Genomic DNA, 60948 nt, shown 5'->3' on the forward strand with positions numbered 1-60948 from the left:
GCCAGTGATTATAATGGTAAAAATCTGGGATTTTTGGCATTTAATACAGCTTCTGTGTTAAATTCCATCCACTTCTTATTATCTAAATACAAATACAAAAAATTTTGTTAGTTGAACAAATACAAATTTATTCAGGTTTTTTGTTTAATTTGTCATCCGTCTTTACGTGTGTGTGCGTGTGTGTGTGTGTGCAATTTGCAATTAATTGTTAATTAATAATTTTTTGTGTGGGATTCCTGTTTGTTTTTGTCTTCACAACAGTTTTGATAAAGGTTAAAACTAATTTTAGTTGAATTGAACTTGCTGTTTTGACACTGAGGCACTGCAGCACTGTGGAGGGAATTAATTTGCGGTGGCACATTGATCTTGATAAGACCTTTTAAAGGATGAGTTCCCAAAGGGTAAAGTGAATATGCTGAGAGTAAGTGCTTCATTTCGAATTTAAAGTGTATTTACTGGTGAACTGAGGCAGATTTGCATATTAATCAAAGGCTTATCACCTTCATTGGCATCATCATCATCATAATAACCATCATTGCCACCACTGTCATCATCATGATTGTCTTTAGTATACAGACTCGGTCCATCAACCTGTTCTAAGAGACCAGCATAATGGTCCCCCCCTCCTTTTCTGTTCTCTCAGAACACACTTAGAAAGAAGATAAGTTGAGCTTTATGAACAGATGCAATGTGCTGTATAATAATGCATACGTGTGGTTTTTATCTATTGCTTTATCCCTCTTCCAGTGAGCCCTATATCTCATTCATTGTTTTGTGCATTTGTGCACCTCATTTAGCTCAAATTTGAGCACAAGTCTCTTCACACCAGCGGTGGACCTGTCCACACCTGCAGCAAATTTGTTCACTTCAAGACATGGCCTCGACAAATCCACCTAGGGGAAAAAATGACCCACAACTGCAAAAAAAACAACAACAAAGGGCAAAAAAAGGGGAAGCAGCAACAGGACAAACAAGTCCACCCACACCAGCCGCGCGCAGATGTCTGGTCTAGTGTGTAATACAGATCAACCCTATGGGCTGAACGTTCTCAGTCGTGCAAAAAGCTTGTTCTGAATCCATTCTGCACTGTCACTATGTTAAATGACAGGCTCAGTTCAAAGTGGCCTGTTTGTTTGCGTTTGTGTGCACCATGTTGCAGATTGATCATTGTTCTTCAGGAACACAGCTCCAGGGCTGAAGGAGACCGCTCAGGCCATTAGCAGACACGGTCCCTGCCAGAATGAACCTGGGCACGGGACGCAGATGGATGTCTGCGGCAGAAACAGAATTTCACATCCCACCTCCCTGTTGCGATTCAGGTCCGGCCAGTCCCCGAGGCGTACTTGACTAAATGCAACAATAATAGACCAAACGGCACTCGGTCCACTCTTGTCCCGGTGGGAACACTTAAGGTATATAGCTATTTATGTTTGCCAGGCGTTATTCCAAGCAAACCAACTGGCTGAGGAGAGATAAGCAACAGCCAAGGACAAGCAAATACACATCCCAAAAATAGATGTCATTCCTTGCTGCTTTTGAGACTATTAGCATGTTTGGCTATTAGGGTAATGGAAGAGAGACAAATTGCGTGGGAGATTCTTCTTTTTATTAAATAGGGATCAAGCATGTCTTAAATATAAATGAGTGTTTTGAATATTTAAACATGCTTGTGGGTCTTTTTGGACTGTTTAAACAATCAGTTTGAGTGTAAGGTATAATAAGGCCCAGTTCTGCGCCTTGGAAAGAGTGGACCAGGCTAAACAAAATGTGAGTATTCTAGCGGCTCGGCTGCTCAAGGTTAACTGTGAAACTCTTTTTGCATAAATCATCAAGCCCAGCAGTGACACGAACCCAAAGAACAAGCACTGAACACTGTCATGCAAACCACTGTTTCCACAGGCTTTTGTTTTTCATGAGATAGTCAAATTGCATGTTAATTTATTATTATTATTTTTTTTACCCAAAACCCATTAACTCATTTGACCCTTGGTTGTGGGTGATTACATATTTGATCGCATACATATATCATATCACAATTTCTCTGCCCACAGGAACAATTTAAATTTAATGTTTATTTACAAAAGAAATGGACTACAATCAATTCTAGCTGCAGTTCATCCGACAAATGGCTATTTCAGCACAGGATTTAACTTCTCTGAGTCAGAACTGACATTGAACAATGGCCTCTTGAAGACCCTATCCTCACTCTCATGGTGCATACCCACTTATTTGGTAGCAATTAAGAAGTGCTGGAAAAAAAGACAATAGTTTATTGCCCATTTTTTCTAGATGAGAAAATGTTCTAATAGTCTCTTGTAAATTTTATTTTTATTCATTCCACCAGGTAGGTCAAGAATGTTCACTCACCAGAAATCAAGACTGAACATGCATTATTTCTGTGCTTATGCAGTGTATAAAAGGGGTGGCTAAAGTCCTTCTAGCAGTAGCTGGCCACTCTCTACCGCCAATGATAAATCAATAATGTGGAGTGATTGGTTTGTACATTGCAGTGTATCCATCAGTGGTTTATGCTGTCCCTGGGAGTTCTAGTGTTTAGTTTCTTGTATATTTTAGTATTGAAACATCTTTTTTTTTTTTTTTTTCTTTGTTAGGGAAGCAAATTTATAGTGCATAAAGGTGCAATGCACCATAGAAATACTTACACAGAGAAAGAAGGTAAGTGACGTTGTGAGCAGTTTTTGGTAAAGAACAAACATGGAAAATTGACTTTTCCAGGCCTTGTTTCACAATGCATAAGTGCAAAGATCACACTGGGGAGCATGAATGGATAAAGGCCAAGGGGCATATTTTCAACCTACAGATGCCCTGCATGTGTGATGTTCTAGATGTAGAAGTGAACCTGAGTGTGTTTTGGCATGCAGTTTTGGTCTCCAAAATATTGTTGGGTAAAGGGACAGGATAGTGGAAACCTGTTTGGTAGACTTCACATGCTGTTCCTACAGTAAGGATGGAAGACTGGGGTTTTTTCAGCAGCGTGAGAGGAAATTGGGATGATGAAGCCGATTACAGATTGCTGACAAATGTCATGCATGGCAGATTAAACTATCGGCTTTGTTTCCTATGCACCAGCTGCATCTGTGTATGTAGTAATAATAATAATAATAATAATAATAATTTCACTCTTGGAGTTAATTCTTCAAAAGCCATTTGCAAGGACAACTTTACACATGGATCCTCACATTTTCATGAGGAGGAAAACGCACTGCAAGCATCTCATGTATTTTCATAGCATAACTAAAATAAAAATTAGGTACTTGGTGATTCAAAAAATAAAATGAATAAATACGAGCAAATTTTCAAGCTGGAGTTCAGCCAGGAGTTGTCATTAGCAGAAAGTATTCCACCATGTGATTCTATACAATAAAGAAATGCTGTTGCAAGGTCTAATGAAGTGTACGCTTGTGGTTTTGAATGCGGGGGAATATATTTTGCATCATTTGCTTTCAATATGCATTGTAATGAGGATGGTTTCTTGTTTTACCTTGTCTATTTTTGTATTCTATCTTTCTGTTATAGGGGATAAGGTTTCCCTATAACTACAGATGCAAATTAAAGCAATATTAGAATGTGGACATGATTATATGCCAGTTTCTGGTACACATTCTTGCTCAGATTTAGTGCAGTAAAAAAAGCAATCTAACAATGCACTGATCGTCTAATTAATTCATTTCAGAAAGTAGAATATACTTTTTTATTTAGCTATTTTATAGTGAATAATGCATAGTTTTTATTTAAGCAGTTCATTTTAGATTCAGCCTCATTAAATTGCAGATGTTAATTTGTCTGCTAGTCCCAAGTTCAAACAAGGTGAACTGTACTTCTCTCAGTATATAAGTTTACTTTCCTCGGTCGATTTTGCTTTGTATAACACATTGTGTGTCTCTTCTTATCTTGAAGTCGACTGACAAATGTCATGTCTGTCAGTGTTTTTGTGAACAAAGATACCCAACCTATCCAGTCTCTGTAATGGACCATATGAAAGCTTTTCTGACCTTTATCTGGAAAGGTGTCCATGTGCTGCTGTGAGTTTGAGCTTCTCATATTCCACTGACCGTGAAATCTCACTGTTCAATCTCTGCATTGTGGGATAGAATATGGAGACATAGGGTCTGAATGGGAATACGGCATTTAAGGCAATATGTGCTATTAAATAAACTGTTTATCTCCTCATAGTAAATGTGAAAATGGGGGAAATGTATCCCCTTTATATGCGTGTAACTTCATGAAATTAACAGCATGAACTGAACGAAGTAAACTTCCAAGTGGAGAGCCACAATGGATGTGAAATTGTACAGATCTTTATGGTTAGGCAGAGCTTTACGTTCCCCATCAAACTTTGCTGTCATGGTTCTCAGGCTTGACATTGCCTTGCCACCTGGGGTCCTTTGTTAATGAGCTCCAACAAAGAACACACAGGCGAAGAATATCACAAATCCTTGTGTTCATCCCCTAATGATCCCATTAACTACGGGAAAGTTAAAATGGAAAGCTAGTATCCGTAAAACTACAGACTACTACTCACAGGTCCTAAGGTAACCAGGTACAGTATGATCTCATAAAATACCCATTCAGATCAATGCAGTCAGTATGACCATTGTGCTCACTCTGATAATGTGGGGAAAGGCAGCAATGTGGAATATATATTTTATTCATAAATCTGTTGAACAAACCTGTAACTGCAGTGAGCTAAACATCAATGAAGTAGTGATGACATGAAATTTAAGAATTTAACATTTGAAGCATTCTGTGTAATGTATTGTTGCGCGCTCACCGGTTAATATACCCTATAACCACCGTGCTGGCTGGCTAATTCGGTCATTCTCAACACTAGAAAGGCTGTGTTTTTTGTTTTATTTTTTTTTATTTAATTATCCCAGTTTTGTTATATGCTAAGGCAAAACAAGACAAGACACAAAATGAAAAAAGTAGTTACTATTTTGAGTTCATTTTTACATACGCACTCATTCTCCTCTTACTCATCAATTCCACAGAGAACACTCAGCTTTGATGGTTTGCGTGAGCAAGGACTGCACACACAAATCACTTTCATTTCACTCAGTTGCCATGCAGTCTGTTCTAAATAATTTCTATAACTACAACACCCACAGTTACTCCCCCCCACCAAAAGGTATTTGCAATCATGTGATGAAATTGATAATGTATGAATTGTGTGATCGTGAGTGAAATTTATTTTTGAAAGTGCTTATTCGAGCAATTTGAATTAAAGCCATTGATCATTCAGTCACTGAATAGAATGCTGGAGGAGAAAGGTATACACTTGTATCTGGCTGGGTACCATCACCTGCTGCCTATGGGGGGGGGGGGGGGGTGCAAAAACCTGTATTTCTTTACTAAATTGTTTTTTTTAGAATTGAAAACTCAAATATTAATCGTTTTAGAGTCATTTTAAGCTTAAATATTTACGAAAGTGATGGAAGGAGGGAGGGTGGAGTGATTTTAAGGTCTAGATGCGCAATGGAGTCACCTCTGGCCTTTCTACTGTTAAGGCAGCACTCGTTGGTGCATGGATGAGTCTTGAATCTGGGTTATGCCAGTGCTGACTGGCTGGTAGCTCAAAAGAGTGACATTCAATTGATGATCATGTCACTCAGGGTATGGGAGGATTCAGTTGGTTAGGGGTCCATGTTACATCGCTGGTCAATCCGGTGCCTTTGGACTGCATGTCAAAGCTGTTCAAGAAGGGCGTTCCTCCAATACGAGCCTGGCTGAAGTCTGTGGCGTAAATATAAACAGAACGGTGACAACACATGTTTCTGGGGAAATGGGGATGCCAAGGCTCTATCGAATCAGCAGTGGGGTTCACGCACAAATAAAAATAAAAAAAAATAGTTTGTTCCTTATGACCAATATGATATGAGCCTTAATCATAATCGCTAACTGTTTCTTACCAGCTTGTGTGTATTTTTAAACCACACCTTCCAAGTTTTGTCAGTACCATTTGGTAACTCTGGTCTGTACACTGGTAGCATCATTAAACAAGTCAAACTGTCTCCTTAGGAATAAAGTGTACATATCCGGCTGATGAAACCACTAACAGGGACTCTATCAGTGGGGAGAGTAAACACTTAATGAACGGGAGGCAGCCATCTTCTTACCTTCATAAAAGGCATATAAATATTCAAGTCAGTTTTTGAAGATCTGTTTACATGACCAGTAACTAACCTGGGTTCTGTGGTATAATGGAAAAAGGAGACCCATGGGTCCTATCCAAATCCAAAGACACATGTTTATATTTGTAGGATCCTTGTGAGGATACTGTGTTTATTTTTATTTATTTTTTCTGAAGGTGAAAATGCATAATCCTGGGACTGGGATCTCTGTCAGCAATTTGCAAAATAGACCAGCCATCAGGGATGACCAAGGCTAATGCTGATTTAATGTCCCAGGGCACAAGGAAAATATCCAGTAATGTCCATGAAAGATCCAGCTGTGCAAATAGAGAATATGCAGATTGCAGGATATTTACTTTGCCCTATATGAGTGTCTGTGAAGTAATTGGTTGAATATAATGATCAGGTGAGCTGGCTGTGCTTCCTTATTGTGTTTTTACATCTGTGAATAGGAGACATCACAAGGAAAATCTTACCTATCACTTCTGTTTGAGTTTACCTACTCACATCTGCAGGAAAGATCTGTAAGTGCACCACAGACCAAAGACTGTTGGCCTGTGGTTGCTAATACCGAATCGATTGGTGTCACTGCTCATCACTAGCAAGGTCTCACTATTGGCCCCATTGAACATACACACACATGAGAAACTGGCAACCAAATCAATATGAATCATCTTGCAGCGCCTGTCATCCATTCTCTCTATCAGTTTTCTGGAGGTATAGAAACGTCTCCTGGGGGCTGAGGTGGAAGAGAGTGTCAGGGACACTCGACACGTACACTCGACACGTACAATCTCATAGATTTGAGCTCATCACGATTTTTCCTAAAACAAAAAACAGGCACAAAAAAGTTACACTTTGACCAATGGTGTTTTGCAAACCTTCTCTTTGCAGTTCAGTAAGGTGGGGAACTGCTGAGAGAATGTCCTGCAACATTGTATATCTTAAATTTTAAATATTATTTCTTCCAAATTGAAGAATTGTATCCCAAGCAGAGGCATTTCATGTGTAAACACAGGACGGTTTCATTTCTCAGGCCACACCTGTGATGTGACAGGAAACTTAAGTTGTATTGGTCCTTTTAGTCTTTGCACCAGTGCACAGGGACCAATGTTTGTAAGAAGTCTAATTATTATCATGAATAGCACAGTAACAAACCCGTCATAAAACGATAATGTTATTGTTGTGATGCAAGTCCAGGCCTTATTTGGTTTATTTTCATCCACATCTTGAAAATACATATGTTCATGATTATTTATGCTTTGTGAAATCAAGAGATGAATGGACTTACGTAAATGCTTAATTTGCATCTCTGCAGAATGAATTTGCGCGCATACACAAATGCACACTGGCCTCACTTAAACCATTGTTAATAAAATCAGTGGTAGGCATAAGCTAAACAATTACAAGTGGTAGCGGTTCAACAGTTTATTACCACTAAAAAAAAGTATTTTATCATGATTATTCAATAAGTGTGTTTTAGCAGAAATATTTCACCATACTGCCTGTACCCCCAGGGGTATGCAACTCCATTGTAATTTGATTTGTGAAACAAAGTAGAATTAATGGGGAGGTAAGTGTCCTGCCTACTCCCTTTCCCCCTCCCTCAGTCCAACTTTGAGGCGGCAAAGCCTCAATCCCACAGTCCCTTTCTCCATAAATCTGTAAGGCATATAATTAGTGATTTGGCTCGTCAGCAAACTCCAATTCGCTATGGTGGAAGCTGGTCATCAATCACGGATCTCCTTCCTCCTCTCTCCATAGTATTTTCACAAATCCACCTACCAGCCTTGCGCATCTATATTCTGCCTGCCTGCCAAAAAATGGGCTATGTGAAGCTGTCATGTAGAAGACTAATAATGAAATGAAGACTAATGAAGACTAATACACTTTCTTAAAGTACAAGTCAGGAGTTATTTTGTCCCTGTCCAAGAAAATTTGAAGAGCCACAGTGATTGTGGCTTGCTAAAGCTCCATAGTTGCATTGCATGGTTTGCATCAGGATGCCACTGGACAAAAAATTTAGTATTGTGGATTTCATGGCCATCTGTCTGTAGCCTCATTGATAAGGGCAGTGTTAATTGTTTTTTCCCACACCCCATGTACTCTTTTTTTTTTTTTTTCTTTTATTCTATGATGCTCTGATTCAAATATGTTGACACCAGTTTTACAATACAATTAGATCACTTACTGTACATCGCTTTGAATAAAAGCATGTGCCAAATCATTGTAATGTAATGTTCTTCTAAATCTGAAGGGCTTCTGTAAAATCTAAGACCCTAAAACAATTAATTATTCTGTGTGTGTGATCAAAGTCTAACACCTTCTTCAAATAGCGCTGGTGCTACAGTTTTTTCCAAAAAAAAAATGAAAAGTGTGGGAGTGTGTACACAGCATGTTTAGCAATTTCTTCTGGTGTCATTTTGACTAAATAAATAAATAAAATAAAATAAAATAAACAAGAAAAAAAAAATAATAATTTTTAAAAATTAATTTAAAAAAATACACACTTAACTTCAGCATCACAACTTTTTAAAAAAAAAAAAATTTTTATCAGAACTTATCCAAAGTATGTCATTCATTTTCTTGTACTGCAGTGATCGTAGTTTGTGTAATGCTCAACTGTACTGCTGTTAAAGTCGTTCAGCTTCAACCCATCTGACCTCAATACCTTTGTTTTTGTACTTTTTCAAGTTACAGAGAATTCTGTTGTTCCTTCTGAATTCGTCACTCCACTTGAATGTGGTCAGGTATAAAGCCTTTATTATCTTCCACGGCTGTCCCTAGTGATTGGATTTAGAGATGCAAATATATACATGAATTTATTTTCTGTGCATGGCAATGAAATGACCTCTTGAAATTGCAATTGCGTTAGTTCCGCTTCCAGTTTGAAATACTGAGGGCAAAAAGTTTCCCCGTACCCATAATGAGAAGCCCACAGTAATGTTGCATGAATTGATTTAGGGAGTCTTCCCTGTACTTTTTCATGCTCTCTTGTATTTACCTAGCCAGAAAGAAACCGGGGATTCTGCTCTGTGATTGAGGGCATTCTGCAGTATAAAACTGAGTCTTCTTTGTTGTGCGTACACACACTGCCAAAGAGGATGTGAAGATCACACTGAATCCGTGCAACATGGCGTCCCGAACATGACCCTAGTCAGCCATCAATGAATGAGGAGAAAAGATGTAATGAGTCATATTTTTGAGTATCCAAAACCACAAAGGAGCAAAATTATTGAACCAATGCATGGTTTTATGGTGATGATGAGGCTACATTTTGTTGTCCTCTCATATCCACATGTTGCTGGAAATGTGAATCCTTTTTTTATTATACAAGATTCTATGAGCTGGCACCAATGTATCATACATAGCTTCTGGCTGATAGCCATTCTGGAGGAGAGAGACTGTGTGCCAGGGTTTTTCTTTCCTTCTGATCAAGCTTTATTAAAGCGACTCTTATCTCCTTTCAGTTTCCCTGATTGGAGCAGGCAATAAAGGAAGGGGCCAGCTCAAAGTCAGTTTCCATCAGGCAAATGCTAAAAAAATCCATTGCTGGGCTGCCTCATATAACCATTCACAAGAGGCACTAAATAAATAGTCTGAACTGCTGCTCTGAATTGACGCATGCAATTATCCCATTGTGAACACATTCATTACACATTACGGTTTCACGCTCTATATTAGTGTTGCGTGAATTTGTTTCCAATAAAAACTCAATTTCATCTCCTTATAAAAAGCCAAAGTGAGAGTTCTTAAGGGTATGGCTTTCTTCAAACTGTGGGCAATGTGAACTGGAAGACAAGAGACATAAGATTTTCTATCCACTGGAAATGTTTGAAGGGATCATGTGTGTGGCTGTGCATTTGTTCTTGGAGTTGTATGAGAAGAACGGGGTGCCAACTAAAACCCATCCTCTTTGGATGATGTCATGGCTTATTATGAATTGCACTGTTGCGTTGTCAGGTGTATAGTTGACCCTGGTGCAAAAAAGATCTGATATCAGGAAGTATCTTGACACTAAAAACAGTATTTCTGATGAAATATTTAAGATGGTAGTGTTTCAGATCTGTCCAAAACAGAACACCTGTCATAAAAAATGATTTTTTTCCCCATAACTAAATCAATACAGGCATGCAATGAAAAATAGAACTGAAATGCATTTTTCCATATGTCTGTAGGCAGGCTAAGTAATGGCTCTTACTTCAACTCAAAAGAATGAATTCCATTGCTCTTAGTGTATAGTGTGTGTGTGTAGAATGAGGCTCAGACAAACTGATGTGTTTTGTACATCTGTAATATCCTTTAGGACAGCATCTGTGTTTAGGACTCTGCTCACAATCACACACTCACGCACACACGCGTGCGCACACACAGACAGACAAAATGTCAGGAACAATATAAATGCAAAGACATTCTCTCTTAAAATAGAACATGAATACACCACAAATGTCCCTTTGACAATCAGCTACTAACTAGGGATGCAACGGTTCATGTGAAGAAAACAAACCTTTCAAGGATTTCTGTATATTATTTTAACCCCTTGCATAAGAATGTTATTGTCTCCAGTTTGTATAGAGTCTGCAACAAGATGAGCTCACCTAGAAGCATCTCTGACCAGTACTGGCCAAGCACTCCGTATAGTCTATGGGTCCCACCATGTTGTTAGGCTTGCATAAAAAGATGCACATTGTTTCTCATGCATAAACCATAATGCATGCACATCAGCAAACAAGTTCTTGAGAAACAGAAAAATGTGTTAATTCAACTCTTCACAGATAACATCCAGCCCATCATGCAGAGTCACACACTTCAGTATCCAATCAAAAAAAATAAATAATAATAATCAAGATAAGTAATATTGAGAGTAATTCTGACTCTTGGAAAACAAACTCCCAAGGGTTACCTTTCAGAAGAGACCATGATTATGGCTGTATTCAAAAGAGTTCAAGAAGAGTAACTGTTTTATTTTGGGTATGCCATTTTCAGGCTTGTGTTAAAAAAGGGTTGCTACAGAAGGGGCTAAAAATATGGACACACATGTTTCTTTGTATTTACGTCTATCTGAAATCCAACACAAACAAATGCATCAAGCCTAGCTGATATAGACCTCTCTCTCCACACAGTGATTTACACCAGTGCCCTTATCCCTGCATGGAGAGAGATATGTCATTTATGATAATCGAGAAAGATGTCTGCTTTCCCTGTAGTGATCCAGCAAACACCTTTAGGGATATCTAACCCTGGCAAATACTTTGGTTTAATGTATCGAAACGGCCATACTGCTGACACAGTACCAGCACACATCCATCAGCAAGGTCAGAGAAATCAAAGAGATGTCAGCAGCCCTGTACTTTGCTCATGGAAGGTCATGTTGTGGACCCCAGTTTGCACTGAGCTCAATTCAGTTGAGAAGTACCATGACTCGTACTTCTCTTCCTGGACTTGCTCAGTCAGTGTGCCTGCTTTCACCTGCTAAATTCAATACACCTCATGGGCCTGTTCCATTCAGTACACCTGCTCCCAGTCCTCAAGAGTTTAAGGACAGAGTTGGTTTGAAAAGTTCTCATTGAACCGTAACATCCTGCATCTTGACTTTTTGGCCATGGGAGAATCTCACACCAGATGTTGCCCATTTTCTCAAGCCATTGCAGATTCTGTGTGATTTAATGATGGCCTCTCAGGAAGTCCTTTAGTGTCCAATTAGCGGGTGGCGGTGAGGTGTCCCGCTCTGTGCCGGGAACTGAGATATCTGATAGTGAGACAGGCTGAGAAAAGAGCGGATGAGACCTGGGGGACAGAAAACCCACTCAGTGAGATCGCTGTTTCTGTTACACCCTGCTAATTACGAGTGTCTCTTCATCACAAGCTGACGAATCCAGCAAAGCATGAAAGAGTGGGTTAAGTTGAAACTTTAGAACACTTTCAAGAGTGCAGCTAGTAAATTCACCATATTTTCCTGTGACTGTCTTAACTTATTATCTTTTTTTATCCAAATACAAGCACATCAATTAAAAAAAAAAAACGATAACCAATCGGCATCTGATTATTTATTTCAATCTAATGTTGTGCCATTACCTTTGTAACACGTGTTTAAATTGAATATGCTTTGTGCTTATTTCTTAAAAATGTATTTTACTGACACACATTATTTTTAAAAAACCTTAAATTACATTATATGCAATTAAGTAAGCAGGAATCCACTGCAGAGGCATTATAATTAAATTAAATTAGCCACTAAAAATAACCAAAAACAAATTAACAAAGTTTATTAGTTTCCCATATCTCAAACAAGCCTCTGTGAAATTACAGCAACTCTTACTCATTTATTTATTTTATTAATTCTTCTTAGAATTCTCTGTAGGTCTTGCATCTGGATCTTTGTTCCAAAAGCCACTTTATTGGGGAAACATTGCCCTCTAGGGGTGTTCTGACAAGGAAAAAAATCTCTCATAAAATATATATATATATATCAACTCTTCGACTTCATGGAATTTTTTTTCTCACCCGCCATCTAAGCTCCTATGGTTTAACAGTGCACTATTTTTGTTGGGAAGTATATTTGTAATTGATACACACCATAAATTATTCAAGAGATATGATGCAATATTCATCATTCAATGAGAGTATTATAATCTTGTGCATAGAAAGCTGATAATACTTGCGTAAACCATTATGCTTGGAATATTGGTTTGACTCAAAAACAGCTCTTTCCTCTCCCTTGTATTACTGTACCTTGGATGTGATTCTGGTAATTGCTGTAAAACAAAAGCTCTGTCATTAACAGATTAAGCTTTAGCTCTAACTCATTATTAGGCCCAACAGCTGGACTAAACATGAGCTGCCAGAACTCAGACAGCCATAAATCACCCAGAACAGCTGATTTAAAACAAACTAAAGGAAATTAAATGTCCACCCTTCGTTATGGTGACAATTCACATAGCAGACATGAACCGTAGGAACTGCAGTGCTGATCCAAAATCTACAAACTCTTCCATAACTGCTGCAAGGTCTGTTAAAATATGGATCAGATCAACCTCCTAGAGGGAGGTTTTTTTTTAATCAAATCCTGCCAATTCTCAACAAGAAAGCACCCATCAAACCACTGCTGGCAGCAGCTTTTTGCCATGTCAGCGTTGTACAAATCATCACTACAGAAATCTGCGAGTGGCAGGACCACACCAACAATTGTCTTCTCTTAATAGCTGGTCCTCATCTCAACTCCTTCCCCTTGACTGTCCTACTAGCAGACCGATGTTGTGCCAAATTTCAAATTCCTATTTACAAAATGCGGTCAAACCAGCAGCTGTGCCAAAATCAGGCCATTAGTGGGCCATTGTTTGTTTACTGGCTGGGGTACTGTCTTCTGTCGTCCTTTCAGTGTGTTCTTTAAAATAGCTAATCTCACACCACAAATCCCATTTCTGAATGACATTGAAAAGTAAATGTGACAATGGATTTAGACAATGGTGGCTTTCCTTGTGAAAGTCTGTAATGTGGATCTGGAATGGTAAAAATTGGCTTTAATAATGCATAATCAAAAACATACCTCAATAATTACCTCAAAATTAATCACCAATAATGATAGATCCAGGCACAGGTTTCCTTCTCACACTTCCTCCTCAAAGCCAAAAATACATGTCATGTGTGCAGAACAGAGGACAACCGCTGCATCTGTTTTGTCCACCTGGATTAATTCGTTTAGCATTTAGCAATTTCTGCATCCTCTTCTTTTTCAGTGGCATTGTCAAGCAAGATCTTGAACTCCACTTCTGACCTCAGGGGTACAGTGTTCCATCTCCTACTCTGTAAGCAGCTGCAAGATCCAGATCTTTCTGTTGAAGAGCATCTGAGGCCATTGCAATCAGCTGAAAAAGTGAGACGGCCATTTCCGAGCAATGGAGGAATTTGTGTTTGAAATGGGTCTTGCTCTGTCTTGTTCTTCAATAGCTCAAGTGCAGCAGTTGGAGCCTTTATGAACTTCCCCAGGGCTCACTCTCAACTGTGCCGTCTAATGTCAGATATTGTACACTGACCTGTGTACAACGGCTTCAAGCAAGGCACAAATGTAGCAATTATTTTAATTGGCTAGGATACGACCAAGTTTCTCAACCAAGTTGAAAAATGTAATAAGATGAAACCTGGACTCTGCACTCTGACCTAGAAGAAAATTCAAGAATCAAGTTTTTCACAATTCAACTTTTGTTCAACATAACTTTCCAACTTTGTGTTGGAAATTCTGAACAATCCCTTGGACAACCATTACTACCTGCTCCCTCTCATTCCCTTTGACTCTTTCTTCTTGGGCCACTGTACAGCACCTGCAATTTCATTTTTTCTGGATTTTTTATTTTAGACAAAAGCTCAAACATAACCTGTCATGATAGATGGTGTGCTGCTCAGGTCACTAGAGGGCAGCAGCACTATATTGACTAAATTTTAGGTCTGAACAGGGTCCCTTGCTTTCTCACAGCCAAACCTGTAATTGTTGTTGTGTACATGATGGAATTTGTGTTACAAGAGAGCTCGTTTATGCACTTTGTGCCCATACCCACCCAGTAGCATTTTTTCATTTCCACAAAACAGCTCAATTTGTGTAACAATCAAAGTAGCTGTAGCTGTGGAGTACAGGGACAGAGTAGTGTAGGTCTGAGGCACAGCACTGCCGCCATGATGCTCTTAGAATAGGGGAGAGACCACAGCGTTGGAAACCAAGGCTGAGAGACACACGCACAGATAGAACAATTTACTTTCATCTGTCTGTACACCAGTTCCTCCTCCGCCCCCCCAACCCCCATTCGGTGAGCCACAGAGGAAATGATGCATGACTTTCAAAATGCTCCATGCCATCACAGGGCCCGGTGCCGGCACAGTCTCACCCAGCAGCTGCACAGTCTGCATAGTCGAACTCTCTCTCCTGGCTGCTGAGGTAGGAATTGGAATTGGGGGTGGGGGGGGGGGGATTGATTCAAGAATTGCCTTGGCTGTATGCCCGAACTCTGAAACAGGAAATGACAGTGTGGTATCAAGATATATGACTCTTTCTCAGGCCCATTTCAAAATTATTAATATACATTTTTCTGGGTTAAACTTTTCTATTTTTTTGTTTTTGTTTTCCCCATTACTTTTGCATACTCAGTATAAGACATGGCAGTCTTAAACTACTGAGTGCTTCACAAAATAGCTCTCCGCGGGTTTTCAATCAGGAATGGGGCAGTTCTGTAAATACAGCGGACAAAAGCAGCAGAGGACTACCACAGACCTTGCGATGAGTCGGCCTCCGCCGCCTCACTCCAAGCTGGGGCCTTAATTGATGGCAGGCTTCCGTGAACATGTCCGGGCCCCTCAATTACAGGCTCCTGCTATTATATCATTCATGACCAGCTGGCACCGGACTGGCTTCTGGCGTGCTGAGTTTGACAGTTTTAGAGCAGTCAATATCGGCTCGGGCAGGGAACTGCAGACGGAGCACTGGGTGCCAGAAACTCCCTCTTCCTCCCTGCATCTTCCTGGCCTTGGGCCTGTGGGCTCCCTGGATGTCTGCGTGTTGTAGGAGGAGTTCACAGAAGGTGACTTACTTTCAGAGTCTGTTGCTTTCCACGGCATCCCCCCCCCCCCTTTTCAGCATACAGGGATACATTATGAGGGCCTGTAATATATCTCCCTGTCATCACTATCGAGCTCTCTCATCTTTCAGGACTGTTGATAACAGATATGAGAAATGAAATATAATGATAATTCATAATGCCTTGAAAGCTTAAATTTATATATTACCTATATTACGATACACAACTATATATCTCTGGATCATGAAAATCATTACAAAGTTGAAGATTATGTAGTAATGCATTTGCCCAGTTGACTAATCATTATTAAGATGATTATTTGAGGTGTTTGGCCCATTAAGGAAATATTGTCATCTTTACACTCATCGTGTTTCTTTTACGATCTTGATAATAATTTTCTGACCCAAACTTAATTGTTGCATTACCGATATTCCCCGAACTGGGAACAAACCCACATGTCACTATCCAGTACAGAAAATTGGCTTTGGATTATAAAATGTATATGTTGTTTGAATAACATGGTGTCTATTCCAAGTATTTCACTGATTTGATGTATTGGTCTATGTGCTTGATAGGCATGGTTAACTGAACTCATTAAGCAATGCCAAGGTGTGAAGTTTAATGGTTTAAACACATCATTGTTTAATGTAGAGGGTCTTTAAATGGAAGAACATGAATGAGTATACCCACACAAAAATGAGTCAGCGAGCACAAAATATGTTAGGCTGATTTTATTATTATTTTTTACATTCATTTTTCAAGTAATTATTTAAAATAAAACATGAAAGGGGGAAACTAGGTCTGATAACAATCTTGGGCAAAACATTCACTTATTTGTATTATATAATTTAAGAGTAATAGTAAAAGTTATATTATAAAATAATATTAGAAATGCTAATTATATTTGAAATTCAAAAACATGAGCAGTTCTAAGTTAAAATCAGAACTAAGTGGATAATTGTTGCATTTGATCTGATTTGGCTGTTTAAACTAAAAATATTTCCATTCATAATGTGCTTATTTGCATGCCTTTCTTGCTGCTTTTAGCTTCACTACCTTGATTTTTCTGTCTCCATTACAGAAGGATTAATTTGATTACAGCAACGAATACTCAAGTGCAAATAAATTCAGTTATCACCCCCAGTTTCTTGCAGTGACTTATACTCATCCTGCACCATAGCGACTGGCATGTATGTTCACTGTTTCTTTCCTTTTCCCCATGATTTTATTCATTTTTAAATATTTAAATAATTACACAGGAATGCATGTACGCACACAATATGACCAAAAGTATCTAGTCACCCCTTGGTCTGGAACTGTTTTTCATGGTTTGAACCCCTTAGTTCCAGTTAAGGACAATCTTAAGGCTACAGCATGCAATGACTTTTGAGGCAATTCTGTGTTCTGTGTTTCCCCAACAGTTTGGGGGAGGCCCTTTCCTGTTTCAGCATGACAATGCCCCTGGGCACACAATGAGGTCCATATCGAAATTGATTTGTCGAGAATAGTGTGGAATAACTTGAATGGCCTGCACAGAGCCCTGAACGCCACCCCATCCAACTCCATTTGAGATCAATTGGAAAGCCAACTGCGAGCCAGGCCTAATCGCCAAATCAGTGCCCAACCTCACTAATGCTCTTCTGGCTGAGTAAAATAAAATACCAGCAGCAATGCTCCAACATTGAGTATAAAGCCTTCCCAGAAGAGTGGATGTTGTTATAGCAGCAAAGGGTGGACCAACTCCATGTTAATTCCCATAATTTTGCGTGAAATGTTGGCTGTCAGGTGTCCACATACTTGTATGTAGCGTGTACATATGTATACAGTGAGCAAACGTTTTCTTGCATTGGGATTTATTCATACATTTTTTTTTGGCAGGTCTTCAACAGCTCTGATTCTGTAATGTTTCCCACAAGTCATTTCAGTGCTCTCTTCACATAAATTCTCAGCAATGTTACACCAAAACACAAGCACTCTGCTCCTGCCAAATGGCTGAAGCTAAGCAGGTGTGGGCTTGGTTAGTACTTGGATGGGAGACCACCAGGGAATACTGAGTTGCTGCTGGAAGTGGTGTTGGGTGGGCCAACAGGGGGCAATCTTCCCTCTGGTACAAATAAACCCCAATGCCCCAATGCAGTGACGGGGACACTGTGCTGTAGGAGATGCCGTCTTTCGGATGAGACGTTAAACCGAGGTTCTGACTCTCTGTGGTCACTAAAGATCCCATGACACTTATCGCTAAGAGTAGGGGGTTACCCCGGTGTCCTGGCCAAATCCCAGATCTGGCTCTCGCAAACTTGCCACTAAAAATCATCCCCAGACTTAATTGGCTAAATAAATGTTCTCTCCCTCTCCACCTTCGCTAATGTGTGGTGAGCGTTCTGGCGCAAATTGGCTGCCGTGCATCACCCAGGTGGGTGCTATACATTGGTGGTGGGTGAGGTGAGTTCTCCTTCACTGTAAAGCACTTTGAGCATTTGGAAAAGTGCTATATAAATGTAATTATTAATAATAATAATAATAATAATAATAATATAATTTCATGAGAGAAGTCATGTTTATTCAGAGGTACTACTGCAGGGAATCTGTCACCAGGACTGGACTTGACTCTTTATTAACTCTGAAATTAATATTTGTCAAGTATGCGGCGCCCTTATGACACAACTTGAGATGTCGTTTTTATTTATGTTCGGATTGATTCTCATTACAATTCTTGGGAACACATTATGTCCAAAACACCAATGACATTTAAAAAGTCAGGAACTTAGATTTCCTTGTTCAAGCTAAATGGCATCTTTATTAATACCTTCACAATGCATAGTTGAACTAGGAAAAAAAAGAAAATGAATAGAGTATTTGACCAGTAGCATACCTTCAGTATGAAATAACCTTTCATTTTTTTGAATACATAATGTTTTAACACATAATAAATAATATTGTCAACATCGTTGACAGCATTTAAGATATTTCATGTTTCCATATCCACATATTTCAAGAAATCATCTTTCACAGGGATGATTTTACAGGTATAGGCTTGATACTCCTCATACGGGAATCAATAATGTTTGGCCGAGCCAAGTTATTTGGTGATGAATTCTCAAACATTTGAAATTGTTTCAATGCAACCCCTGGTGAAAACTTGTTTACTACAGTTGTATGGCCATAAAACCTGGTTTTGGCAGTTTAAACTTCGCTTTTGACCTGATTTGACTGAACTAACTTCATCTCTTGAATATGAATATGAAGAAGAGGTGAAAGATCCCATTAAATGTGAAATGAAAAAATGGCTTTTCCAAATTAATCCCATGGCTATTTTTTGATAATGAGATGAATTATATGTGTCAGGAAGTGTGTTCGCCATGCAGATGATGTGAACATAGTATCTTTTAAAATGTGATAAAGACATTATGTATTTGAGGTTAATATGAGAGGGTGGTCCCTATCAGCATTTCTAGCAATCCGTACATATTTGCAGTTGTAACCCAAGTTGCAGGAATAAAAATATTTAATTGGCTCTAGCATAATGAAGTGAAGAAAGTGGTATTTAGTTTTTTGTGATTTTGAGTGCCTGCTTTGGCATTAAATCCAAAAAGCCAAGAATGAAAACATCCTTGACCCACTGCAGGTTTAAGATTTTACACAGGAGGGGTGAGAAATGTTGAAAGTCACTGTCCAATCAAAATTAAGTTCTTTGTACGAGAATCACATTCTTGAAGATCCAATCTATCATTTACCTAAATTTCAAATTTTTCATTGTTGTGTAGATAAGTGACATTTTGTTAAATATTGGGACTAGTCTCAAACAGATATACCAAAATCTTAAATTAATCTTAGAGTCCATACTATTGCAATTTCAAATACAACGTTTGTGTGTTCACAGATGATTAGATGAAGTAGATGCAGTTGCACCTTCACATGCCTGTGCAGTGGATTGTAAGCTTGCCATTGTTGTTAGCTAACCAACTACATTAAATTAGCTTGTGCTTGTAGGTTTTTCTTGGTACAAACCATCACAACTACTTAAAATATATATTTTTACTTTGCCCTTTAAACTTTCTATAAAGATTCATTTTATTTTGTTTATGATTGTCTTATCTTTATTCCATCTGCATGTCTCTTGTTTGCTTTATGAAACAATCATGTGGTTTGACTCGCTAGCTTAGCTAGCTGCTTCTAATCGTAGCTGCATCTTATTAATTAGATATCAAAATGTTGGGAATACTTCAGCTCTGGGGACCACAGAGAATCCCAGAAATCATTGAAATGGTTGTACACATTGATGGACTAATAATATCCAAAGCAGCCATGCACAACTCCCAAAAAATTGGTTCCCTCATAGTTGATATCCCTCTCAGGTCACTGCTTTGAGATCTGGGATACTTCATTTTATCAGGACTGTCTTCATCCTTCTCTGACCCGCAGTTTTACATTCTCTGCATACTGAATCCTTTAGAGCCTTAAGGATTCAGTATGCATATGGCTACAGACATCCCAACTCCCTATCAATCTGGGGATTCTTTACAATGAAAGTTCTGCACTTTTAATTAAATCCATGCTCACAACAGTTGGGGTTAAGGTGCATTATTCTCCAGCATGAAGCTGGGTGGGTTTGGTTGCCACCGTTTCAATATCCAATGTATGTGCTTCTGCATACATACCATATGGACATGCAATATGCCCCATAATCCATAACTTGTCAGATGACATAACTGTCATCCCAATATGCTGTAATAGCAGGGAAAGTAAGATAAAGGGAGGTATACCACTGGAGATGTGAGATAGTATGTATACCATTTCTGTAATGCTGGGGTATTCCATTTTATCAGAGGATTTTTAACAAATCCTCATAGGTTTACTCAAGTTGGCATAGAATGACCTCAATTACAGAGACAATTAGAGCCATAAATTATGCAGGGCCCTGTAAACTGAAGCTTAAATAACAACATGATTGAAGGGAATATGCACGGGATAAACACACACTGCCTTTGCCTGCAGATTAATTTCAGTATTTATAGAATGTCTCATAAATCATCTGTGTAAATCCCTCCAAGTTCCAACTTTGCCAAATAAGCAGGTGCTGAATGGTCAACAGGAAGTGGGCAGACACAGAAAGAGATCCTACCTCTTCAGCAGTGCTGGCTTTTTCCTTGACTTGCTGTGCAATTATTGTCATTCATATGTACGTTTCCCAGGAATATTTGCCCAATATTGTTTTGTCCTGGAATTGTGCAACATGATGAAGGTGATCACTCACAAAAGCAAATTTGGGAAAATGTCTTTAAATGTCTTAAATAGGAAACTGACTATCCAATATCCTGAATATTCCAAGGAATTTGAGAAAAAAAATTTCTCTCCAGGTCCTCACTGTTTTCTGACAGTGCATTTTCCACAGAGCCATTATGGTCTGAAACCAAAAGGAAACCTTCTCCCAAAACAGCATTGCTTGTCTGCTGGTCCTTACTATGATCCTTCACAACTGCCAGTCTGCACATATTGAACAACCTTTTAATCAGGTCTTCATTATATATCAGGTGTTCCTTGCTGCCACCCCATGCCACTGTCAGTCTCACATAGTTTGAACAATCTTTTAATCAGGTTTTTGTCAAATCTCTAGTTCATGACCCAGTTCAGATATTTCAATCTTTTTGAGTTAAAAATCCAAAGGTGAGCATGCCTGAGACTCCCTGAGAGATGATCTCTGATATGTATAGACTCCACTGACAGCATGTGACTTTTAAACTCTGCTATGAAAACCACTAAACACGCACAGGAAATTAAACTGTTCCTTTTCAAAACTCTTGTCCACAGTTCTGCCTTCAGCTGAAGGTTATCTTGTAATAAATGCCCCCTCTTGCAACTCAGTGTTTGTGTTTTGATCACAATCATGACCATATGTTTTGCCAGCAAAGGCAGTTCACTCTTTCAGCTCTAACCACAACACAAGCAGTTCATGCTCCCACACACCATCCCAGATAGCTGCATCGTGTTCCCTGAATATTCATTCTTAAGAAATACATTTTTATTGTTGGCTGACAGAGAACTGAAACCACTGGATAATGGTTTGGCTTGTCAAAGACTGTCCAGCTCTTTTACCAGTTCAACATGGACAATGCACCAGACATGAACATGCCTACATTCAACAACCTGATAAAGTGTTTCTCAATTCCGTGATGGCTGTAGCTTCCACGCAGGCAACATTCACTTCCTTCTACCTGAGCCAACTATTCATTGAATCCAGGTTCTGATCCTGACATACAGATGCAAGATTAGGTTCCTAATGTGGTCTACAATAGCATGTCGAACAAAGTGTACTGAAGGAGTGTTTAAGCACTAAGACTACGCTCATTGTCATGCCTAACATTCTGTTTTGAAATTAAGATAATGTTTTAAATGGTGTGATTACTCAGAAGAGTTTCTGCATTTTGAGAACCTGTAAATGCATTTGCATACATTTTAATTGCAAATGAGGATGAGGGTATTCAACAGTCTACAATCACTCATTAAAAAGATGCTGTCCTTGAATGAGCTCTCCACAGAACCAGATCAATGGGATTTAGAGAACATATTTCATCATTACTGTGCCTGTGAATCACAGAATAAATGTTTATTTTCAGATTCTTTACAGATATCCATTGTACTCAAGGTTTATTGTATGCTAATTATGCATTACATATCAGATCCAAATACAAATATTCACATCTTTAGTCGGGTGGCAGCTGTGTCATCCGCCAACCTACAAGTTGGAACATATGTATAGCACTGAGAATGTTGGGTTTGCGCAAGAAGCTGAGTGTCTGATTAACCTCACCTTGTGGTTTATGAGACAGGAAGACAAAATATATATGTAGTAAAACCTATTGAACTCTGCAGCTGGCTTCACAGCTCAGATAGAACAATAAACCATAAATGTATAAAACAGGACAAAATAACATAAAAAGCTCATAATAAACCCCCAACCAATTGAAAATTCTCCTTGTTTGAGAAGATTTTCACACATCGTCATCACTCTGAGAGCAAAGACACAACAAAATCTCTCATTCTAAAATGGTCTTCTTTAACTACAAAAAAAAAAAAAAAACTGAAATAGTATGATGAACTTCACTTTGTTTTTCAAATATTTTCTATGCTCGGCAGTATTTAGGTCATGCTTTGGATCTTCGTCCTATTGGATAACCCAAACACAATCCAGTTTTAGCCTTATGGCAGAGGCAGGCAGATTTTTATATTAAATATCCTTGTGTTTGATAGAGTTCATGATGCCATGTATCACTAACAAGGTTCTCAAGGCCTTTGGAAGTCAAACAGTCCCACAACAACACAGATCCACAACCATACGTCACAGTGGGGGTTAGGTTCTTTTCTGCTTGACTATGCCTCTTTTTGCACCAAACCCACCTCAGGTGTTTGTTGCCAAAAAGCTCTATTTTTGTCTCATCTGAGTCTGACCATATAGCCCGGTTCTAATCAAAGTTACAGTGGCGTTTAAACTCAGGGGGTTATGCTTGTGGTTTGAAGACAGCTGCCGCCAGAAGCCTTCCAGATTGCTTCTCAGCATGGAGCTGGCTTCTTATTGTACTTTTGCAGACTTAGTGACCCCAGGATGCAACCAACTTTTTCAATTATCCAACTGTGATCCTTTGAGAAACTTTTGCCTCTCAAACCAGTCTGTGTGGGCAGACAGGTTAGTTACAGCTCCATATGTTTGAAACTTCTTAGTCATTGTCTTAATAGTGGAGAATGGGTATTATTACAGTATATTATTAACGATAGTGTGTTATTGTCAATGTTTTATAGACATTGTCTGATTTTTGAAGATCAACAACCTTTCACCTCATTTAATTTGTGTGTTCTCTGGCCTTCCCCATGCCAATGGATGACTAAGGGAGTTTGGCTTGCACGTCACCTCATATTTATGCCCCAGTGAAATAGGTGGCCATGGTTGACCACTTAGAGTTCCTAAAGACACAGGTGTTCTTAAAAAAGTAAAATATAAATGGGTATACTGTATATATCAATTAAATCCACCTGTTAAAAAGCTGGTACCCCTTCGAATTACAGGCCATTAATTGTACAGTAATTACTGGTAAATACTAAGTAATTGCTGGTTTTTACAGAATAGTGACAGGTAATTACTTGGTAATATGCAACTGAAAAAGGGTGTCATCACCAGTAACTTTGTTGTAATAATGGGTAATTACTCTGTAGTTAACAAGTTAGAAATTGATGTTTTCACCAGGAAGGGTATTGTAATGTCTGGTAATTAAGTGGATTCATTTATTTCTTATGTACACATCCTGTTCCTTGCTAAGTAGAAACATTAAGTACCCAAACCCTGCTTAATTAATTCACTCCCCTCGTTTGTTGTCTACGGATCATTCAGTGAAGGTCGACAGAGGGAAGGAGCCATTAAAAGATGGGGTGCGGAGTGATTTGGCAGCAATTGGAGGCAAATTTCCCCGATTTGTGTTATATTGTCTGATTGTTAAACTTAGTCTTCTGTGAAATGAGTGCTCTGCTATCTCTGTGTCTTCTGCCGACTTCTTGGAATAAAGTGTCTCGGTCAGGATGGGATTAGGCACCACAGTGAGGTTCTCCCACAGCATACTGTTCAGACTAGACCGTTTGTTAATTTGGATTGTCACTTCAGTCTTGTGTTATATCTTTGAGCTCACCCTGAATGTGGTCTGTACAGTTCTCATTTTTGTCATGTCCCACATGAAACACTTGGAATGATCTTCGAACATGTTTAAAATTTCAGAAGCTTATTATCAAACTAATTTAAACTGGGTGGTCAAAGACTTTGAGTTCAGCGCAACTTGGGACTGTCATGTTTTTCTGAACTTATATATATATATCAGCTATTGTCTATTTTTTTCTGCAATGAGAGCTATTTCTTGGCCAGGTTTTTCATTAAAAAGTGTGAGACTAACCTATAAATAACATTAAACATTACATATTTTCACTCATACCACAGACATATGTAAAATTCTTATTAATTCCTTTGAGTCATGGTTGAAAAGAAAATACCCATGTTCTCAGGTCTCCTTCCCTCTTTTAATTTCAGCAACACAACCACCATTCACAGCCTGATGGAAAGCCTGGATGCTGACAGAGCCTCAGAATGTTACTTCCAAGAGTTTGTCACCATGGTTACCATCTGTTGCTAGTGTTCTTGGTGTGCTGGGGAGCTGTGTTGCCTTTAAATTCAATCTCATACATGGCTGCCAAGAAAACTTCAGTGTTTCTATGGTAAAATAAACAGTGAAGGTTTATATTTGTGCTTCACCTTGTGCTTCATGGTGATTATGGTGTTTTATTACTAATAGACACTCTTGTTTCTATTATAATCTCTATAATAATAACACAAAACGTGATGTTATGCAGTCATCTATAAATACTGTTGTTTTGCATTAAAACAATAATTAAATGTGAGTGCAAACTGTTACATGAAATCCAGAAAGCAAAAACCAACAAGAAATGCTTCCTCATTTGCATTTAACTTAGTAACTACTTGACTTATCACTGTGACTGTGCATTGTATTGTTGCATTGATGTACATATTCCATTTCACAAGCCACTTAAATGTTTTCTAGCCAGTATGGGATCTCCAAAATGCCAATATAATTTTGTCTGTTGCTCTAAAGGCAAACAATCAGTGTAATACTTTCTGACAATAAAAAATAAAGAACTTGCTCAAAGAACTTGCTATTGGTCAGCAGTCCTCAGACTTGAAGTGCGCTACCCAGACCTGAAAATCTCTTTCAAAGCTTTGGCATCAGGAGTAAAGGACAATCTAATTCTATCAACAGGAAATGAGATGACACAATAAGAATAAATGTCATCTAAGTCACGTTTGTTGTATGGGGCTTGAGCAATCTTTCCCAAGGCCCCAGGGTCCTTTCAGTGACGTGACATTTTCATCTATTCTGTCTTCTATCACAGCTACCTCCTGGTGTGCTCCAATAACTTGGTTACAACACATTTTTCACTCAAGCTGCCCCTTAAACAGATGCAGGTGAGGGGGACTTCTATCAGTACCAGAGAATTAGAAACATAGAGGGGAATCACACTGCACATGATAATTTTGTTTACCACTGACAGAGCTCACTGCTACTGGTTTCCCAACATGCCACAAAGAGGTGTCAGTCATGCTTTCCTTTTGTTCTCCCAAATTTGGAATGCCTAATCACATTTATCAGCGCTCATTGCAGCGTGACTCTGCTATTTATTTGAGAGGACAAAGAAGCATGTTCTCTCTTCCAAAACACATGCTGTGCTGCTTCACACCACAGTTTGCAGGTTGGCCTTGAACAGATGTGTGTTGGGCAGGAGGCGAGGGGGTGGGGGGATACAGAGCACACCCTGGCAACCACAGTGATGGAAGAAAATGGGGGAAAAGATGTCAAAAATCAAGTTATTGTGCTTTTGTATCTCTCTTCCTCTCTTTCTCTGTTGCTCTCTCTCTCACCATCTGCACTCCCTGTCCCCTCTCTCCCTCCCCCAGCTCTCTGTAAGGGTGGCAGCTGTGACCGTGCCAGAAAACAGCAGGGTGGTCTCCAAACTTTCAGTATTGCCTCGGACACTGCTGCGGGTCACCTCAGTACATCTGTACGCTCAGTAGGGGTAGAACGTACCCCCGGATTCACGATAAGCCACTGCTACCATCCCATCTCACTTAAAACACTTCATTTCCCAGTCTTTCCTTCCTCCCAGGCCCCCAGTCACTTGCTGATAATATCGACCAGAAATAAATAAGCTCATATTTGCATGACCAGGCTAATTGTCATGCTGTCAGAACTGCACCCAAGCATGTACCTATAACCCACCTCATCTACACTTGTAACTTGTTTAATCTTCTACTTTATACTTTTGGCAATTAGTTAGGTTTCACAGCAGATTGTAGGGCCACAATGGCTAGAACACGGGCTAGCAGTTTATAATAAGTAGTCAATAGACCTGTTTTAGTCTTTTGAAGACAAATTTTGTTTTTTCATGCAGGAATGAAAACGGAAAGGTGTTCCAGGGCTCTTGTGTTCTGGTTTGTATGATTAGTCAAATCAAGATTCAAAAAATGTTTTTTATAAATCAAAAAAATAGTTACCTCATTCTAACTCAATTATAAACTGAAAAAAATGGTTTTAGAATTAAAAAAAAAAAAAATAGTTCCTCAGCTTGCTATGAACTCCTAATCAATTTTTTTTTTTTAAACTACAGAATGTAAGGCTAACGTTTTGTTGTTTTTTTGTTTGTAAATACTCTGTTATGTTCTCCCCGCTTTGTTAAAGTTTCAGTTTACCTGTATGTTTGATTAGCTTGGATAAATAAATAAAAAACCAAAAAGCTTCCCTGGGTGGAATACATCTTTAGCTATTATGCTCTTACTCAAACTCCCCCAAGTAGTATTTTGCAAAGACAAGCTCCTGCACATGAGCTGGCATTGGTGTCAGACGTATCCAGTCGTGGAAGGAGGAGGGTATATCATTTACGGCATTGGAGTAATTTTAATTATAATGTCCCCAAAGTGCGATGCCGTCACTGTCGCATATCTAGTGTTAAAAGAAACTCTCACTTGCTTCCTCTCTGCAGGTGTGCCTGTCTCTAATTGAGAAACTTGGTGATGACTTCTGCTCGAATTGCATCAAAGAGATGGGGAGCAAAAAAGATCTGAATCTGAACAATAGTGGCTCAATTTGCGTGGAGAAAACATTTGGGGAGAACGCATTATTCAAGAGTTGCCAAATATGGTATCTGTATTCGACACCATCCCGAATACCAGGACCATGATTGAAACTCGTAATCAAAGTCTTGTAATGGTCATCTTTTTGTATGAATGATAAAAACACATGCTATGGCCAGGAGCACAACTCACTTCATTACAATTTTTGAAGTGTATTTAATAGCAATGTATGCATGCATTTTGATCAGTTACAGTAAGTCTGAGTGCAGCTGGTTTAATGGCACTCTTTGACTTCAAAAGAGCCTGACCCTAATGCAGATGGGGCAGGTGACCAAAGCTATATCTGCCAGTCTGAGTGCAGGCCCCACAAAAACAGGATAGCTGTGCCCTTATCACAGAGCCCCTCAAAATTCAGGACCGGTTTGTCACTTCTAATTCAAACATCACTGGGGGTAATTATTCCATAATGTGATTTTTAGCTCCCTTTTTTTCTCAATTGCCTCACTCCACTATTTGATTATAGTATTTCAAACATCCTGTCTGCTATGCATGGTGAGCAGACAGGACGTGTGAAATACTATATAATTTTGTCATTGTGTTTGTATTGTTTGTAATTACTCTCAAATTGCAAATAGCATGTTTTCCAATCCTTTGGGTGACCTCTAAAGCGAGAGTAAATAATGCATCGCAAATTGTATTTGGACGCGAATGAACTGTGTCACAGTGGATGAGATGACATTATTCAAAGCTGGAACCTAGAAGAAAGTCACTTGCATCAGGCAGTTCTACTTGTTCTCTTGCATGTCTAAGCTGGAACAGAAAAAATACCCAGACTGGCACTGCTCTATCCGTTTTCATACAAAGCACAGAAAGAAGAGAAGATGGGATTCAAAACTGGGAGGTTAATAACCTGCTTGTATTTGGTTCAGCAAAGCAGTGTGCTGTGGGTTTGCTAAAGGAAACAGCTGAAACACTTGGTCTGTAATTTTCTCAGAAGGAAGACTCCAATTACCAATAAACAGTGATCTATATGACACACCTGCTTATGTACACATGCCCTCTAGATTATGCAATGTTAATATTCATTTGACAATCGATTAAGAATTTCTCAATGGCAACTGAGTGGCCATAAAGTCTGAAATATACATTCTATGGTTTGTCAAATAAATGAAAACCGTTCCTGTGTTGCTTCCATTGTCTTGAAGATGGTTACACTTTAACGGGTTTGTGTTCTGTACATTTTTGTAACAACAGCGCCATCTATAGATCCACATATATTAGAAAGAGTGGGTCAGGCAATTACAAATGGTTGGAGTGTCAACAATATATATTTATTTAATGTACAAGCTTATTGTATAAACTGTAAAAATGAGAAAATAAAATTGGTGGTGGTGATTGTGGTGGTAGTAGCAGCAGTATCAGTAGTTGTCATCAGTAATGTGAGTACAGTAAATTGTTTATCCCTGTGTGTTCATAAAATGGCCATTCTGTAGATCTACAGTATTCTGCTTTGAATTTCAAAGGGAATGAACATGCCCCATTCCTCAAATAAATTAATTTCCCCCAATAAAATCCATAGCTTTCACAGATGTGAAACAACCGAATACATATTTAACATTATTACTTGTAGGCAGATGCTGAGAAAGATGCAAAGCAAAAAACAGGTAATAATATGCATTATTTTTTTGATAAATAATAATTGAAATATGATTTTTCATGAAATCGTAGTATATAGTATATGAAATCTCAGCTCAGACACGTATATTTCACTACGCTGAAACTGAGCACAGTGAAGAAAAATACTATAACATTACTTTGTCTTCATTGAAAACATAGTAACCATCCTGATGCTTTAAAACAGTCCCTCATTTTGGACATGAAGTTGACACAGGCAATAGAAGAATGAATATTATTATTTCTAACATTTGTTAATGTAAGCGCAAAGCCCCTTGGCTATGAATCTGTGAACTGCTTGGTTGCTATAGCTGTCGAGTGTGTGAGAAGACTGAAAAGCTGTACTCTTGGCAGTGCAAAATAAACTCTTCTGTAGTGCAGTATGTGTGGGCAGAGCTTCTATAATGTTGTTTAGCTAAAATGAGGAGCGCTCAGTGATAAATGTGGAGCAATATCCAGTCAATAAGGAGATGGCGAATTACCTGTCTCTAGGAGACATTACCTGGGAAGGGGTTTGCTCCTGAAGAGGAGTACATCAAAACAATGGACACATTGTGCTGTAATCCAGTTTTACAGTCCTGGAGTTTATGTGATCTATGGACACAGTCACACTGTCAGCATTAGATCCACGGATTACTGCAGAAACCACTTCCCACACCAGTGATAGAAAGGCAGGGTAGAGAATAGAGAGTGAATTGTTGCTGCAATATTAGTGTGGGAAAAAAAAAGAAATAAAAATCAGGCTCTACTCGACAGCAATCACAAACTGGATCTTCAGTCAATGGGCCCCAAAAGATGCATTTTAAAAAGAGCAAAACATGATTATCATTTTCCTTCTTGAATAGGTATCACATCCTGCCTTGGCAAATGAAGTGTGCCATGAAAATCAACCTTTATTTGATTCTTGATTTACAGTAAAACGAACATACAGCCTGCATTCATTCGTTTTACATGAATGTTTTGTGATTATTCTTTTTTCTTTTTGTTGTGTACTTACCGCTTTGTATTGCACATTGGCATAAAAAATTATATTACACATCTGATCACTTTTCACCACGATGGGTGTGCTTCTGAATGCCTATTTTTTTTTAAGGCCTTTTTGTATGTCTCTAGGGGGGATCTTGCGAAGGTCTGTCACTGACATGGGCGTAAAGAGTTTGTTAATGTAAAAAATAATGATAAAAATAGATTCAATAGATCTGGGTTGTCTAAGTGTAGTTGGTGAAAATGAAATGAAGACCATTTTGTTATTTTCTTCCCTGAAAGTTGGAATTGCACAAGCACAGACCATTTCCAGTCCTTCAGTCTTATGCAGTAATTTGCCTTTCCCTGCAGTACTGTTGAAATAGGAAGCCATGCCACCTCTTGAGCACCATTGTCTCAGACTGCATGCATCAAAAAAAAAAAAATAAATGGTCCCAACCAAAAATTAGACTAAACATAATTTTGTGGAAAATAATCAGGTAATATACAGACATGCAACATCTGGAGGCATAACGTCCCTCTTTTGGCTCCATTGTACGACTAATATTGCCACAAGGTTATGAGTTCATAATGAGGTTTTAATAATAAGTATTTTTATTGTTACTCTAAGTTTGGAATTAATGAGTCATTTCTGATGTTTGCTTTTCTGATCACCTGCTGCTGTATTGAATTAAATGAACTTCAGAGTGTTAGCTATGCTGAAAAAGAGTCATTGGAAAGACGGGGGGTGAAAATATAACGCAAAATGACTTTAGTTGGCACATCAAACTTATTTATTTTTGTGTACCTTTCCCACCCCATGTCAGTGTTTGCTTTCATATGTACACAATACACGGTAAAAAAAGAAAAGAAAAAAAAAAAACATTTCTCCAAAAATAATTGCACATGCCTGCATACACTGATGAATATAATACCCATTTACAAACAGACTAACACACACACACATGTGCTCACACACAAGGCGCACACACAGGTTTGGGCTTCAGTGAAGGGCACTAAGACCCACCTGGAAGCCACTAGCATGGCCTGACTCATGTCTCTGCACCTGTTAGGTCAGAAGTCAGGTGTACGCGGCAACGCAGACGCTCTTGTTTAATCAGTCACTTCCTGTGGTCGTTATTTCAGCAGGGATCGACGAATAAGGCACGGGCAATGTAAGGGTAAGATTCAGCTCGCGTTGCGTGGGCGGACCTGAAACTGCGACCGCGCTGCGCCTGGTCTCATTTGTCTCCACATCTCACAGATGGCACATCGCCAAAGCGACTGGCTGTAACTGCGAGACAGGGTCTGAATCCCAACCAGGTTGGATCTCCAATACTGAATACTGATCCATCTGAGCAACCAGCCCTACAGCAAAGTCAAGCAGGCACTGGGAAGAAACATGCTTTTCCCCACTTGGCAGGACAGTGGTTAGGGAATTACTTTATAATCAGACATTTGCTGGTTAAACCACTAGGTGGGATAGTTCTGTTGTACCCTTGAATAGTGTGATTAATCTTTGGTAATTGCTTTAATAAATATCCTACTATATACTCAAGTTGCATGTAAATATGTAAGCCTTGAAAGTCATCCAGGAAATTGAATAATCTCACTGATATAAGCCCCATTGGTCTCCTAGACCAACAGTGTTCTCTTAAGATAAACATCTTCAGTCATCACCAATCGTTTATTGTCTTAAGTTCCCATGCTTTATCTACTGAATATACTTACTGCCACATTGCTATAGTCTTAACTGGCCATAGGGGGTACCAAGTCTGATATACTGCAGTAGAATTAAGTCCGTTTATCTCAGCCTTGCGAAGAGTCACATGTCATTACATACAGTAAACAGTGGATGATTGGCGGTTGCATTCAGGAAGAGGTCAAACCGCAGACAAATTAACTTAATTAGAGTGATGAGCCGTTTTGCTCTTTCATCCATAAAAGCTAAATTTTTCAACACTACGAAAAGAAATGTTGCTCACATTTCTCTCTCCACCAGCGTGATAAATGTAGCATATTTATATGAAGCAAAATTGCCCATTAAGTTATATTATACTGAGTCGGGCGTAAGAACTTATGGGAGACATTATAAATGCATTCATTTTAAAGTAGAAAGACAGCAAGGCATTTTACTGGCATAATGTGCATTATTAGCAACGTTTGTCACAGTGATGCCGTAATTATATTATCCGGCCTGCCACAGCTACATTTCTACAGGAAATAGTGGTAATAGGAAATTGTTCAGATGATCAGGCATACTTAACAAAGAGAGTTTCCTCATCTGCAATAAGCATTAAATGTTTTATTGCCCATTCTTAGATAGCTCTGAGCAATGAAAGGTTGATAACCGCAGATAATTCATCCGTTCAGGCACCATCTGCACTATGATTTATAGTCGTAAACCTCTTAATTCCAATGAAGATAAACGTGAAGAAAATGCAATTGTAAATACGTCAGATTAATCAAGATATCAAAAACATTAATGTATCGTAAGAGAAGCAGCCTGGAACTGTCTAATAAAACCTGGTCCTGCTGTTTTGCGATGAGAACAATGGTGATGGAAGTAAAGCAACCAACACTCAAAAACATCAATTCTTTCAATGCCTATATTCAGACTTGGGATATAAATATTAAGTATAAAAAATTGAAAAAAAAAAACTAATAATAGAAATATGTTGGTCATTATTAGATATCGTAGTGCTCATTTTTGGAAATTCAGTGTTGCATCAGATGGAATGTTTTTAGCCTGTTTAAAACAAAAATAGACACAAATACTGCACATTGTACAGGTCAGAGGTCACATGTTAGCAATTTCCTAGAACTGACAGAATACATGTCCAAGCTGCATCTTCTCATCTCATTGTCTTAGGGTGGACCTTATTCACCAAAGCAGTCATGCATCCAAGCTTCACAAGTCTCCTGACGGTAAGAATCCAGTACTGCCACATGATAGAGTAGGTGTCTGATGCCACTGCAGGTGTAATCTAGCCCATGTTAAGAGTTGCTGGGCAATAATGCGAACACTCATCTCCCCTCCTCCCTCTGAGGCCACACCAATCCACCATCTCTCCCGGGTTTGATACATAGAAAGGGACCGGGTTCTTCCGGCTGCCGAGTGAATTATTCAGACATCTATTGTCTCCGCAGCGCTCACCTGCCAACAGGTACAGAAAAATAGGGCAGTGTCACTCTCCTCCTTTCACAGGTAGCTGTCTGCTTCTCAGTCCCATATCAGGGCTCTGTTTCAACTCCGGTCAATACGGGAGTGGTTAAAAGGACAAAACTCTGAGCGCCTTCTTCATCAAATAGGTAAGGGCATCATGTGAGCTTTATTATGTGTGTGTCTTGCACATATCATGGCCTAAGCAGCATTATTTTATTAATCACAGTCATGTAATTTAAAGATTAAATATAATACTGTATTGCATTTCAATGTCATTCGTGTTATTTAAGCACATAAAAATAGCATGTGCAAATATGCCTTTTCAATGTCAAGCTATTTATTACCACCGATGCAAGAAGCCTGATATTAAACAGAAAGGAGTCTCTCTTTCAATTGATACGAAAAATTTGTAAACACTATCAAAAGCTTAGAACCATGTCTTAGAACCTTGGCACTATCGCTAATGTTGGAAAATCAACTCAACTGTATTATTATGCAGAGGCAAAATGAAATCAGACAGCTTACAGAAGGTCAAAGGCAGCAGACATTACTGAAAAACAGACCAATGTCTTCAGAAAGCTGACATTAAAAAAATGCCATGATGAAATCTTGATTCATGTTGGTTTTTGTATTATTGGTTCACTTAAATTATGGTTTGAATTACAAGGTTGATAGACATGTAAATTTCACCCAGTATAGAATTTAAATTCTTAAAATGTGTGTATTCTGATACCCATTTCTGAAAAACATCCAGTCTTTAAATACATAGACATTATGTACTAATATAGCAATAGTGTTATTATTCATCTTCAAATTAAAATATATGATCTATGATGAGTTGTAAAGTGTAAAGTTTCAGCTTCAAAGCTGTAAGTGAGGAATACAGGTTTCAACATTAATGTATTATCTGTTATCCACCATCATCTTTGCTCTCTTCAAGGATATGACATTAGAAAATGGCAGCTAGCTTATTCTGCTGGTTCCTTTTCTTCACATTTGCAAAAAATCTGCAAGGCCAGGTCCGGCAGTCCTGTTGGCCATCCTGTGACTGTGTCACTGACATCAAGTTCCTGAACTGCTCCTATAGGGGGCTCACTTACGTGGCTGGGGACTTCCCCCCAGATACCAAGCACTTGGATTTGTCTGGGAACTTTCTAACAGCGCTCCACAAGGGGGGTTTCAGATTGCTGTGGAACCTACAGGTCCTCCTCTTAAGTGACAACAACATCAGCAGCATTTCAGAAGGTGCGTTCTCTCCCCTGGAGAGTCTCTGGAAGTTGGACCTGAGCCAGAACCGGATCTCCTACCTGAGCAAGAGCTTCTCCCTAGGCCTAGACTCTCTGAGGGAGCTTCTGCTGGGGGAGAACCAGCTGACCTTCCTGGACGATGGGAGCTTCCTGCACCTGGACAGCTTGCGGAGGCTAGACCTGAGCGGCAATGCCATCCGGTCCGTCCAGACGAGGGCCTTCATCTGCACGACCACGCTTCGCGAGCTCGACCTGCAGAACAACCGGTTGGGCTACCTCCCCAACGGCATCTTCTCCAGCCTCCGGTCCCTGGAGGTGCTCAACCTGAGTGGGAACCGCATCCACAGCATAGAGGTGGGGGTCCTTACTCCCCTCATCAGCCTGGCCTTATTGGACCTCTCTCAAAACAACCTGCGCACCATCCTCTTTAAGACATTCCTCAGCCTCCGTACCCATGGCACCCATCTCCTCCTGGGGCGCAACCCTTGGCACTGCGACTGCGACCTGCAGAGGGTCTTCAGGAAGCTGCGCAGGGTGCGCAGGCTCTTCCTGGACGACTACCGTAACCTCAGCTGCGTGGAGCCGGCAGAGCTGCGGGGACACCTGCTGAGCCGGGCGGACGCCGAGCTGTGCGTTGCCGAGACGGTCACCGTGCTCGTCATTACCGTCACCGTGGTGATCACCGTGCTAGCCGCCATCGTCATGGCCGAGACAAGCAAGAGGAATCCAATAGCGAAGCAAGGCTCAGAGGAGAACACTGGGTTGGAGGACTACACTGAAAACTAACACCAAGGAGTGGTGTGATTTCTGTTCACTTATTCAGATATTTCATATAATATTACTGTCACATTTGACCCATTAAAGTGAGTTTTTATGTATAAAGGGAAAGCCAAATGGCTGGTTTCACATTTTACATGTGGTTGTATTATGTATGGTAAAGGGTACTTTTTATATACCTCTCATCAATATTTCAGTTCACTTCATTAATTCATTTTTGTTTGTTTTGTTTTGTAAATGGAGACTGCACTGATACTGCATTCATTCTGTGTACTTGGAGAGAAAGGTTAGTTCATTTATTTAAATTGGCAGCTTTGCATGTGAATAGTAGCTACATAGATAGCTGAATACCCCACAAGAGTAAGTTAACTAACTTACAATGATCATGCCACACCCATCTCCATTTTTATTGACATAACTATCCATTATTCCTGCCATGCGGGGTCTTGTTTTGTCAGCCTGTTACTGTATATGAGAATCAAATGTGCTGTATTGCATTTCAAACTCTTGTGAACTCTCTCATTTGTGACAATCACAAACATCTCAAAGGTTTTACTTTTAGCTCCTACGAAAGAAAAATGCCGCAATAAACAGAGAAGGAATTTCCAGCTTAGGCTTCTGCAGTGAACATTTAATTCCTTAGTGTCTTTAACCTTGCTATTAACATTTTACCTAACCTATTAACATAGATCTTACTAAATCTTTTATCTCTTCCTATGTCTTTTGGTTTACTGGGATACTTGGCATAGTGTAGTCATCGCAAATTAGCAGCTGGCAATCTTGTGCACAGTGCTAGGTGGATAGCTATGTTGTAAATTCTGAGCCCATAGCCATGTTTATCTCTTCATTGTAGCAGGCTTGCAAGATAGAGATAGCTTACTCTAGCAAATAGAACATATGTCAATAAGACCTGGTATAGTAGGTTGATTTGCAGACGTCTGCCAGTAATGAATTCTTCTTCCCAAGAATATTTTATATTGGCGGCGTAAATTAAATCCCTCCCCCTTCCTCTAGCAACTTGAAGATCCAGAGTGATAACAGTTGTTGGCAGAAGCTAGCCTGTGCCCTTACTTACCGCAGGACATATGTGGTAATTCAATTGTGTTTAATGCTAGCAAATTGTGTTTTAGTGTCTGAAGGGTGGGATCAGTGCAAATGAACATAAAATGTGCAATGATTTGATGCTTTAGTGATCTAATGCACACAGGAGCACTTCTAGTCCTCGGTGTTCTACAGGTTTACTGTCCGTTTAGCCACTGATTTACACACCTGGAAAACCCGGCCAAAAGTTTAAGCATCAAAGGTCGAGGCAAAAAAGGAAATCTGTTTGACAGAGAGATATTTCTGGGATTAATTTTGCAGCCCCGGAGAATTTTAAAGCTAACCCCCAATAATTCCATGCATGACTGCCAGCCAGGTTGTGCTAAATCAATGACAGCACTGCATTAGAGAAGAGATCTTGAAAGCAATGTGCCACAGGAGCTCAACAAACACAATTATCATACATTTTTCATAAGTTTGTCTCCTTATCTGTCTTATCTGCCAGTGTTCTTTCATTTTATGAGACAATGGCATGGATAAAGCTATGTATCTCAAATACGTTTGTCAAGGGGACAACTTCAGGTTTAATTGAGTTGGAGAAACACACCAAGAGCAAGCTGTAGCCGAAGATGGAATAGATTAAAATGTCACGTCAAATTTCACCAACGTTTAAACAATTGAAAGGGCCCTGGGGCTTTTAGTTTATGATACACAGTTCTTGTACCATAAGAGGACCTGGCTCATTTTTTAAATCATGCCTGTTGAAATAATTGGATCATTTCTCTTCCAGAATACCAAGCGTGAGAATGATTTTATTTTTTTCCCCAACAGTAAGGAGGAGACATTTGCTAGAGTGTTGACATAAAAAAAAATTTAAAAAATGAAATGAATGCCCTAGTCTTTCTTGTTTCAGTTGCTTTAGGAGGTCCTTTCTTTTCAACACTGAAATGGCCTCCATCAATTCAGTGGAGTGCAGATAAGCACAGGTTCTCCTCTGCCTGCCACTGCATCCTTTCATTAAACCGTCGGCCTGCTGGGCTTTTCAGTGTCTTCAGGGAGGATGAATGTCCTTATCAAACCATCATTATCCATGGTTTGATTATTGGTTCAAACTAATAAACTACTTAAACTAAGATTTATGGTTACAAAATGAGCAGCCTATCTAATATTATGATTATTATTATTATGATTATTATTATTATTATTAAGGCACAGTACTGTTTTATATAACCTCAGTCAATATGTGTTCAAAATACCTCTTCTCCCATTGAATTCTTACCTTACAGGTTCTACTATAGCAGGGCTGCCCAGTCATGTACCTGAAGATCTACCATCCTCATTCAACAGCTAGAGATCATGTTGAGATAATTAATAGAATCAGGTGTGCCAAATTAGGGTTAAAATGAAAACCTACATATCTCCAGGAACAGGATTTGGCAGTGTTGTCCAATAGCAGGAGTTCCCAAATGCCTGGGGGGTCCTGGGGCTGCTCTGTGTATTCTGGGTTTTGTTCCAAACAATCACAATCCCAGAATTTTAACAAGCTGTTTCTTTTTTTGATTAGGTACTTTTCACGTTTAGTGAGATTATTTACCCTCTGAAGCCACATTATGTCAGAAATAGCTATGCATGCCATAAAGGATCAAATGTCCATGTTCATATCATGAATACTGTGTTATATTGCGAACAATTGCATAAAAAATGACTGTGGTGAATCAATAGGCTCCTAATTGGTGAAAGTGTGAACACCCGGCCACTAAATCAAACCATTTGGAAGATAATGAAGAATTCAAAGACAAAGCAAATGATAATGAGTCAAACCTGCCTTGCCTTAATGAGTTTAATTTTAAAAAATTATGTAAGAAATTAAACACGTGTTCAACAACCTAATTAGAAGCCTATTTATTTACCTCTGGCTTTCATTTGTTCAAAGAAGTTGTCTCTTCTGTGTAATCATTTGCAGTGTAGCACAGTGTAGCAAAACATCAACATGGGAATGTTATTCTTTGTGGAATGAGAAGCTATTTCAGACATAATATGGCTTAAGAGGGTACATAATCCCTCTAAACAGGAAAAGCACCTGACTAAGAAAAAATAACAGCTTGTTAAAATTCTGGGATTACACTTGTGGTTGGAATGAAAACTAACATACACAGGGGGCCCCCAGGACTGAGGTAGGGAGCCACTATCCAACTGTATAGGTACTGTATATCTGTATGGGCGTGGATCTGACGTTTCTGTTGTTTCTCCACCAGAGGGCAGTGTTTCATATATTGGAGTGATGATGCCATTTGTCAGTGAAGCATGGTATTTGGAAAAAATCAGCATTAAGCACAAAATTATTATTATTATTATTATCCCAGGTCTTCTATAACATTCTGAATTAGAACACTGAATTGTAATACATGGGTTAAAAATGGTCAAAACTTCATAAGTCATTGCATTTTCTAAAGAATGTTGTAGAAGGCATAGCACGTGCTTTATGAAATCTTTTTGGCTGAACACTTTGTGTAAAGTCCACCCAGCAAAGGAAATACAAAGACACATACATGGACTCATTTCATTCAAGGGCAAAACAGTAGAATTCCTTACTTTTAATGTCACCCAATTTTGCTTACAAGCTTGATATGAGATTAAATACAACAGAGATATATCTTTTTCTAGGCATTGCATCTCTACATGCAGACAGGTTAGCAAAATTCATGTCTAAAAATGTTATGAATGCGCAGTCTTCTTGCTGTGGTTTGAGATGTGTATTGTCGATATTGTGTAGAGGCTCCACTGTAGAATTCAATTTATGTTTATAAATTATGATTTTGCATTGTCCATAGTGAAGGTCCGTGTGGTAACCTGCTTGTAAATGGCTTTATACAATTATAAACACAAACTAATTGATGGATAAGCCACAGCTGATGATTGTTGCTTTGTGTTTCCTTTAGTTTCCCGTTTGTGACAAACATGTCTAATTATGTTCATGAAATATATTTGTTTATTTGAAATGTAAAATTGCTTATGTTTCCTATGAAAACCCCACCCCCTTGTGTTGTAACTATATCTATATCTTTACTGTATAAAATGTATTCATTTTTGTTGCCTCTTATTGTTAACTGGAACTGTAGATGCCACACAGGCAGATGTGCAGACCAAAGGCATTTGTTGTCACTCTTTTTTATTGTACATTTGAGTGTCACTACTGAATGACACCATGGAAGCATTAGTATCCACTGCATACAAGGGATGGTGGGAAGGGACTCCAGTTTCCACTGAACAATATTGAAGGTGAGATAATAAAATAAAGACTCCAATGCAACATGAGATAAGGCACATTTAAATTACTACAAATAAATGCAAAACAAATGTGTGTTAAAAAAGGTTTACATTACTTTCATCTTGTTAAACTAGGCCATTTACCCCCCTTCAAACCTACTCGTCTTCATGGTGTTCAAAGAACTCGTGGCAACAGATGGTAACCATGGTGATGAAAGTCATGAACTCCTGGAAGTCGCATTCCGAGTCTCCGTCGGCATCCAGGCTCTCCATCAAACTGTCTATCGTGGCCTGGTCTTTAATGTGCTGAAAGCGAGAGAGGACAGAGCTGTGAACATGGATCTTTTCTGTTCAGCCCAGATTAAGCTGAAAGGAGTTTAAAAACAATGTTACGAGAGTCGTGCGTTCTTGTGTCCCACCCCCAAAAAGTTTGATAGCTCGTTGTTGATCAGGTCTCTTAGTTCGCTCTTCTTCAGTTTATGCTTGTCTCCTTCTTTCTCCGAGTACTTGTGGAAAACTTCAATGATGGTGGCAATAGAATTTTCCAAATCTGACATTTTTATTTCGATTTTCTGTCTGGAACACAAAAGTCAAAATATTACAAGGCAATCAACACTTCATATAGCACTATTGGGTGATTTCAGAATGAGAATTAAGCTTGTGTTGAAAACGAATGAAGTATGAAAGATGGGCCCATAATTCAGCAAAAATCTTTCTTTAATATTTGTTTTCTTTTTTTTTCCCTTTTAATTATAAAAAAAAAGTGAATCATAGTCTGGATGATGTTCAGAAATTGATAGACTACATAAACAACATTATATGCAGTATATTCTAAACTTCAACTATTTCTTTCATAACCGTCTATGTAACCGCAATGTCATGCTTTTGTGATGGTTAAAATTTACCATTAATACATTATAAAGAGTCAATGCAAATTGTAAACACTTCATAATAAAATAATACTAAAGATAACAGGTCAGTGAGTGAGATAAACGAGAGAAAACGTTTAACAAAATCTCCATTTACCTACAGTTTGTTGTATTACTTGTGGCTGTTTAAAAATTAGATAACCCAAATGTAAATAATGTAAAAATATTTAAGTTTTAAAATTGGCACACATTTTTTATGCCACAATAGGAACATTTTGGTTCAGAAATTCCCAATAGTTTTATCTTTGTAGGTGTTCTTCTGTAGAAACATATATCTTTTAACAAATGCGTGTTTTATACAATTGTACAAGGGCGATGATCCTACTTTCTCCTTCAATATTTATAAAACGTGTTGTGCGATGGGGGATTTCATTATTTCACTTGCACAGCAGCAAATTATTTTATTGACAGACCCCCACCCCTCTTTATTGAAGACCACAACATTATCAAACTGGGTGGACACAAAAATATTTCATTTGTGCCAAACAAAATGAATTTCACTGCTCCATCTTTTACACTAGTTGTGACCATTAGAAAGCCCTATTAGAAAACAAATACAATCATAAAGACACACTTGATTGTATTCACAGCAGAGAAGATTTGACATTTAGCACACTGGTTAACAAGAAGGAAACATTAAAAGTATAATATAACAGCCAATCATTGCTAAAACTGGCTAACCTTACGATAAAGCAGTCAGAATCAGTTTCAGGACAGACACCAGGTCATATGCAAATATTCCTTCTATTAGCATAATTTAACATAATAAAGGGAGGAAGGACAGGTCAAGGTGAAGTGTTTCTGTCTTTTCCCCTTTAACACAAGCACAAGAACTGCATACATACAGTTGGCCCAAGTGTAACAATGTAGCTGTATTTGTGAAGGGGCAAAAAAACAACAACAACGTCATAATAATAATAATAATAATAATACTTCTTACTGGACATTGTTCCAAAAGGGTATCTATCATAAAACTGTAAACTACCAAAAGTACCACTGAAAAGCATTTTCAGGCAATAAAAGTAAAATGAATGAAAAAGCAGGACTTACCACAGTGGCGCTGCAGTTGAGGAGAGTGGAGGAAGTTATTTTGTGGGACAAAGAGTGTAATGTCAACGAGAAAAAGAGGTGGCTTTTATACACTGGCTGTTTGGGGAGGGGAAGGCTTCTGGGCACCATCCCTATCAATCAACCTCACTGACCAATGGAGCGGTCAGTCAGTGAGACAGCACACCTCCCCTTGGAAAACTCATCCAGGTAACTTCTGAGTCATGTCCCTTCAACACAGAGTGTGCATGACTCTGCTTTCCATTTGGCACAGCCTTCTTTACACATATAGACATGCAGTTTTTGAACTATCTGTAAAGAATAGTTTTATTCAATGACTGTCCATAACACATCATGTTACACAGTGTAACAGTGTGATATTGAGGTTATCCCACCATATGATAGATTTTGCATTGAAAGGAGAAACATGGGATTTGTGACTGCAAACAGCAGTGATTATGAATTCTAGCTACATGCTCAGGTGTCGTTACAGATTAAGTCAATGTAATCTATCTGGTTGACTGATTAAATGATTTGTCAGTTTAATAGTTATCACAAGCTATTAAATTACGAATATAATTGCATCATATTGCATGTAATTTAATCAGAAATTCAAACACAATCTTACTGACAGTGAAATCTCTTTGCCACTCCAAACATAAAAACATTATAAATTGACCCTTTCTTTCATTTGTAATCCATTTCACAAAGTATTGTATAGAGGATCTTTACTCTGATTCTACCGTCAATTGTCTTGGAGCTTCTGGTCAGCGTGATTTACACAAAAGATTGGTTGTGCTGTGTTTTGGGCCACAACGGCCTGCCTCAAAGGAAACGGATGGCACTGCATGTTAATGACTAAATCCTTTTCACTGGCGGTCTTGGCCAGACATGTGCCAGGACCATGACTGGACTGCTAAATAGAGACAAATGCAGCCTCAGATGTCCACTGTGGAGCAACTGTGATGCTCTGCAGAGAGCTGACAAGCAAGTCAGTGCAGCTGTGGGCCTTGAAATCTGAATGTATCATTTAGTATATCACTTCATGAGTAAGTCCAACTTCAAGAAGTGTTAAACGTATTCAGCTACGAAGTTTAAAGACTGCTTTCTGCTTATGTGGTAAATGGAAAAACGGGGACAAACCAGAAAAAAAAAGTGCATTAGATTCAAGGAGCGATTACTTTGTAGTGTGTGAGTGGGCCATCTGGGAAGTGCTCTCTGAATTGAATCAAACTTCAAACATTAATCCCGGCCAGACCTCTCCGTTCCACGGCCTCGGGGTGACTGGGTCTGCTCTCGCTGTGTGGTCGGTTCTCTCAGTCACAATGCCAGTCTTCTTTGGCCCCCCAGTGATGGAGCAAATTTCTAAAAGTAGTCAGGACAGCAGAATCATTGCCCATCGTCTGACACAGACTGAAGACCCACCTCTTTAGGCTGCACCTGGCTTCCCCACCCATCCCCAACATTCCCATCTTTTCTACTAATTCAGGTTGATATATGTATGGCTTTAGGTTATATTTTTATGGTGCAATGCTTGTTATGGATTGAGGTCAAATGCATTTGAAACGGAACTGCACAGTCTTTAGTCAAACAAACCAAAAAAAAAAAAACAGGTAAATATCCATTATGTGGTCAATGCAGTACTTTTCCAGTGTCTTATTTTCTCAACAAATTGCCCAGTGTGTGTGTTTTTAAACAGTAGAATAACAGTTATTGCACTGTTGCTGGCAGGGCTGTTGTTGGTTCCCTGGAAATCTCAATAGTACAAACTTTTTTATTTTTTGTGCAAAAGAGAGGTGTGTCACCCTACTGTCTCTCTAAACATTCAGTTAAACTTCCTTTTATACACTTAATACAGTTCCCGTGACTTATATAGGGAGGGTACGTCAGTGATCGTTGCATGTGACCCCAGATAAAACTTCTTGGAACGATGACAAAGCAGATTCTGCATTTTATTTTTCATTAATATGGTTAGCATTCTGAACTTATTTATAGGTTATACAAGCTTCTTATCTGTGTTACGCACTGTGAAAACATGAACACTCAAAAAAGCAAAACACACGCAAATCCAGCAACACACTTATTGTAGCCTATAACTGATCACTCATTTTTACTATTATTCATCACTGTCATTCCTTTTCCTGCTGTTTCCCCTCTCCTGCATCTGTTTTGCAGGCAGATCAGGAAACGACTTTTGTGAAAGTGTTCATTTATCACACAAGAAATAAATCTTTGTCTCGTCGCAGAAATAGATTTCACATACGAGGGACAAAAAGAAACTGTTGTTGTCTTCGAACACTGCTTCCAGTGTGTGAAAATCAGCTTGGCCAGGGGAGCCTGATCATCCGCCTGCCTGTCCATAATCCATACTTTTCATCTCTCTTTCTGCCTCTGTTTCTCTTGTGCTTTCTATCTCACTCCATTGCTATGCGCGGAATCTGCACACACTGAGGGATGCTGTCCCAGTCAATGCTGCATAGCTGTAAAATGGGATTTGAATGGGTGTATGAAACAATAACATTATTATAAATTTTGTGTTTTGCACTTTTTCGAATTTCTTTCAGCAAAAGTATGACGACTGACAGCTACAGAACTACAAGTGTGGTGCATGAATAAGAATGCATCTCAGTGCAGTCCTTTTCATCCCACGACATACAATACTCCTTCACTTGTTTGCAATTTTGTTTGCTGCAGTTTCTGTGTAATGCTGTCACTGGAATTCAGAAGAGGGATTTTGTTTAAGTGAGTCTTCAGGAGAATTTGTCTGGCTGCCTTTTACTGTGTGTATACAGTATATATTATGAGGTAATTCTGAGGATGCTGGGAAGTCCCTGTCACCAAGAGACAGAGAGCTGCACAGCTAGACAGCCAATCAAAATGGCCCCATTGATGTCCTATCAGGAGACAGGGTGCTGATCCGAGGGACTATTGTACCAGGGAGCAATATTCTCCCCACGTGCACAGTCATCAGCGCTTCTGTAAATCCATAGGCAGCTCAATAGGGCAGCCAGCAGTGTAGCATGAAGGTTGGGGCACAAGGCTAGTAACTCTAAGGTTGTAGGTTCAATTCCCAGGTCACTGCTGTTGTTTCCTTCAGCAAGATACCTGACCTGAATTGCTTCAATAAACATCCAGCTGCATAAACAGTTTGTACGTGCACAGAATATAAGCTGTGTATATCGTGCCAGAAACGTATCTGCTAAATGCTTAAAATGTAAATGTAATCGAAGATCTGTCCATCCTTGAAATGATAATTAATAACCCCATTGTAGTCTGCATCAAATAAAACATATAATCTTCTATTTTGAAGATGCAGATAGCCCCTTGCTATTGCAAAATTAGCCGTCACAAAGGCAGAATGCCATTTACGAACATTGTAAAGAAGAGCAAGGCTATGTTTTTAACACTTGCCTTTAATGAGTGGAAAAAGACATTATCAATGAAATTCAAAATGTAAACAAACAGCCTTCATAAATCATTAGTTGTATTATGCAAAGTGTAAAATGGTCAAAGTGGGTAGTGAGGGTCTGAGTATAACAGTGCTAGATAAACTAAGACTCAGAAACAGAAAGGCTTGATGCAACCATTCATTTAAAGCAAAAACCCTGATTGGCCACAGCATGGTCACATGGTTGCACATTCACCACTCCTTACACGTGTTATAAATGGCAGAAAGGTTCCAGTTAATCATGCCTCACTTTTCCTTATTACATAAAATCACAGTACATTTTCTCCAGCTTCACGTTTAAGCACAGACTTGCTTAAATCCTCTCTGTGCTTCAGGGCATATGAGGTATCCACAAGAGAACAGCACTGCAGCCCTACAAACATTAGCACAGTCTAATCAGTGTAATAATGCCATGACTTTTTTGTCTGGTGATTACCAGCTGTAAGCCCAGTTACTCAATTTAACAAGCTCTGAAACTTGTTTGGTATGGTGAACCCTGATTAAGGACAGTAGTTGAATGAATCTATGCCACAGAGTATTGCCTGTGTTTTCCCCCCAGATTCTTTTTTCAGTGAAAACGTCTTTCTTTTGTTGGCAAAACACCAGACTGTGAGATCATGCTGGTGTCCGGTGTACTCTGTTGGGCTGTTTCCACGGTGACACACTCTTGCTCGGTGGCATGGCTACCCATGGCCGCTACCCGCAGGGCCGGAAAGGTATGCCAAGGAGCTGACTCATCGCCTGGATACCCACCACAAGGGGCTCGGCCCCCCAGCCCAATAGGTGGCTGGTGCTTCCGGCCAATCAGAAGCCCCACTTTGTTTGGTGTGCAATGTTCTGAGAGAGCTGGCACATGCAGACAAAGTTTGTTTTAATGACTCTGTACCAATGGCATTCCTTAGAAGGACTCAAAGGGTACTGAGTACTGCTGTCCTTTCTTTTTAAGGTCAGGCTGTTCTTTTTTTATATCGTGGTCAGCTTTCATTTTTTGTGCACTTTATTTACATTTCTAAAAATGAACCCCTCTATAATTTAGAATGGCCACTGTTACTGTGTTCTTATGGCACCACCATGTCACTTCTATGTCACCACTATGTCAATGATTGTTTACACTACAAATCCCATAGAGCCCTGAAGTAGCGCGAGAGCCGATCTCACGAGTCATTGCCTGTGTTTTTTGCTGCAGTCCTTCATGTAGACTGGGCCAGCTTAAGCCTGCTTGTCCCTGCAGGATGAAGCCTCTAGCTTCCCACCACAGAGGAACTCCTGGTCACAGTCGCCTAATGACAAGCTCCAGTTTTGACTTTAACGGTTTCAGATCTTTAGACAAAATGTACTATTACACAAAGGGAACCTGAGTAAACTCAAAAGACATTCAAATTATTATTTCATTTATTTCATGAGAAAAGTTTACATATCACCCACATCACCCATGTGCAATAATGTGCAACCATGCGCAAATAATCTTTCATGGCACTGAATGTGACAGTGAAGTGCAAGTACATAGCAGTCTACTTACAATGATATGAGACTATGAAAAGTTCAGTAACTTCTTTTATTTATTGATTTGGCAATAAGGCTTGTTGAGAACAAAAATTAACAGATTTAACTGGTCAAACAAAAAATCCAGTTCTGCAAAATACATTTAAAATGCTCTGTGGGAACAGTCCAAATGGACTTGAATGGACTTTGATTACAGGTGCCACATTTCAGAAAGCCTGCACAACATTTATCTCAGGTTTCTCTTAATTTGTGCACAAAGCTACACAAACCGACTACCGCCATTTTATGCATGTCGTGAAAAATATTATGCTGGTTGCTGGTGAGCAATGAGACGCTGTCTTTCCAGCCAACTAGAACCGTCCCATGCTGTATCTGAACGATATTGTATATGGCAGTGAGAGTTGCAGTGTGATCATGGGCATTCCAAAATGAGGAGAGAAAGGGAAGAAAACCCTTTTTTAAGTACACAATGCTAAAATAAAACAATCTACCATTCAGGTCACATTTTAGTATTTGTCATTTACTTTATAATTTGTATTTGAAAATGTAAATTTTCAACCCTAATATGGCAGACCTGATTCTATTAATTAGTAGCTCAATGAGATCCCTGGCTGTTGAATGAGGTGTGCTTTGTTTGGATTGAAGTGAAAACCTACAGTACCGTAGGAACAGGATTTGGCACCCCTGGGCTAAGGTTTACACTGTGGGGGAGTGCACTGGATAGCTGCTTTGCTGGTTCTAAAGTGTCCTTTTGAGAGGATATTGGTGTTTTTTTTTTCTGGTTGTTGATTTGTATTGATGTCTCTGCGTTAAAATGACTGTCTGCCAGTACATTAAGCATTAAGTGCGTCAGGGCATCTGCTTCAGACCCTGAAGACTTTATGGGACAAAAGGAACAGAAACATTTTGCGCGAACTGGAACTCAAAGAAATAAACTTCCTATGTTGCAGTAGGGTACAAAAAAACTCAATAGTTGGATCAGTTTTTAGATATATTTTATAGATATATTTAAGCTTTCACCAACTACAAAACGATTCAGAATCACACAGGCAGTGGTGCAATGGTGCTCTGAGAAGAACAGAGACTTTGGCTTAAAACAGTCGGCTGTCTTCCAAGCGCTCTACAGAAGACTGATCTGACCCCATCGCTGAGTTGCAACCTTTACTGTTGCCAGGCACCAAGATTAAAAAGATACTTAACCGTTTGATGTGTATCACCCTAATGGCGTGATCATGTTGACTGTTCCCTCCTGAGCGCTGCTACTCACGTGCATTTGAAGTCCTAGGTAATCTTGTATTTATTGCTGAAGTCATCATATCCCTTTCATTGTGCTATTTTATATCACACCAGAGCAAATAAAATGTAATTATAATTTTGCTTGAAAATAGAAACAGAGAGGAAGAAAATATTTCACTTGCCGAATAGAAAATTAAATTTCTTGTAAGATTAAAATTCTTGCTTCCAAATGACATATCAGTATTTTTGCACCATAATTCCAACACTGCAAGGGTATGCAGGTTGACAATTGTCAACATTTTTCAGTAAACCTGAGAAAAAATATATATATTTTGAATATATATATATATATAACATAGCAATAAATAACATTTGAGTAATGCATGATACTACCAAGACAAACCTATTGCTTGTTATGAAGGCAGGCAATCAGTTCAATCTTAAGGCTTCAATCCGAATCAACAATAATTAAAACCTGAGTACAGGACACAGTTTTCGGCCTCTCAGAAACAGACTAGAAACAGGCTACAGATACTGCACATACTACTGACCATTCAACTGACTTCAGCTTTTGTTACTATTTTTCAAATGAAAATAATACATTAAATATGCAATATTTACCACAAGAAAGACAGATATTTTTCATTTAGAAAGCTGTGCATTTAATTTTTATTTTACTGTGGAGGCTTCCTTTAAATGTTTTATTAAAAATGGAACCACGTTTATTTGATGGAGGATGGAACTGGAAAAAGACAGTGGCAATAATTCAGATTAGACTAGTATTTACAGAAAGTTTGACAGTGGTTAATGTATTTGATAAAACTTTTCCTTGTTGTTATGGATACTGAAATCCATCCCAGTGACTAATGGTGGACAAGCCACAAAGAAATATCCAGACTGATAACTTAATTACAGAATACCTAATAGACTGCAAATGATTCTGATCGTGTAAGTCAGCATGCATGCACGTGTGTGTGCAGACAATATTCAGGAGAGAAGTAGTAGGATTATGTGAATATGGCAACATTAATGAAGACTGTATTTGGGATGGTAGGAATTTCAAGGTACAGCTTTAATTGTGTTGATTGTAAGAATTTTGAGCTACTTTGTAAACTTTTGAGATTTGAGCTTCACAGTTTTCACTAGCAGATTCTGTTCTCTAAAACATCTGTTTTGAATTAACTGAATTTATAAACAAATCCATTATTTTATAAAATATAATATCACAAAATAAAATATATTTTGTGATATTATATTTCATTGAGATTTTCTTTTTTCCTCAACTGATCTGCATGTGACAATTGAGTACATCTATTACTATACCTGTACATGTATTTATTTATTTATTTATTTATTTATGTTTTTGGTTTGAAAATATAAAATATTGGATGATAAATTAGACTGGAAAACCATGCCCCAATCTGTTTGCAGTTTTGATATTCCCCACTAGATGGAGATATATACCCATTTACACAGCAATAAAGAACCCAGTGATCTGTTTTGGCTAATCATATTTTTACAATTTGCTATAAAAACCAAAATGTGGGATTTAATTGACTTAAGTATTCCATTATTAGTATTGTATTCAAACTGAAGCTATTGTGAGCAGTGTAAATATGTAAGTACATATCTATTGCATAAGTCAAACACTCTCACATCACCAGCACCAACAACAACAACACAAAAGTGTGGCTATACTTAATCCCAGTGAAATGGAGAAGACTGTCTCACACAGAGGTCACATGATTACCCAAGGCCATGTGACAATGTGCTGTCACGAAACCTGGACCATCTGTGAGTAAAGCATTCAGTGGGAAGGAATGGGTATGAGGTCACAGACAACCAGGAGAGAAACAGCTAAACAGCAAAACAGCTTTGCACTGGCATGTAAGAGAGGGAGCAAACAGACACAGTCAGAAAGGGTGGAGGGGTGCATAGTTCAGTTTTTTTAGACTATTCCAGCACGCTAACTCAAGTAAAAACAATGCTAAAGTAAATAGAGGATTAACATTACACTGGGGTTATCCTCTAAATGGCCTCTCCGTGACACAGGATTAGGTAGTGGGACTGTCACGTGCTTGCGTTTCATTTTTAGTGCACATAACATTGTTGAGGAAAAACAGTCAAACTTAATGTTGGTTCCACTTTGAGCCATGGGAGGGTGTTACTGTGTTATGCTCATAGGGCATGAGTGAGTGATATGGCACTTTTTCATCACGGTGGAATTAGGGCACTCTGGCCTTATTTTATTTTTTATTTTTTTTGGCCTAACTGGGCACAACAACATATTCTAGGATTTGAGGATTTACCCCTGAGCTACACACAGTTGATTAAGGAGTGATCAGGGGAAGTACATGTCACCCAAGCCTAATCCAGTTTCCTCTTCCTGGTGTAATCTGTTTTCTGCTCACACCCAGCATGACCCACATTCAAGCAGGCTGAAATCCTCTTTTCACTGGGTCAAGTGTCTGTCTGACAAATTTCCCTAATCTACACCTGCAACACAAGATATTGATTTCAGGCCTGGGCCCATGGACTGTGCGAATAAGGGGATATTGCTTTTATGTGCCATTAACAATGTCAGTTTGAATTCTAAAAATATCCACAATACAAGGCAGAGGGTGGTTACTAGATTCATGAAAAGGTATTTTCCGTTTTTTGTTTAACACCAGAAAGGCCAGAGACGATGTCATCGGGCGTTTGGACTTTAAAATACAAATTACTCCAATACCGCAAATGCAATACCATGCTCCTTCCACAACCTTTCCTAAATAGCTGTGCTTAAAATAACTCTGTTGTACGAATTCTCAAAAAATTGACTCGTTATAGAAAACAGGCACTTTGTGCTGTTTTCTTCACAAAACCCCCTGCCAGACAATTGGCAACAGGTAAAATATATATACCCGAGCATTTCACTACTACCTGAATTACCCGAAGTAGAAAATGGAGTACTCATACAAAATAAAACACGTTTATTTAAATAAGACTGACATTTCGACTTAGCGTCTTCTTCAGAATCAATAGGTAACAGCTGCTGATATCCAGGTGTGAATGGTACGATTGATACCAAAAGCTGAGTCAAGCACTATCAAAACTAATTTTGCAGATATAATCACACAAAATGAATTCACTGCAATCGTTTGATGAAGATAATTTACTTTGATTATTGCCTTCAGTGCGGGGATCAATAATTATGGGTATTGTAGTCGTAGAAAGTCTGGGTTTATGGTACAACGCCTCAATGACATGCTTTCAGTTTTTCACTGAAATGGTGACACTGAAACTCTGAATACACTACAGGATGGCAATATCACGCAAGCGAATGGGACAAGAGGAAGCACAGGAATTACTGATGAATGACTTCATCATGGACCTGGCATGTGTGCTGTGGAAAATAACAGAAGACAGAAGAAGCAGCCGCCAAAGCAGCCACGATCACTGCATCACCTCGCACAGCCATCACTCGCTGCAAAGAAACGCAGCGCCAGGTCGGCAAATGCAGTCAGAATAAGGCTAAAGACAACTGTGTGAAATGCAATTGATTTGTGTGCGGGCCCTGCTTACACAAACAACCAAAGCTGTGCGTTCCCTGTGGAATTTATGAGTAAGAGGAGAGAAACAGTACATATGTAAAAGCTCAATCAAAATTGCAGGAGCAAGGGAAGGGACTGAGAGAAGCACGTGGAATCCGTTATGACTGAAGAAATTACTTTTTATATACACATTGTATTTCTTTAAGTGTTTTCTCCATTTTGTGTTTTGCTTGTTTTGCACATTTAATGTGCCTGGAATACGCCTTGGCACATTTTCCCTTACCGATATAACAAAACTGTTTTCAAATAAAAATGTTTAAATTGAAACAGTCATGCCCTTTATTTATAATAAAAGATTGCTGTGGGTGGTGAAACCAATGTTGTAATGCTGGATGAGTCTGAATAAGGCATGGCGGTTTAAGGTAGCAAAAAACGTGGCCTTTCTAGTGTTAATGCAGTCTCCTCATAGTTTCTTTAAGCACATACATGTATGTAATCCAGTGGATTATCATGCATAACATTATTTATGTAAGTACCAGTAATTTACAGATGTTTACATAGTTTCTATTTATGCAGTAAGCTATTTACAATAGCAGATTGAGATAAGTACACATGTTCAAGAATAAAACAGAGGTGCCCCACCTGGGAAACTAACCTGCAACCTTAGCTTTACAGGCTAATGTGCATAACAACTACAAGCTAAAGTACTTAAGAACTACAGCCCAATGTCTCTAACAACTACGCCATACTGCCACCACTATTGCCACTTCCACTGATTACAGCAGAAGTCATTGCCAATGGAAAACTGCTTGACCAGGAGAATGTACTAGCATATGCATTACATCTTCAAAAAAATAAAAACAGTATTGTTTTCCTTCAGACAACTTGTTTTTTTATTTATTCTTTTTATTGATGCACCTGTGGTGGCCGTCAGGTGCCTTTGGCTGTGCTGAGCTCTTGTTAACATCTAGATATTAAGCACTGTCATCTAAGGCCCGGGGTAAAGCAGCACTGCATTGTGCTCAAAGCAGAGAGGACAGAGCCAGATGAGGAATAACATCGGACCACAAGTCATCGCACACAGAGCACCAAGCCATTTTTAACTCTGCCTTTCTCTGTTGGCTTTTGGCCCTCCGTTCCCGACACCAAATTGCTTTTCCAACAGACTCTGGCCCTGGCAGCAGTGCAGGATAATGGGTTTATAATGCCCCCCACCCCTACCCCTACCACCCAGCCTTCGTCAATCTTAGTGTCGCCTAGCAACATGACACCCCCTACCAATGCCTTGCTTGCTTCCATTTGTAGTTGAAGGAAAAGAGGGGACACAACCACTATATCAATCCTCCCACACATACTCACTCACATTCATGCACGCGCGCGCACAAACACACACACGCACAATTTGCAGCAACACATCGACACAAAATACTGACCCTCCAGTGCAAGGCACTGAGTCACAGAGAACGGATTAAATCCCATTGGCCAGATTCAGCTGCCGCACCCCCCCCCCCCCCATCCCTCTCCTCAGCAAGCCGTCCCATTCACTACACGAGTTCGGCCAAGAGGCAAAAACAAAAACAAGGCAAAGCTGCTTAGCCTCCAGGTCACTTCAGGGACAGACAGTCTGTTATATTGCTATTCTGTGTACAGCAGAGCACTGAAGTACATCAACTTCTACCACAGTAAACCCGACTTGTAGATGGCAGAAGGGTGGCAGGATGTGGGCACAGCTAAGGGGCAAGTTTGGGCTTGTACTGAATTCCATACTATGAGAAAGCCAGGCCTACATTGAATGATCACATTCGCAGTTCCCAGGAGTCTGGTGGCGGTAATACTGGAGCTAAAATAATTACAGTCTTGTAAATTACAGCAAAATTGAAAAGGGGGAGTGAATGTACACTGTAGGACGAGCAGTGTTTTGGCATGATCTAGCAGCTGCTTGTGTCCCTGCCAATGCCGGAGTAGCAGTGAAGGCACTTTAACAGGATTTGTGCCACAGCTATGGTTTTACTTCTCTGTAAAGAAGTTTGATTACGGAATGAAAAAAAGCCTCGACTAATCTCACTGGACCGTGGCTTTAATCATTAGAGTGCACAATGTTTTTTATTTAAACTTTTCTAAATTAAATTCCTTCTGGATAGGCTCACTCACTTTTGGGGGTAACTGTAAGTAAGTTTTCTTCTTTGCAGCAAATTGAGGGAGAATTTATTGTTGGATACCTGAGAAATTTTGCGCAAATTTACGCCAGAAATAAGAAAAGACGCTTCTCATTAGTGGAATCCGTTTCTGGAAACTACTTTTCTATCCTTGGGCAATGTAATTCATCCGCTGTAATTGTTCCCTGCTAGAGTGCTTTCAAAGGGGTTACAAAGTGTGTAACTATGCTAACCTGTTAAATAACTGCATGCATTTAACCTAAGGCTTTGTGGTAGAGTGCTTTTGTTTTTATACAGAAGAAAATAAGTTCAAAAAGATTTGCACAGTAATTAATATATTAGATGTTTTTTTTACTATGAATTCAGTACATTTTAGTTTATTTATTCACAAGAAATTTAAGAAAGAAAGTTATTAATTTATATCTCAAATGATAGGTTTCCAAAATTCAGTTTTTAAAAATTCAGCTTGTAAAAATTTGGTTTGTAGAAATTAATTTTTCAAAACAAAGACAGAACATCCGGATTACTCAGGAAAAGGTGCAGAACGTGGATGCAATCAATTCTACCAGTAGCCAATCATCATTGATCTCTGTGAAAAGGGCCAATGAATGAAGATTCCAGTTAATAACCTGTGACCTGAGCCACATGCAGCAGACACTCATGCATCTACTCTCCAATATTAACAAGCGAGGCATAAATGGTGAGTGCAGCCAGCTGTATTGAATTCAAATCTTTTAAAATGTTATTTTCTTTCATATTTTTAACCATCTCTGTGCTATTTAACTACACCCATCTAAACAGCAATTATCTGGAATGAAAGCTCTCACAGTCTTATGTTAGGCTAATAGCCTGTTGCATTGAACAGGGGGTCTTGGTCAACACAATCTACTGCCACACATCAGAGATTAATTTCACAAATCTCAGCTTCCAAGGGAGATGAAATGAGTCATGTTTTTCTGTCTCCAAAACAAGACCAGGAACCCAGCCGATTTAATTACAATTACAGCTGACGCCTGGGCTCTGGAGTCAAATCAGCATTACTAGCACTGCCATAGACTCTGATTGGACCTGCTAAATGCATTCAGCTGAGATGCACAACAAATACAGGAAGAAAACAAGGGGAACAAGAAAAACAAAAGGATATACCGGGTTCTCTGAGGTCCTATCTTTACAAATGGCAGCAGTGTAGCATAATGGTTAGGGAACTGGGCTTGCAAAAGGTTGTGGGTTTTATTCCCAGCTTGGAACTACCTGTGTACCCATGCATGTTAGGTTACTTACTCCTGCCATTGCCCTTGACCAAGGCGCTCGCCTCAGAAGCGGAGTCGGTCCCCGAGCACTGCACTGTGCCTGCTTACTGCTTCTAAGTAATTAAAATGGGTTAAAATGCAGATGACAAATTACCCCAAGGGGTTCAATAAAGTATAGCTTAACTTAACTTGAATAAAGTACCCAATTGCTTCACAATATATATCCAGCTATATTAATGTATTGACTGTAAAGAATGTGAGCTGTGTAAGTTGATCTAAAAAACAGCATCAGCTAAATGCCTTTTTTTAAATGCTCGTTTTTCTCCTCCTTTGGAATTCCCAACCTTATTTTTATCAGCATCCACTATCGATTTCGGAGAGAGCAGACAAGCATGTGTGCTGCTGCTCTTAAGCACACGGCTCCTTATCACACTGCGGTTTGCGAGTTGGGCTCGCACTTGTGGTGAAATGAACATGAGCTGAAAGAAGACACTTCACATGCAGATCAACAGGAGGAATTGTGGATGGCTGCTTAGCAAGCGGGGGTTGCTGGTGCATGATGAGTCACTGTCATCACAGCTGACTGAAACCCTCCCGTCCCTGAGTAGTGCTGAAGCCAAATGTACATCACCCTGCATGGTTGCTGGTCACAATTGGTACTGGCACGGTCTTGATGTGACACCGGACTGCGGAGCCTATTTGTGCACTACAATAGCACCTTAACAGGATAGCCACCCAACACACAACATTTTTGTTTTTTCCATTATATTTAGGGGAGGTGGGGTGGGTTGCCTCAGTTACTTGCTTCATTTCCATATTTGAGTGCTTCATTTTTGGATGGCTATGTCCATGAGAGACACAAATAAACTGGCAGCGTTGTTGTGGAGTATTGACCTAGAGCGCCTCGTGCCTCGTCAGCAAATGAATTGCTCCAGTGCTGTGCTACTGCATAATTCTGCAGGTTTGCCTGGCAGAGAGTATATAGGGAACATACTGGCATTGATTTAGAAAGACCCAAATTACCCCCACCTCTAGAACAGCAACACGGGATGCTTATATCAGCAACAATCGCATTCCTGTCAGGAGATAACAAAATGGTATAGCAGCATACAGAAAGGTATTAACGGCACACTCTCAAAGTCAAAAGGTATATAACAAAAAAAATGAGATGTAACATTGCCAGAAAATAGCAATCAATGCTTTCTTTGGTTCAGAGAGAGAGAGAGAGAGAGAGAGAGAGAGAGGGAGAGCAAGAAAGAGAGAGAGAGAGAGTTTGTTGCCTTGCATTTGACTCTGAGAGAACTGCGGACACAAAGGAGAGTCTGTCCAGCTGACCTCTTGCAAAGATAACACATTATTCACTCTTCCCTCTCTGATCATGCTGTCATGGTAACATAGGTTGGGCCATGTGGAGGATGGCTACCGAGGACACAAATTTGCCGACCCATTTCTACACATTACCAAAATTAAAAATATTGGTATTGATTCCCCCAAACAGTTCTGATGCTTCTAGAACAAGTGTCGGGTAAAGTATACCTTCCACAATGAAAAGTGTGTTGAACAGCTAAAGCTTACACATTATTCACCACCTACACACTTAACAGACAGTCCCTGGCCTTGAAAGTTTGATCGTTGTCATGGTAATCTTTAAAACCCACTTGTTAAATTCCCAGGTCCAGTATGTCAGTGAGGGCTTGGTAATATCAGGCGTAAAGAGGCATTTTCAGAAAGCATTTCATATTCAGTCTGAGCCTGCTGGTACTGCCGATATGAAAATAATGTAACGATAGAAAAAAAAGAAGGCTCAGAATGCTTTGATTTCAGCTTTACAGGTATATACAGAAAGCTTCTTCTTAATCCACTGTGTCAGTTCCTGTCAAATCAACTCTGGCATGTTTAGAGATTGATCAGCCTGCCCATGTCAATAGGTTTTACGTGCAGAGTACACTGATGATTCATAAAAAGAACTCATCAGCCTCAGGATATGAGATGCTGTGCTGAAGATAATCCAAAGTCAGAAAACACCTCTCAGAGAATATGCTTTCACACTACCTTTGAAATACCAAATACATATCATTAGCTGCCAGAGTGTAAGTGTAAATGTGGGCAACATATAAATGGCATCACCCCAGCTGTATCTTAGTTCGGTACCTGTCCAGAGCGACTGTCCCTAAGGCTTTAACTTAAACCAGTCCAAGATGATCTTGTATTCTTTTAACATCTTTTCAATTATATCAACAGGTGTCAGGGTTCATACAAACATGCCCTAAGCTGAAATATGTTCGACACTCAAAATCTTATAAATAAAAAAAAAGGAAAATAAGCAATTCCAAAAGCTACTGAAATTATCAAAGGTAAGTTTGATGTGGCTTCCCACCACTGTCTTATTTTAGACCACTATCGCTGAGCGACGACCCTCGAACCTGGACCTGAAAATCAGGCTCCGAAACGGCTTAAATACTTTTCACAAAACTAAAATTAAAACCGAGCTGTTCTTAATTAGCTGGGTGTGGGGTCAGAGAGCTCCAGCCGTGAACAAGGTTAGCGTCTGGGCAAAGCTAAACTTGAAACGGCCTGCATTTACTGAGGGAGCAGCTGAGGGGAGTAAATCAGAGGAGTGGACGTGAATGCTGATCACAGGGGTCGATTGCTACTCCTCTGTCACACTGCAGGAGAATTAAATGGGCAACTTGGTCCGATGCAAACATCTGTGAAATCTCAGATAATTAATTAAGTGTGGCAAAGTAAAATAATTGATCAATTTCAATGCTCCGTTAGCATGCATAATGAAATGCAGAGGGTGATTGACTCCGGTTGCTAACGTGCTATAGTCCACAGAGCAAAACTGTAGCTAAAAATTTCTTCTCTCACTTCTCTTGGCTCTGTGTTTGTAATTATTCTTCCCTCCATACGATGAAACGCAGATATTTCAGCCAGGCGTTTGCCAAGTGTGGATGAGACACAAAGAAATGTGAAGACAATTAAAATATGCGCCATATGCGGGTAGCATCTGTTTCTGACTAATTCAAATATTCACTTATTTTTGCGACTGTTTTTTTTTTTTTGAGTGAAATCTTAATTAAAATGTTGAAAGGAAATTTAAGTCTATGTATGACATGCTAAATATGAAGTAAACTGTATTTATATATGTATTTTTTCCTGCTTTGCTTCTTTGCTACATAATAATGTCTTGAAGAATGTGTGCATGCAATTTGGGCGTTTATAGGAGGGTTCAGAACCAATGGAATGTGATTCCTCAGACAGAAAATAATACTTTGAAGACTCCTATTTTGATCTTAAAATTTCTGAGAGCTATTCTGTGCTCAGAATTTCAATGATTCTGTCTCCACAGGGCCTAGTGGGTTTTCTCCTGCAAGGGTTCACTATGTCTTCCACCCATAGTAAGACGAACATGTACACAGACTGTATCAGACTGTAGAAACATAATGGTTCTGGATGGGCAAAGATCCATACAGCAGATTTTAAATGTGAAAGTAATTTTATTTATATATTGCACCATGAAGCAGAATTGCCAGGGCTTTCATTTGGACTGGTTGGTTCACACTTAAATTTACAATATCATTGTTTTCATCACAAATGGCTGCTTGTAATTGTGTGTGTGTGTGTGTGTGTGAGAGAGAGGGGGGGGGGGAGGGAGGGTGAGACTGTGTGTGTGTGTGTGTGTGTGTGTGTATCCATCCCTCAGCACCTCTGTTATTGTACTACCATACCACAGCACTCAAGTGCATTGCTTTTGCTCTGTGAATCTTAGGTTTGAGAAAGGTGCTATACAAATTAAAGAACAGTGTAAAACAAAAGAAGTTGTGGAACAGCTGGAACATTTGAGAAACAGGGCAAGTTTTTGGATTTAAATTTGGTTTTAGATAAAGCTGCTGCACCAACAAACTCAATCACTTTAGCTACCATGTGTAGCTTTATGGAGAAGTTCTTCTCAATAAAACCATATGCTGGGGGGATTCCAAAATTCTCTAAGCCAGGGGTTCTCAGTTTTATCCAGAAATGGCTACTGTGGGTGTGAATCTTTCATTCCGACCAAGCAGTCACACTCCTGATTCAACTAATCAACCATTAGAGTCTTTGCTAAGGACCTTGATCAGTATAATAAGGTGTGTTATCGCTTGGTTGAAACAAACGCCTGCGACAACACCAGCCCTTTCTGGATAAGATTGAGGACCCCTGATCTAAACTTATGTACCTTGCCTATGAACAAGAAACAAACGGAGGAGTTGGTAGGACCTTTTGAACAAAGGTAGTTGTAAAACTGTTATTTTAAATAGAGTGTCATGAATAAATGGTCAATGACTGCATTCGATTCGAAGATACCAGTGGCATAGTACATCAAAAGTCTCTGAATTCAATCAGGCAGTAAATGATACAGAATACATGTGAGGCATAGATTCGCACCATACGTTAATTTCCATGGTCACTACATCTCTTGATAGTTTTCTGGTCTTATAAATAAATAAATAAATAAACAAACAAACATTATTGTATCGGGCAGTTCAGTTCTGTCCAAACATTCTTGAAACTCTTTAATTTTTAAGAAAACGAAAGGTTTTTAGCTGGGGACATAATGCCCTGAGGAAATTATATCCAGTGCCTTTAATATCCTTCTTTCTGGAGATATTTTTTTATTTTTTATTTATTTATGTGACTTACAGAATCAGTCAGGAGATATCAGAAACCCACAGACATATTAGTCCCACTCCCCAGGTGAATTCTGTTTCTTTGCAAATTTTATGCAACTCTGTACCAATAGCAAGTCAACCTGTATACGGGTTTCATTTATTCACAGTGTTCCTCTTCCTTTCACACAGATTCTAATGCCTGCTGGCAAGAGAGAAAAAAAATGAATCCATTGCCTGAGCCAATATATCCAACTTCTGTTCCCCTGGCCTACGTTCCAGTGCTACCGCTGTCTTTTTGTGACAAGAACTGAACTGAACTGATGTGCTCAGCAAAACCAAAATGTTCTTCAACTATTGCTTCTATACACACAGCATGAATATCTTACCTTTGACCAATGCAGTACACATGAAATGGAAATCAGGCCCGGGTGGAATCTTTAGCTATTCACGTTTTCCTGAATGTGACGGCTCTAACTCTCCAGGGTTTTCTTAGAAAATAAATCTCTGAAAATATGAAGGCCGTTGCTTTTCTAAATCAGCCTTGTCATAGTCATCAGCTTGGTACCCAACAGAAACTCACTGGAATTCACTTTTTTAAACTTAAATAACTTAAAATAGTATGAAAAAGTAAACTATTAAAAAAATGCCTTTTTCACCAAAGGTATTTTGGAAGAAAATGGCTACACCTCATAACTCCCTTTGATATATTTTCAGGTGGAAAATGCTTCCTTATTCAACCAAACAGTTATAAATTGGTTGAACAGTATGGTTGAACAGTTACAAAAAATATATCTTAAATACTGTCAAGTATTATGGAACAGTTGCACAGTAATTTGTTTCACTACTGGTGTTCTTTGTGATCTGTGACAGGATACCTTATCCTGAGATATATATATGTATATTTTTTTAAACTAAAATAAATAAATAAATAACACCATCCACTTGTGGGGTTGAAGTATTGTGACCACAAGCAGAAAGATTTTATTACATTTTATGACACACACACACACACACACACACTAAAGCAGGCCATGATGAGGTGGAAAATCTAAAAGAAAAATTGACTAGCGGTACAGACGAAACATTGGGTGTGTCAAAATCAACTATTTCATAATATTGTTAGGAAGCAAGACCGCACTGGTGAGCCCAGCAATATCGAAAGACCTGGTAGACCATGGAGGACCACTGTAGTGGATGATCAAAGAATACATTAAATTGTGAAGAAAATCCAATTTCCAACTGTTGAATAGATCATGAACACTCTCCAGGATGTGGGCCTATGTGTGTCAAAGACTTCCTTAAAGAGAGGCCTACACCAGCATAATCTGAGAGGGTTCACTGCTGGAGGTAAACCATCAAGAAAAAAAAGCATCAAGAACAGAACTGGAAATGTTTTAATGTTTTATTTCAAATCCAATGTGATGGAGTACAGAGCCACAATAACAACCGGCTCATTGTGTTATTTCAAATCCAATGTGCTGGAGTACACAGCCAAAAGAACAAAAATTGTGTCACTGTCCAAATAATTTACAGATTGCACTGTATATATTTATCACAAACTCATTCGGTCCAAGATTCAGATTTGTGACTATTTTTGGTTCTCTTCTGAAACAACATTGAAGAAACCTAATCAGCTACGTCAAGTTGAAGAAATGCAGGACCCAGTAACA

General features: G+C 39.1%; 2 protein-coding genes and 1 long non-coding RNA gene across 4 annotated transcripts; 2 read left to right on the forward strand and 1 right to left on the reverse strand.

Annotated features, from left to right (window-relative positions):
- The first annotated feature begins 34151 nt into the window (after window positions 1-34151).
- LOC135249717 (insulin-like growth factor-binding protein complex acid labile subunit) lies at window positions 34152-35634 on the forward strand. Its single transcript, XM_064325235.1, has one exon. It carries the CDS (start codon window positions 34152-34154, stop codon window positions 35226-35228), a length of 1077 nt encoding a protein of 358 aa, XP_064181305.1. The 3' UTR covers window positions 35229-35634.
- Window positions 35635-38204: 2570 nt separating this feature from the next.
- Window positions 38205-39274, forward strand: LOC135250402 (uncharacterized). Its single transcript, XR_010328922.1, has 2 exons — window positions 38205-38434; window positions 38516-39274. It is a non-coding gene; the product is annotated as an uncharacterized LOC135250402 (long non-coding RNA).
- s100b (S100 calcium binding protein, beta (neural)) lies at window positions 38840-41604 on the reverse strand. Of its 2 annotated transcripts, none has more exons than XM_064326641.1 (3): window positions 41507-41604; window positions 39947-40103; window positions 38840-39833 (listed from the first exon to the last, which is right to left on the reverse strand). In XM_064326641.1, exons 2-3 carry the CDS (start codon window positions 40082-40084, stop codon window positions 39684-39686), a joined length of 288 nt encoding a protein of 95 aa, XP_064182711.1. In that variant the 5' UTR covers window positions 40085-40103; window positions 41507-41604; the 3' UTR covers window positions 38840-39683. The 2 variants fall into 2 exon arrangements, with proteins under 2 accessions (XP_064182711.1, XP_064182710.1); XM_064326640.1 differs by having other exon boundaries at window positions 39947-40099; window positions 41507-41571.
- Between the last annotated feature and the right edge of the window lie 19344 nt (window positions 41605-60948).

This window comes from Anguilla rostrata, chromosome 3 (genome assembly GCF_018555375.3).
Source record: "Anguilla rostrata isolate EN2019 chromosome 3, ASM1855537v3, whole genome shotgun sequence".
NCBI classification, from domain to species: domain Eukaryota; kingdom Metazoa; phylum Chordata; class Actinopteri; order Anguilliformes; family Anguillidae; genus Anguilla; species Anguilla rostrata.

What these genes read in the sequence shown, in the direction of transcription:
- LOC135249717 (XM_064325235.1), top strand. Translation starts at nt 34,152, where the DNA reads ATGGCAGCTAGCTTATTCTGCTGGTTCCTTTTCTTCACATTTGCAAAA.
- s100b (XM_064326641.1), bottom strand. Translation starts at nt 40,084, where the DNA reads ATGTCAGATTTGGAAAATTCTATTGCCACCATCATTGAAGTTTTCCAC. An exon ending in AGCTATCAAACTTTTTGGGG is followed by an intron (nt 39,834 to 39,946) that starts GTGGGACACAAG and finishes TCTCGCTTTCAG; the next exon opens with CACATTAAAGACCAGGCCAC.